Source organism: Argiope bruennichi, chromosome 5 (assembly GCF_947563725.1).
Source record: "Argiope bruennichi chromosome 5, qqArgBrue1.1, whole genome shotgun sequence".
NCBI classification, from domain to species: domain Eukaryota; kingdom Metazoa; phylum Arthropoda; class Arachnida; order Araneae; family Araneidae; genus Argiope; species Argiope bruennichi.
Genome location: NC_079155.1, coordinates 126,966,447 through 127,019,727, shown reverse-complemented (window position 1 = coordinate 127,019,727; position 53,281 = coordinate 126,966,447). Strand labels below are relative to the sequence as shown.

The 53,281-nt window shown below is 28.0% G+C and overlaps 1 protein-coding gene across 1 annotated transcript; it reads right to left on the bottom strand.

The window, feature by feature from the left end:
- Positions 1-10,910: 10,910 nt before the first annotated feature.
- On the bottom strand, positions 10,911-51,307 carry LOC129968153 (RNA-binding protein 5-like). The gene is made up of 21 exons (XM_056081972.1): positions 50,967-51,307; positions 50,648-50,726; positions 49,344-49,391; positions 48,479-48,544; positions 44,565-44,909; positions 44,366-44,435; positions 41,124-41,197; positions 37,226-37,339; positions 35,294-35,354; positions 30,897-30,956; positions 30,504-30,731; positions 29,712-29,754; positions 28,118-28,175; positions 24,986-25,064; positions 23,399-23,430; positions 21,451-21,730; positions 20,201-20,304; positions 16,979-17,207; positions 14,778-14,989; positions 14,415-14,443; positions 10,911-11,165 (listed from the first exon to the last, which is right to left on the bottom strand). The coding sequence occupies exons 1-21, from the start codon at positions 50,969-50,971 to the stop codon at positions 11,162-11,164; spliced, it is 2,220 nt and encodes a 739-aa protein (XP_055937947.1). The 5' UTR covers positions 50,972-51,307; the 3' UTR covers positions 10,911-11,161.
- Between the last annotated feature and the right edge of the window lie 1,974 nt (positions 51,308-53,281).

The window sequence follows — 53,281 nt, the reverse complement described above, 5'->3', positions numbered from 1 at the left end:
CAAAGAAATAAATAATAATGAGTCTTCCTGATATTAGTACAATTGAATTTGGTATAGTGGATACATTTAATCATTTTCTAGTACATGATGCAAATCTGATATTCTTGACCTTCTACTGTGCACTCCTAAGACTTTGAGGTTTTGAAGTTTGTTCTGATGCTTAGCAATGTAGATATAATTAAAAATACTATGTACTAAAATTTCAGTTAATGCATAGCTTGATACCAATAAAGTGTGTGCAGTTTTTATCAATCTTCTTTAGAAAGATGTGTTGACAATTCAAGAAGTATATAATTGCAGTTGTAAGAATGCTTTTGGTTTGCATACATATTGCTTCCTTGTAAAATTCCTTCCATGTTAGTTTTTGAATCTTATTTTTTGGTACAGTAAGCACAATTGACCAAAAACAATGGCATCTTTTATCTGCAAAAGTTGACTATGATAGCAAGACTTTTTCCCTAATAGTTTCCATGTCCTGGCTATCTATGTGAGCACATCAAATCTTTATAATATAGAGCGAAAGAAAGAGAAAATCTTTCTTACTTTGCCTCTGTCTATATGCATATCTTTGCTTGTTATTGCTGCTAAAAACAAGAAATAAAACCATTTAAGAATTTTTATTTTCTTTTAATTTAAATCTACTTAAATTAAATAGTTTTTAGTGCGGTTATTATTTAAATTTCTTAATATCTAAGTAGTGGAGATGCTCAAAATTTTTGAAACAGTATTAGTAGTATATTAGTAGCTTTCCAATTATTCTGACTGAGTATTCGATTGATTATATGTTTCTTTGGTGTTACAGATATAGCGAAATACTTGTTTACTAGTGATTTTCAAATCAGTCTTCACTTCTCAATTGTAAGATACAGAAGTAATAGAGAGAAGTGCTCTCTTATAAAAATGAAATGAACTATTTTCTTTTCATTCCACTTTTTTTTTTTTTTTTTTTTTTTTTTTTTAAGAGGGAGGGGAAAAAAAGAGATTATTTTATTATTATTTTTAGTAAAATGTAGTGCTGCTAGTTAAGTGAAGTTTACATTTTATTTTATTATTTGTTCCATTACTGTATGTAAGAATACAAGCATTTTAATTATTAATATTGCATTTTCCATATTTTATGATAATATTTTAATTAGTATAAAATTTTCTTTTAACTTGGAAAAGGAAATCATTAGGTTGATTTACAGCTGTTTGAAAATTTTTAAATATTATCTCACTGCATTAAAAAATAACTAATGTATTTGAACAGAATTGAGTTCACCATAATACTGCCCTCTTAAACAGTTGATATTGTATTTAAAATGAAAGATGTTAATTTTATAATCTTGATAACATATAATTTTTGTCATTCTCTGGTGGAACTGTTGCTGATACTTTCTAATACTGACGATTAAAGTTGTTAAAGATTGGCAGTTCTTTGATTTTTAGCATTGGAAAGCTGTTTCATTTGTAGTAAATGTAATAAAAGCAAATTATTTTTCAGAAGCTAATGAAGAAAAATACCTTCTGAAAAATGACCTCAAAGAAACTTAGCTCATGTCATTTTAAATTATGTGTTCCATCTCTCTCTAAATAAGAATTTGTGGTAGCACATTACTACAAAAATGGTTTTTGTGTCAATAACACTGACAACAACTAAATAAGAATCTGAAATTGTAATGAAAACCTGCTTTTTAAAAAATATTTTTACAAATTTCACAAAAATGATTTCAGAAAAATCTAAATGAAATGGATTGAATATCTCTGGTTTTCACTAATTTCTTTACTTTTATGTATAAGCATAATAGAAAAATTTGTATTCATATATAAATGAGGCAAAAATTTCCCCCGAATTGAAAGAGGTTGTACATGAGATTCTTGCCAGGATTGTCAACTTTAGGCAGTTCCATGAGAGGCAGCAGAGAGTAATGTTTAAAAAAGAATTATCAATATCATTGTTGCTAAGGCATAGTAAATCTTAAAAATAATGATTTGAAAATTTTGGTTTCTTATATCTTCCCTTGTTTATGCAATTATCAGATTTTTTTTTTCATTCTATTTAAGAAATTAAATTGTGCAATTAAAATTTCTGAGGGTCAGCCATTTTTTTAATGCATATAAATCCTATAAAACTTTTAATTATTTATTTCAGAAGTAATTGTATTTTCTAAAAAATATATAATTCATTATACACTAATTACTCAGAAAATTAATTTACAACAATTTTTTTTATACATAAAATGTTGACATTTATTTCAAAAATTGAAGTAATAGTATAAAAATTATTTTATTTAATTTGAATCATTTTTCGAATGACATGATAGATTCAGTAAAAATGCACAATTCATGCTAAAAGTTAATACTTTGTAATTATTGCACGCCAATACCATACAAGGGATTCTCTGCCTTATCTAATATCCATAATTTTTTGCAGGGGTTATGGAATATCATCTTTAGAGATTACGCGAGAAGGTTTTGAGTAGATCACTGCATTAGTTCTCTAAATTTTCTTCTGATTGTTTAAATTTCTTTGCAATTTATGAGAAATTTCTTATCTACACAGGTATTTATTTTGTTATAAGAGCACCGTTATATCATTAGTAATTGATTTTATTACGTGATATATCGGACTTGTTTGTCTAATGTTTACGCTGAAAAATATACATATTTGTTATTGAAAAAGAGCTTTCATTAATTTCGATAACAACAGAAAGGCATTATTTTAATACTCATTTCTGTGGAAAATGAAAAAAATACAGCCTGCAATTGGCGAGAGCGTCTGAAGCATGTTAACACTAAGTATACCAAATTTATGTAGCTTAATTTTTAATAAAGAACAAATAAGCCCTTAATATAATGCTACAAAAATAATCTTGTTCCATCTTGAAGATTACATATTATTTTAGATATTAATGACTAATTATACGTTGAATTGACATAATTGCCCTTAAGCAAATACAAGAGATTGCTTTAGTTTACCCAAAGTATAAATTACATGCAATAAACAGAATCATTAGCATTGTTTTAATTCTGAATTAACGAGAAAAAAAAGAAAAAAAACAGATCGCGTCGTTGGTCTTCCATCTCCTTAGTGATCAATACATAATGAATGAAACATGAATTTACTTTTTCAGGATCGTAGATTTAACTCTTAGAAAACGTAACATTATTATAAGAATCAAATGCTGTATGCAAGAAGGAATTGAACTCTCCTGGATTCTTGACTTTTTTGCATGTTATGAAGAGCAAAATCTTTACTATCACTGAATTTAATTTCAGTTTCGGAATAAATAAGTAGCTGAATTTTCAAATGAAGGGGATTTTTGACATAGCTTCATAATTTGTGAGCAATCAAAAGATCTTAGAATTGATGTTATTTTATGTAAGCAGATGTTACTTTCCGAATTCTCAATGCATGTTTACTACAGCGCGAGATTGAATTTTCTTTTACCGAATAAATGCTTTGATATCTGACCCGTAAGTCATCTTACAAAGGAATCTATGAATGTTTAATTTTATAGAATTGAAGAGAGAACGGAAAATGTATTGTATCAAGTAACATTAAAAAGGTAAACCATTAGAATAAGAGTGAATTTCCTGGGAAAAAATGAAATATTACATGATTTTTAAATTCTTCAGAGCTATTTTCCGTCACTTGCAAGATATGTAGTTGTTTTTTAGTGCTAATTTCTGAAATTTTCATACGGTTGATCTTTCATCTTTAAAAATGAATAACATCGCCGATACTCGAGGAAAATATTCTTTCCGATTTTCACCTACCATCCTGAAAGCTTATAAGACCCCCAAACCAAAAACCAACTCATTTCAATTGATATACAAAGCTACTTTTGCTATGGGGATTCCTATTGCTCCTCTTAATGCAAGATCAAGTTGCGCACTCTTCTTGGCAAAAATTTGGTGCTGGAGTATATTTCTTTACAAAACAGTGGCGCTTCTCATCAGCTTCTCGCACGTCTACAGAATGTTGCCAGGTTACGCAAGCCCGTTTGCTTTTTACTTCTTTGACTCTTTTAGCTACATCTCGATGGTGACATTTATCCTTCAAAGGAGAAAAATCTATTCAGCTACCAAGACAGCAGTGGATCTAGCCGCCAGAATTGATCCAAGCATGTTCGTGGGCAGCAAGACCATACAGTACGAGATACTATTACTAGTGATGTCCAGCCTTACGGTTATATCTATATTCATTATATTCTTTTTCTATCAGGAGTGGGAGTCATATATCAAGATACTCCAGGCTCCCTTACCAGCTCATCAATACACTTATACTTGGATTGTAGTTTTTTCTGTAGTATCCCATCACGCTTGTAGTTTCATCACATGCTTTCTTTCAGTGTTGCTTTGTTATAATTCTTTTTTAGCGGCAGGTGGCCTCGTTAACGCTTACGCAGAATCTATTCGATTCATGACGAGTCGAAATGCCCTTATCCGAAGTTTAGGTTTATTTCGAGAACTCTGCCGTGGTGTGCAAAAAATTGACGCAGCTTTCAATTCGTGCGTCTTCTTTCTGTTTGGAACAGTAGTGGGTAACTTCTTTGCTGCTATTAGTGTTCTGTTCTCCGAGAGCGTCAGTTTCCAGACACCTGTGGCTCGCACATATGTAGGTTTCACCCTGCTCGGAGGGTTCGGCATAATCTTCTTGCTGACAACAGGAGGTAATACAGTATCGGAAGGACAACGACGACTGAAATTGGCCTTGCTAGAAGATAGTAAGAAAATTGCTGGACTATCTCCCGACGTGGTCAGAACTTTCACAATGCTGTCGGATAATATACGTGACTTTAAATTGGCAGTGACTGGATGTGAGATGTTTACTGTGGATAAAGGTTTGGCATTAACTGTTGGCGGAATGATCATCACCTATAGTTTTCTTCTATTCCAGTTTAGTGGTAAGCCTTTCACGACATGAAAAAGAGCTGGAAAAATTGCTTTCGAAAAGAATTAACCTTATGAAAGAAAATGGACCACAAAGCTTCATATGGAAAAGCATCTGAACAATGGGATTGTACTTTTACATTGATTCAAATAGTTTTAAAACATTAAAAGTGCCCGAAAAGAGAAAGCATGAAAAAAAATATATTCTAGCAACATTAACATGAACATTTTTAAAAAAAATCAATTTTTATTCTACTCATGCTTCTCTACACAAGAATGCATAACATTTATCCATTAATATGCACTGATGATATTATAAATTAAACAGTAGTATTAGCACATTGTAAAGTTTATATGGATCGTTGAGTAAACATTTATCTATCAACTTTTTCTGTTTATAATAAACCTAATCTCATAGCATCTATTAAAATGTTGCTATGAGAAGAAACGATATAAGTCAGAGGAAATTTTCTTCTTATTGACGGTGATTGCTTAGCCGTCCCTGCCCATCAGTCAGAAATTTATCGACCAAAATAGGAAACTTGAGCATAAAGAACCTGATAATTTCAGGTTCATCTAAAAGTTATTATATAGCAAAAAGTCAAAACAATCGATTTTTTGCGCAAATTTGAAAACAGAGTAACATTCGATACACTTATATTTTATTCTTTTAGCAGACATGGGCATCAGCTTATAACACATATTTGTTAACGTACAGATCAAACAACGGATGAAAGTATTAGTAATTCTTCTTTTGATGTCACTAAAACACAGAAGTTGTGGAGCAGTGAAATATGACTTCAAGTCAGATCAATCGGCACCATTCCGATTCCAATTTCCAACAATTGATGTGAGAATATCTCGGCCAATCAATCGTTTTACAGTTGGGCACGAATATTTGTAGTTGATTACAACGTCTTTACGCGTCGCCACAGAGTATTTCAGACAAACATTTATTTCATTCGTCGGTGTTAATCATGAAATTGCAGGCAATGGTTTGCCTGAAAACTTGAGCAAACAATATCAGTGCTTTCTCAAATGATGTGATGTTTCCACATAATCTTGCAATGATCGGTGAAGAGCCTGAGGCGAATTTGTATGAATCATTGTGAATTATCGTAAATGTATTTTTTTCCTCAAACGTTTACTTGGGAATATGTGATTGTACATGCAACAAAAGATTACCCAAGTTGTGTTTGTTCACGGCGCAATTTTACATCGAACGAAACAGTAGCAGATCGATTCGGTAATAGGATTCCCATTTCATTCAGAACTTTGTCCGCGAATTCTAAGTGCACACCACCGCTTCGTTGTAAATTTGCTATGAAATCTATGTTCACACTTGATTTTTTCCTACGTATTTGACAGAAAATATCTTTAGTCATATGGTATTTATATTTCTTCCATAACACTGTATAAGGTGAGAGAGAGCAGGTGATCAATATGACTGCAAACAATGCACGAATTTGATTTTGATGGGACGTATTGCACATCTCATTAATGCTTACATCGGTCGCTTCACAGTAAATTCAAAGGTAGCCATAACCTGCAGAAACTGGCATTGTTATGGCTTTGACAATTCTTAATTACTAAGGCTTTGTACCGGGCACATTTATTATCAGCATGCGAAGAAAGCAATTTATCTTGATTGGGATCCGGGTGAACAATGTGCTTATCGTAATTTCTAAGATTATGTTAGACTGTTCACCGACTCGTTTCCCTTGTTTGCGTCGTAGTAAAGGCGAACGTGAAACAACTAACCGATTATGTACTTCCATACAACTGTTTCGCATTTCTATGGTTGCTAATTTACAGCTGCCTATTTTCTATGTAAAGGATAACCATGGTTTCTTGTAATGTTCTCTTTTGGAATATTAATGCTCGAGATACTTGAATCATTTCTCGTCTCTCATGCATGGTGAAATTGAATTCAGTGTACATGTCTCGTATTTTTTGTCTTAGCTTCGTGCAAATCCTTATGGACGTCGGCATCGGACATATTACATCATTGCCCGATTACGGCATTGAAGTGATTTTGTTATTAGATTTGTATATGTGCGTATAGTAGTCCTTTCTTTTGCCCTTTTGCTGAGTGTACGAAAAGAATGCTATGATAAAATATACAGCTCAATTCCAACGAAATGTCACGCGAAATAATTAAATCAAAATGAAAATAAATCGAAAATTGTGAAAGTTCAATTTAATGCAATTGGAAACACCGAAATGGAATCATAAAAAATATTAGTACAGCTTGTGTTGCTTTTCTCTTCACAGATGACGCTATTTTAGACGGCGAAATCTGTTAAACTCTGTTATAAAAAAAGTACAAAATTGAAATCTGCTATCACAAATTTCAAGTCATCATGCGAGAACAATATTATTTTTTTGTCAAAGTTTGTCTTAATTAATTTAAGCCATTAACTAGTTTAAACCGATTTGAAATAGTCACGTGACTATTAGTTTACGCATGCTTCGATATTTAGGAAAAACATTTTTTTTTTTTTTCTTTTCATCTCAAAATCGATCGAGCTCCAAAACTTTTTCTAGCAGACACACACACATATATATATAGCAAAAATCCGGTTTAAATTGGTTTTGAATGATATCGTGACTATTGTATTGCGCAATAAGTAATTTTTAGAAAGCTATGTCGCCCCTCCCATCTCAGAATTTTTCGAGTTCTGAAGAACTTTCGGAGATTACCGCTTTTGAACAAATGAACATTTACATTTTTATTTATAATGATTTCATTTTATCAGACTTCTACTACTTTATAATATTTATAAATTTTTAGTAAACACTTTTCCTCCAAGTTTAATAGCGTTTTATTTGAAAAACTGGTGAACAATTTGTTTAAAGTTGGGATCATTATAATTTCCCAGAAATTTACTAACTTCTTTAAAGGAACTCAACATTTTCACCTTCTGTCATACTTTCTTCAAATCTTTCGTCTTTTATAAGTTCTCGAATGTCTGCACCCACAAAGACACCTTCCTTCACTTTGGCTGCAGATAATCCAGGAAATGCATGAAGCAATTGCTTGAAACACTGAACTTCTTTGACTAGAGTTTTCACGAATTCGTTTATCAAACTAAGTTTTATATGAAGTGGAGGCAGATTAATCTTTTTTCGGTTCATCAATAACATTTTTGCTATCAATTACCAATTTCTCTCTTAGTAGCCACTCTTTCTTAATTTAGTGTTGACTTCTTTCCTTACTCCCCAACTCACACAGGAAACATGGATATCTTGTATTTCCCCCTTGAAGTTCAAGAAGCATGGCAATTACTTCTGAATAGCCCCATATAATCCAGATAGGATGCTTGTATTTAAGTTTGTTCACAATGATGGGCAAATTTTTGTAGCATTCCTTGTAATGCACGGAATGTCCAAATGGTATTGAAGCACATTTGTTTCCTTTATGGAGACTTAGTGAAAAAGAGACACCATGTGTCAATAAATTTTTATTTATTTGTTTAACCTAGGACCTATTAGTTCTAGGAAGGCCGAAGTCTCTCATTAAATCATTGAAATCATCATCAGAGCCATCGTATTCTTCGGAGTCGGAAAATATATCTTTCAAGTTTTTCTAGGTTTTAGGTATGACTATTCCAAGACCATGAGGTACTGGGCGTAAAGCCGATGGAATGTTTGGGTAAACAACTTCTTTCCTATTTTTGATATTGAACCCATGCACATGTAAGGAGCAAAAGTAGCAGTCATAATTGTGGTTAGTTGGCTCTCTCCAAATCATCGGGATTACGAAGAGAACAAGGTCCCTCACCAACACTTAACCACTGTTTCATTTCTTCAATTCAATATAACAGACGATGTGTGGACTTCACAAAATCTATATTTCTTGATTGTAAGCTCACCGCAAATACAGCAAATTTTGCTAGGGTCATTCAAATAGCCCCCTTGTAGTCATTTTAGGTGTCCACAATCACAAAAATAATTTTCTATCGCTGATTAATATTATGATGGTTCAATTGAAAAAAACAAAAATCGGAAATTTAAATTCTTATAAAAACACGTACTTTAAACATTAAATGAAGAAAAAATTTAAACCGTCATTTGCAAAACATGAGAGTACAAAACGGAACTATGGGGATGTACGGACTCCCAGGCACCAGTAACGTTTGTGCTTAGAATTGCACAACATGCCTGCCATAAGAGAAAGTGACAGAATGAATGAACTTCACCTCATTATCTACACTATTTTATTAATTTCTTTCCCTTTTTTAATTTAGGTATAATAAACTTTTAGATTTTATAAATTATTATAAAACAAGAAAAATGTTATATAAATGAATTTGAAAAGATTAGTATCTATTGGAAAATACTTTTTTTAAAAAAATATTTAAAACGGTGTAGAAATATTTTTGAGCGATATTATGCTTCGATTTATAGTGAAAACACATTACAAGTCAGTTTTCAATTTTAAATTAAACTTCGAATTTAAATTTTGATTAATCCGTTTTTAATGGGCTTTAAATGCTTAAAAAATAGCTTCAAATGTCATGCTTTTAACTTCAATGGTTTATGCTGTGCGTTATTCTGTTAATCAGGACAAGATATTTCATTGGGAAAAGATTTCTACAAGAGTTGTTATAAAAGAAGGGGAGTGGGGGGGGGGGAGCGAAATTCATTGTAAAATGATAAAATCAGAATCCTGAATAATAGAAGTTTTGAAAAATTTTAAATACCGGATCCAGCAGTTCCCTCACCCCCTTAGTAAAAACTATAATTTGGCGACATTGTTACAAATAATTTTCTAATGGATGGAGATATAAAAACTCAGCGAAAGAAATCATGATCACTGAAAATTTATGGCTTCAAGTTAAAATCTTACACTAAATTTTCAGCGATCAGCTAACGTAATTACATACCACAAATAATTACAATTCAATATTGTAGAGTAAAATCCTTTTAATAGGTCATTTAATGGTCTGTACTAAAATGACATATTAATAAGAATATTGAATAAAAATGTAACATACTATAAAGAGGCTTCACTGCGAGTGTTCTTAGAGCAGTTGTTCCCCTGTTCGACATATCTCTTTGGTGCAATCACATTCTTCACGCTGTACTCTTATTTTTTTTTATCAGACCGATTTGAGATGTCTTCTTTGACAACCCATAAAAAGTTAATCATATATTTACCTGACATAAAATTAAATACTTCAATATCTAAAACACAAAAAACTAAAATTTGTACATTTTTTGAATTGCAACAATCATGGTACTATACATATTTCGTGTTGTCCTTTCCATATAATTATTCCAGTATTTCAAACCTGCAATGCATATTATTGAAAAAAGAGGTAATGGAGAAAATTGCTCATAACATGTGTTAACAGCCCCAGGATTTATTTCACTCTGGATTCCCTGCCCAAATTCTTCCCTTTTGTTGGTTTTCATTCTAGATATATTCGTAAAATAAGCCTTCATGATCATGCTCTTGAATTATAGTATACAACATGTGGAAAAACAAAACAAAAAGTCATTCTTCACACTTCTCAAGAAAATTAAGCACTTTCTAATCACTTTTCATGACACTATGCACCTTGTTAAATTTAATCTAGAATTTTTTATTGAAGAAATACGGCATAAATTATAATAAATATTCTGTAGCACATAAAAGACTTCAATGCTGAATGATTAAGGTTACTGAACTCATTTTTAAAAAGCATGTTTGATTTCAGCAAAACTTTTTTTGTATTATTTTAAGTTTAATCACTTTAAAGTTCAAACTTTATGGCAATCAACAGGAGATTTGTGAGATGCAGAAAACAATGGGCAGAATGCTGTTGAGACTTCTGTAATACGTTATAGGACAACCAAAATTTGAAGCTATTTTGCTTAAAAAGGCTATTAAGAGACAAGTTATAAAAAATATTTACATGGAAATTTTAGCAAGAATTAATCCAATGGATGAGGCAGTTGCAAAAAGAAACTAAATTCAATTACAAATGAAATTAAATAAAAATGTGTAAAGACAAGTTTCTCAAAATTTAGGAAATTTCTTTATTTACAAATAATGAAAAACAAGATGGAAGATTAGATGTTACAGTGAGAAAATGTTCTTATATTGGAAGTAATGATACACAGAAATGATATAAAAGAATCGGTGAGGAATTGCTTCCAACTGACACATAAAGACAATCTCAAAATTTCCTCAAGATGTCAAATAGAACCACTCTTGAATTTGCAGACTGACAAAAAGAAACTACACAGCTGAAATTTTGAGGATCTACAGAAAGACATGGGCTAACTTCCCAATTCACTACCTGAAAAAAATAAAGATAAATTATACATTAAAAAAATGTTTTAAAAAATGTAAAAAGTAAAAAATGTTTTAGAATATGCAATTTATCTGCGTTATTGGTGCAAATGGTATGTAATTTACTTAAAGATTTAAAATTTAGATCAATTTTTGTGTACATTAAAAAAAAAACATTTTGATAAACCTCCTTAGACTTCAAATGAATTCATAAAGTGACATTGATGAATCTTAGTCAACATATTTTTTTTTACCCATTGAGGACCGTGATCATTTATATATGACCACACGATTCTTCCTTCAGGGCCCCCGATTTTTAAATGGCACTAGATGGTGGTTGAAGTCTGTTATAATTTCAAATAATATTTCACAGAACCTTGACCTTCAGTATGCTCATTTGATTCCGAGTTTTTTTAAAATTTGATCCGGGTATTTAAACATATAAACAATTATACTTTTTCAGGTCTCTCGAGATGATTAGGCATTTAAAGGACCTTGACTGACTGCGCTCAAGGTTTACATATATATTTTGACTAAGATGGATAAAAGATTACTTATTGGTTTATGCGGGTGTAGATTTATCATTTGCATTAGAAGTTTGCTAGATAGTTTTTTTTTTTTTTTTTTTTTTAAATATTTTGGGTCAGTTTTATTTCAGCCACTATGGGGAAAAGATCAAAATATCCAAGTGAGAGTGATATTTTGAAATTGATGAATGAAACAGATAATTCTTTAAAAGAATAAAAATGGAAGTTATCTTATTGTAAATGCAAAACTATTCAATGTAGCATTTTGTCCTGAAATATGTTTTGAAATGTATCATAAACTTCAAACATTTTAGATATAATTAATTTTTTTACATTATTTTTTAATATTTTCCATGTTTTGAACATTAGCAAGCAAATGTATGTCATTTTCTGAAAGTATATATTATACATTACTTTATTCATTAAAATGTTACTCTAATAAAAACGTTTATTTTATTTCATTTACTTTAAATGTCGCAATTGTTTTTTTAAGTATCGCAACAATTTTATTCCAGTATATTCAGATACCATCAATCATAATAAACTATAAATTTCAGCGCATTTATTTGCAGTATTGATTTTTTATGAATTTTTAATTAAAATAAGGCTTAGCGGAAAAAAACTGTCTGGGACTGTGGGTGCTTATACTCACGGAGCGTGCAGGCCTGGGGGAAATGCTTCTTTCTCCTTTCACCTGTCCCAGAGGGGATAAACCAACATATATTTACATAAATTTGTAAAATATGCAAATTTACTTCATAGTCTGTGTAAATATAATAGGCGTTTCAAAGTCACATTTTCTATTCCGCCACCTTGCCAACAATGGAGCAGACATTAGTGCCCCCCCCTTTTTTACACATCCATGGGGAGTTTCGATAGCTTTCTGCCCTTTTCTTTTTGGCTGATGCATTAGCATGATCTCTTGCCATTTGTTCTCAACAATAAGTTGATTAACTTTCAAGTATGGAAGACTAATCACTTCCTACTTCCGCAGAAGTATAGAATAGAATATTAATACTGCCAGAGAAATGTATTCTATTCTTTCATGCAGTTACAGAAGTCTTGCACAAGCTCATTAGCTGCAATTCAGGAATCTCGTAGGAAAAGAACAATTGTTTTGCAAATGAAGATGTATACAGAATAAAGGGGAAGAGAGAAAAGCAGTGAGTTTCTGCATAACACAATTGTGAATGGCAGTGTTTCATTTTTGGAAGCTATAACTATGATCTTTCATTCTTGCAATTTTTATAGATTGGCATCTTTAAAATGGTGGGGGGGGGAAATAATAAGAAACTTAAAATTCTCCATATTTTAACTGTTTTATGAAAATTTTGAAATACCACTGCATTTTTCCAGTTTTTTAAAGACGATTTTTAAATTCCCTGTTCTCCTGGTAGCATATCAACCCTGTTACAATCATGGTTTTTATTTTCTTTTTATTTCCTGTTCATGATTTTTATAAATTTTAAAAAGAGGCTTTTAAATTTTTAACTGCACTGCATTGACTCACTTTAGGTAAGCTTACATACCAATTTAAAATTTTAATTTTCACATTCCACACAATTAAAAAAACCATTTAAAAAATCATGTCCATAATTCAGTTACTGGCAATAGTGATTTATGGTTAATTAACAGACTTCAAAGCAGATTTGGCAGTGTGGATGTTCCTTTAAACCAGTTCAGACCACTCTAATTTATACAAAAGAACATGGTAGTCTACTGATACTTCAAAATTTTGTGTGAGAGTGCTATATGACATTAGCTGAATAAGAATAGTAATCATCACATAATAACAATAATGCAATTATTGTGTTACCCAATTCGAATAACATGTTGATTTCAGTGCATTCATAATTTTTTAAATTTAAATAACCAATTCATATGTAGGCAAGATTAAAAAAAAATATATTCACATGTAATCATTACATGAATAATATCTAAATATTTTCTCCAAAAAAACCTAATGAGTAAAGCTTGATCACACTGGTACTAAAGCAAATGATAACATTAATTGCAATTGCATCCAAACATTTACATATCTTCTTGAGTTTTATTCTAGTTTTAATTTTATATTTCTGTTAAAGAGCTTCAATATTTATTTTTTTTCATTTAAACTGTTAAATTTGATATTTAACATTGTCTCCTAATTTCTTTGAAATTCATACTTATTAGCATTATATAAAAATATCCAAATTAAACCGAATATATTTTTAAATTAAAAAATTACTACAAAATGCTAAATTTATAATTTATAGCCTATTAGGAAAGACATTTATACCTGCAAAGGTATAATAAAATCTTTAATCTCAAAATTTCTAAGTGGAAATTTGAAAAACATATCTTTGTATAATTGTCCTCTACCTTTCATAAGGAATAATAAGAAACACAGCTACTAACACATTTTCAAATGAAAATAAAGGTGTATAAGATAAACACTATGCCAAAAGCATGACAAAAATTATACAAATGCTGTATGCTAAGCATCAGATATTGCAAAAGTTGATTATTTATTTAGATAAATGCAATATTTGTTACGTGATTGTGACTTCATGAGTATTAATTCCATTCCTTAAAAAAAAAAAAAGAAAAAAAAGAAAAAAAAAAAAAAAAATAGAGAAATAACAAGCTCAACTTTGAAGTGCTCTTGATTTCAAACAATTACAAAATACTTCAACTCTTGTCCAAAAATATCAAGATAAAATTATAAAATGAAAGAAAAATAAACTTACGTGCTCCCATTTATTTTGGCTAAATTTTTCTGCAAAAGAGGAAAAAAAATTAAGTAAATCAATGATGTATAATTACTCAAAATAAATCAAAAAGATAATTTACAATAACATACATGGTTATTATATCAAAATGAAAGTAAGACTGACCATTTAAAAATAATAAGTAATTTCCTGATAGTTAAATATCTGTTTGAAAGTATCTTTTTAATTCCAAAAATCAGAATTTCACATTTAATCTCTCATGCATAAATTTATAGATTGTTATAAAATATAATAAGGTGGAAATTCTATTACAATTGAATTCCGACCAAGTTATGATTTATAATTCATCCCTAAATAGTTTACCTTAAAATAAATACTAACCTTGTGCAAGTCTGACAATTGCTGATGTCGAGTCAAAGCATCTTTATTAGGAAATTGTCTCTTGCACAACAGGCAAGCCATTTTTGATAAATCCACAAATTTGGATTCGTCTATTTTATTGTTTTCAAGTTTCTTTATATTTGGCTGTGATGAATCGGGTTCAGTATCAGAATCACTATCATCTCCATAGGAAACAAGTGTTGTTTTGGTTGCTAATTAAAAACAAGAATACATAATTAGAACAATGCTGACTATAAAACAAAAAAAATAACTACACTAAAATTGAAAAATTCCTTCATTGTCATAGTAAAAATGGGAATGGCTTGATGAATTAAAATAGTTAAATAAAATAAAATTTGAAATTTTAGCATTTACACATATAAATTAAGACAATTCTAAGAAGTCAGTATTAATCATTTAATACACCAAACACCTAAAATCAGCTTATTTATATTTTAATATTGGCTACAAAATAATTATTTCATATTTATAATTACATTTCCTAATGAATCCGCATGCCAAAAATTCTTCAGAATAAATAATTTGAATAATATGCTAAAAACTACAATTTATATTCTCTAAAAGTTCAATAATTTGCATAAGCAAACAGAAATTATTGGCTGCCTGGAAGGTTAAACAAAAACATTTGGAATTTATAACAGTGTTTTTAAAATAAAAGTATTTTATATGTTTTAAGCTGGGTTTCCCCCCCTTCTTTTCTTTTCTCCCCAAGACTTTTTCACTTTCTTATATAAGAATCTGAGACGTTTAATATTTATAATAAATAATATAACTATTTATAACCTGTTATGTTTAATCTCCGGTCACACAGTGAAAATTGTTAAATAAATTCATAAAAAATATAGATAAAATTCAGGAATTTTACAAGTATGTTTAGAATTAAAGTATCACAAAAATAATATGCAAATATTCTACAATTCAAAGATTATTTTGATTATCCACTTAAAAAAATATTTAAAGGCAATCAAACTAAAAACAAAACATATCTAATTCATTAGGATGATTTGCATGAATGAATGAAGATTTTGAGCTCATTATTCTTTAATTAAAGGAAAAAGCAACAAAACAGACCTTTTACCGTGGTTGAAATAATTAGGATTTTTAAGCCTACATACTCTGAAGATGTACATTTAACCCCCCCCCCCACTCTTTCTGTATGACATACAATTTTAACATCATACTTTTTCAATAGAAATAAGATGGCAAAGTTTAAATAACAAACTGAAAATGAGTCAAATACAAAATAGACAGAGAAAACTTAGCATCAAAAAAACACCAATCATACTTCAAAAAAAAAAAAAAAAAAAAAAAGTGACGGGGGGAGAGGGGGGATAACTGCTTACTATTTAACCAAAATGAATAGAGAAATGGCCAATGTTTTAGGAAGCACACAGGCTCACAAGCTAATTAACATATTCAAAGTATGTATTTAACTTCAATAAACTCAAATTTTTTGGCAGATTATAAATACTCCACACATATTTTTTCCCCCTCAGAACTTTTAAAGGATTCATTTATAGCATCTAAATAATATGCAATAAGCAGGGTGTTGCAAATGTATATATATAAAATGAAAGGAAGATACTAAAGATAGAAAAATTCGGAACTTCAATAATCAGACATGACATAGAATTGGAACAAAAAAAAGTTGAATTTCATAAAATAATGAATAATACCAAAAAAACATAAACACTAAAGAAGTAAAAGGCAATTTAAATGAAACAATAAAATGAATAAATTTATGCAAAAAATACTTAAGGTGTTCAAAATATTTTAGAAATATTACATGAAAGAATACAATTTTGGCAAAATAAAGGCAAAATTTGATTCTCGAACATGCTGAAATTTGCAAAAATGTCTTATCTCAGTAATGCAATTTCTCTCCAATTCTAATACCATTTGGAAGCAATTTAAGGCTACAAGTGCAAAATTAATTTAAGTGCTCTTTTTACACTAGTTGTAATTTTATAGAATAACAACAACTATAAAATGCAATTGAAAAAAAAAATCCATCTGAGATCACCCATGTATCAGAGAAATGCGAATAAATATTGACAATAATAATAAAATAATTACAGAACAGGAATTGTAGAAAAGTAGCACTTCAATGGATAAGATACCTCTGTATTAATACCAAAGACTGTACTAAAAACATTAAAAAAAAAATATCTTACAATTACCTGATACACTAAGTTTATTATCCAATTCAGCCATTAGTGCATTTCTTTCTGCAAGTGTTGTACGCTTTTCCAGGATGGCAAAGCCAGCATCAGCCGTTGCAGAATGCCTTGACATATCACTGGCCATTGTAATATGAGTGGGAGCAATTGACACAGGAGGGCTTGCAACAATCCCCAGCTTTGCATTTTCTTTTTTCTGATTCAATGTTTTAGCCCACTTCTCCATATCCTATTAATAAATTAAAGAAAAAGTTCACATTATTCATTTAGTATAAATAAAATGTAAACAGTTTTCTAACATAAGGAAATTGATACATGTATGCAAAACAATTTAATCCATGGTCAAACCAAACCTACAAACCAAAAGAAATCAAATCAAATCTACAATTAATTTTTTAACTCCAGTCAAAATTTTGATTTCTTCTTAACATAGAGAAATCTAACTACCAATGAAGATAGATCAACTTGGTCTCTAGTATAATGAATTTAGTCTGGAGACATTATGTTATGTTATGAACAATGCTTGTTATAATATGCAATTCTGAAACACTTACTAGAAGAATATCCTGAAAGATGTTTGTAGAATATATAAATTAAGTAAACTATCTTCAACAACACCATTCCATATGCTGATGCTGAAGAATTGTTATTTACTATGTTGGTCAAATATTTTCTGACTTCCACAGTTGCAAGTTATGCACATTAAATCATTTATGCCCTTAACCACATACTTATCATATTACGCTAATGCATGCACTGTAAAAGCTGTATGCATATACGATCAATTTTAACCACTTTGCGTTCTTGTGGAGGCTGCTGTAAAAATTCACGAGACAATAAGCAAAGTTTATCTTAAAAATGTATTCAGCACTTCATGTGTTTTGCATTTGCATAACTATACACAATGCAAACTTTAGAACTTTGTTCTTCGCATATCTCAGTATCGGCCCTAGCATGTCCAGATATTGGAAGCAAATGATAATTATGGCTAGATTTTGCTAATGAATTCATCAGGTATGACGATGCAAACAGCTGGCCCTTACACATTCAATGGATGGACAAGGCCCATTTCTCTGCAACTGATAATGATAATCCGGAGAACTGTAAGAACTGGACAATCAATAATTCTCACGATATTTTTCTTATGAGAAAAAAAAAAAAAGTAACTATTGTGGTCAAGTAAACCAAACATCTTCCTGAGTTCTTAATTTTTGACTCAGAGAGAAGCTCTACTACTCTCTTTTTCTACTGAAGCTCTACAAACATATACAGTAATAAGTGCTTGCTTTCTAGAAATGTTGACTTATTATGCAATTCATCAACAGCAAAATACTTGATTTGACATACTTTTATTTGTTATTCCTTTTTTTTGTAAAGTAAAAAATTTTTAAATTGCAAACAGGGCTTCTACTTTTCCTCCAATACGTTACATCTCTACAGGCACCTGTGCAAAACTGGTGGCATTGGGGAAGGAATCTTGCAAGATTTGCCTGCTTACCTCAGTCCTATATTAAAAGTAAATTTTGATGTATCTCCATATTTTTCACATTTTAAGCTCTTTGTGCAAATTGAAGATTCAAGGCATAATTTTTTTTCAATACTCAGTACTTTATTCAGTACTCCAAAACTACCCCCACCCCACCGCGTTTCAACCTAATATATTATCATCAGCTGTACCAAAACTGATAAGAAAATACAATAATATTTATAGCTTTATAAATTTTTAACTGCAATTATCCAAATTGCATTTTAGAAACTATAAAGACATCACTTTACAAAGAGTGATTTCTAATAAAAGAAGGAAATATGTATTAACACAAATTATTCTTTTGGGACTACATGAGAGTGAAATCACACCCAAATAATAACTAAAAAGAAAAAACAAACCAGAAGACTAAAAATGAACTTTCTATGGGAAAGGTGGAAGGAGTAGAAAGTATCACACAGTGCACCAAGCCTCGTCTGTTCTCAGAACGACTCAAATGTTACTAAATGCAATGTGAATTAGGAACTCAGCTACCTAAATTTTGTTATTACATTGCAAGGAAATTTTCATTCATGCCTTCTACAGCTGGTTTTCAAGAAGCTCCAACTAGCTTTATCTCATATTTACTGACTTACCTGCTTTCTTTCTTTTGGTTTTATAATTTTTTCCCACCCATCTAACTTTGCATGATAAAAATAATAAATGTTTTTTTTTTTTTAACCCATGATTTCAAAATAATTTCAGTAGTTCCAGCAGCTAATTCTACAGCCCAAATGGAAGAGCTATCACAAATATGAAAATAATTAGATACAATAAAAATACACAACCAACAAATTCTCTCTCAATATATATAAAGCTTGTAACAAAATAAAATTGAACATGCTATTCATCAGTTGGGAACATTTTCAGCTTCGACAGAAAATGATTATTATTATTGTAGTTCATTAATAAAAAAAAAAGTTGAACAGTTTCAATTATAAATTAAAAATGTGAAGATAAGGAAAAAAAAAAAAAAAAAAAAAAAAAAAACAAAGAATCAGTATTCAGAAAATCCAGCTAAAATGAATGCAATAGAGGTGGCAATATGCTTTTGTGTACAGAGCTTAATTTCTAAACAATAGGGGCATTACAAAATTTTGTTGCCAATCAATTTCGCCACTTGGTATGTAGCTAACTAAATAGAATGCTCTATGATTATTGCTCAAATATGATTTAAAATAATGCAATAAAAAAATATGGTATTTTTTAAGATAAGATGCGGCACATCAACAACATAGTTGACTGACATTAATTAACACAGTTGACCAAATTAATTTCAATACCAGCTATCTTCCACGTTTACTTTAATGTTATTAATTTTAGGATTAGCAATTTTGATGAAATAAATCTTTTCAAAAATGTAAATTCATTTTATTTTCTTAAACATCTTAGAATTATATATTTTGACTTTCTAAAGTTACATAGAGAGAATTCAGATTATAATATTTTGAATACTTAATAATTTTAGAATCTAATAATTTAATTTTCAGTAATTGAAAAATTAATGTTAGCAGTTCAAGCAATTAAAATAATTTAACTTTATTTTTAATACTAAATGTATTTATAATTTCTTATTACTAACAGAAACATATAACTACCAAACAAGCAAGCTGAAATTGCAAAATAATCCCAATAATGTGTTTCTTCGGAATTAGTGACTAGAGTGAGCAGGATGTATAAGCCTCTAATATATTTACCTTAGCTATTTTCTTTGCAATCTTTACTTTGTCCAATTTTTCTTCCTTTTTATTTTTATTCTTCTCTTGTTCTTCTGGTTCTGTAGAATTAGCACTGGAATTCCCTAAATTAAAATATATATATATATATACATGCAACATTTTTTAAAATTTGTATTTGCAGCAGTGAAATAATGAGTTGTTTTTTTAAATATATTATTATTCAAAAAGGTTTCCAAATCATGGCCTTGTAATGATTTTTAAGTTTTCTGAAATTACCAAATGTATGTACAATATCAAATAGCACAAATTACTCCGAAACTGATAATTGAATAAAAATATTAAGCGTACTCTTTCTGAATTATTATTATTTAACTTTGATCTCAAATGTATGTATTATAAAGTTTTTACACTTTTTAAATTAGATAAATCTTCTAATTAAGTATAGCCACAATCTACAGTTCATGACTGGTCATTTTAAAAATTACAAGAAATTTTAAATTACAAGAATTAAATTCAACAAGATACTTAATACTTAAAATTGAAATAAAATAAATGAGGCTCAATTTTAAACAATTATGCTGTAACATTTCATTTGATACTTCCTATTACGATTACCTTTCATCAATGTTTCCTAGTAAATATTAAAGAGCTAGAAAAATGAAGATGCTTTTTAATTCCTCTCTTTGCATTTGTGAAATTATTTTACATGATCTCACTGGTATCAAAAAGTGCACATTAACACACTGAATAAATTCTTTGATATATATAAAGATGGATCTAAATCTGTCATGCTTTCATAGACCAATATGCAAGAACTTACATTTAGTCTTACACATGTTTAAATTGAAATGTAGTAATTTTAAATTTTAATGCATTTTTCATTCATATATGGCAGCACAATCTCAGTGGTAATAATTAGTTTAGCTTTGACTTCATTTTAATGATGCCTTTTAACCTTGAATTGGCATGAATTTCAATTGAATGATAAATCTTAGATGCTTCTGTAGATAAGTCAATATTATATTTGTTATCCATTTTATTATGTAGCTCTTTTAAATTTTATCAGTTTGACAAAAATACAAAACATTAAATTCACCTGTTGAAAAGTGGTATTTGTTATGGGAAAGAGTAGGCAAATAGCAGTGATCCTGGCTGTTTGCTTACTCTGGCAATGTACTGTCTGATTTACTGCTGATGGCATTTTCAACAATGAATTGTTAAGAAATGCTATCAGCAGTTATAATAACAATAATAAAAGTAAAAATCACCTTGAGGTGTAACAGTAGGTGGAGATGAAATGATTGACTGAACAGTTCCATCAGTAGCTGCCACAGGCAAGTAGGTCTGATGTTCACCATCCCAATACAGATATTGCTGAGACTCAGAATTATAATAATATTGTGAATTAGCATCATAATACAAACCAGTTGACGCATCATAATAATAACCAGAAGATTCATCATACTGGTATGTTGAAATATCGGGCAATGGATATTTATAATAAGTTATACCATTCACAATCACAGTCCCTAAACTTGCCATATGAGCCTGAAAATAATAAAATTCACATTAGACAAACATCCAAAAGTTCAATAAATTGAATACATATCACACTAAAGAAAAATAATGAGTTGATCCAAAACAATTGGCAGTGTACTTAAGTACACAATATCTGACAAATTGCAAATGATATGTTTTGTTTAGTTATATTAACGTCCCGTTTGAAGCAACACTAGGGCTATTTTGGGACGGACCTCATAATTTTGAATCACGGTCAGATATGTGATTTAATTCATTGTGTAATCTTAATAGGATAATGTCTTGTCAGTTGTCCTTGAACCCCAACAACAACAAAAAATGAACTAGCTGATGTGGACTTATAATAGAATTCAGATATTTCATTTAATAATCCATACTCATTAGTCATGAAAATAAAAAAACTGATTTTTACACTACAATTATTTTTAACATTTTAGTATCAATTTGTAAATGAATGCTGAAATGCAGCCTTTCTTTCATCCTCTGTATACAGAAGAATAGAAAGCAAAGCTGCAAACATTTGAGTGTAAGAATTTATTTTAGTATTTAAAAATCTGACAAATACTCGTTTTTATTTTCACAAATTGATCTGTTTTTTTGTTATTGTTTTTTTCATTATACAACTTCTATAATAACTGTTACTGACTTTGAATGTGAAAAGAATAGAGCATCTAGAATGGCAAATCAGATTTGACATACAACAAAGAATTAATACCCAAGAAAAACCTCACATGATGGGACTTACCAAACAGCAATAAAGAATACATCTGGTAAAGGTTGGTGTTGCAAAAAGCAGAATAAGAAAATACACTCAATTAAATAATTATAATTGATTTAAAAGAAGGGACAGTGAGTTTTACCTCTGAAAAAGTAAATTACTTTTAAATGTGTGAGCACACACACACACACACACAAAACATTTGATGGACTACTGCAGAAATTAGCCATCTAATTATAAGTAATCCTATCATGAAATTTACAAGTTAATGAAGTAGTTTTTACTATATTAATGTTTAAATGAATCAATTGTTTAAACTGACAAGTTATTGCTTAAATTGGCAATACTTCAACTTGGTGTCTTCTTCTCGATTATAATGATATAAATTCTTTTTTAATAAATTTATTTGCACAAATTTGAAATATAATTTATTCTTACAAACTTCAAATAAAAAAAAAATAGCACAAATTTCTCAAAGGGTTTAAAAGATATTTCCATTTAAACACTTGCATATCAAAAAATTGTGTAATATGAGAATTAAAAGCGCAATTTGGTATCATGTGAGTAAAACACTCGAGATTCAGCATCAAAATGTTTTCTATCAGTTTACCACAACAGTATTTTTTTAATATCACCAAATAATAAAAAAATATTGAAATTTAAAATTGAATGGAATTTTACACAAAATAACTATGTAATTCAATCCTTTAAAGTTAATACATCATTGCAAAAATATCATGCTTTTCTCATTGGTCAAAGCAAGTTGCATAATTTTCAAAGAAACTAAATTAGCTTAAAGCATGAAAAGTGGCATCTAATATTTTTTCTAGAGGAACAAAGGTTGCAGATACGCACACTTTTTTCTTCACACATAATGAAGATAAACCAATAATGAAGTAACATGTTACTTGCTAACTTAAAACTGTTACACTAAATAATATAAGAAATTAAAAGATTACCTGATTTGGAACAGAAGTGTCCAGATTTGAATCTGAAATGAAATCATTCAACATTAACAATGTTTAACACAAGCATAAAGGAGTAAAAATATTTAACAACACAAATAATCAGAAATGTTTTGAACTAATGCCAACATTTTTATTCACAGGTATCTTAAAAAATTTCAGTTTCATATTTTCACTAGACATCATGGCATAATCAATTATTTAGTACTCAATGTATTAATACTTTGAGCACTAATCTCAGTGATTTTCTGCATCCATTAAACTCACAGAATAACAACTTTTGAAACAAAGCACATGGCCAACTAAACTGATTTGTACATAAAAATACTGACAGCAGCATTTCTGTCAATTTCTTTAAATTTAATGTCAAAACTTTAATAATTATTTTAATTTAAAAATAACATAAAAATTTATATATATTTAATTCCTTTTTGTTTCAGATTTATTAACTTCATTTTCTCCTGGTATGTATATTTGCAGTTGCTAAATGTTTTGGCTTGAATATGATTCAAAATGGAAGCAACTGAATCTAAAATCAGCACCATCTAATTCACTTTTCCAAATTTCTCAAGGGGTAAAAATGGCACTCAAAATTTTCACAACTAATAAAGAAAATAGTAGATTCTCTTCCCCCTCCCCACATTTAGAAAAAATATGAGACCATAAATGATACATCAGTGTGATCATGAAGGATGTGATGCTTGTTAAACAACAATATGAACAATAAGAATGCATTCAGAATTTATAAATTTAAATGACTGATTAAAATGCTCTGCTCTACATCTTTCTCACAGTTTAATTTTTCAAATGGAAGTGACTATCAATGGCTAGACACAATGACACCAATTACAATCTAGTCAAAATATTCAAAGCTGTTTATATGTGATGTGCTTCCATTGCAACTGTATGCATACTAGTTTAGCACAATTATTATTGTCTTTATGTTAAGGGTTTATATTTAGAATTAAATATTTGAAAAATTAAATTCAGGATTCTTTTTTTTTTTTAAATGCATGTATGCACATTGATTTAAAATACCCAGAGAGAAAGAAGAAAATTAGATTTTCCCTCATAATTGTATATATCTTTCCTCTACCTAGCATGTCAACACTTTTTACTCTGGGAGGTAGGTGGAAGTTAGAGAAACCCCCATAAAATAACTGCTCATAATTACTGTAATGAGTGATTGCAAACAAAGCAACATCTTGGCACATAGTTAAAAAAAATACATAAAATATAAAAATTTGAAATCAAATATTTCAGTGGCAGTGTCTTTTTATCGTATTATTGTATAAAAGTTTTCTTTGCAGATAATATGCCAGATTAACAATCATGTGGGTAAGAATAAGAAAATGAAAGTAAATATAATTATAAATGATATAAAATTTTATATTCTACAAGAAACCCAATTCATTTATAAAAGTTTAAAATCTGCAAATGAATATCATTCTATGATAAATCTATATGGAATAGCACCTATTCTATTATGTGGAATAATACCAAATAAAGAAATAAGAAAATATTTCATTTATCAGAACTTTTAGAAAAGACAAATACTGGTGATAACAATTTGAAATTTACACTGAGTGTTGTCTACAGATGCTGAAGCAGCACCAGAAGCAGACATCCCATAGTACTGGTCATAGGAATCTTCTTGTTTCTAATAAAAAAAATACATCAAGATTAAAAAAAGAGCCACAAATGTATATATTAAAAAACTACAGAAGGTTTTAATCCTTAAATTACAGAAGATTTTAATCCTTAAAGTAAATAATCCTTTTAATCCTTAAACTTTAACTGGTTAAAAATTTTCTTATATAAATTTCTAATTTGCTCAATAGTAAAGAGCATCTCTGTTCTGGTTTAATATTTTGATATTGGTTTCTGCATCTGTTCGACAAAATACTTTTCTAACAATGGTTTTAGAGCGAGATTTATGGAAAGCTAATGCTAAACAGGTGATTTTAATCACTTATGTGTTGACAAGTAAAAATCAAATAGGTTTACATTGAAGATTTTATTATCTTTATAACTTCATTTTTGGATCTGGAGCCTTGCTATTGATATACGTCATTCAAACAGTGATTTTTAGAAGCCTCTAAAGTAAACAATACTCTGAATGCTTTTACATTATATATTATATAAACTACTGCAGTTTATGGACTTTGAGGTCAGATTATGCCTATGTGTATTATACTGCTACTTCTCCCTCCTTTCCAATAATAGCCCAAATTTCTGGTGTGTTTTTACTAAGGACTTCAATAATAAAAGATGGCATTTAATATGCACACTCCATATGACACACACATACACATATACAGGGTGTCTCAAAAACCTTGACTGTGGCTTCTATTCGTCAAATATTGATTATAGACATATACTGTAAATGACAAAGTTGCATAAAAAAAAGATGCAAACTGTCATGAAATCAATTAAAGTTTTCAGGTGATTAAACTTTAAAAAAATACAAAATTTAAATTTTTATATGAACCCTGTACAAAAAAAAATTTCCCAATGGGTAAAATGTGCCACATCCTCTAATAAGGTCAAGTACAAAATTTCAACAATTTATCACAAAAAGTATCAAAGATATGAAACTACATAAATGCTGACTTAAACCACTTTTCGATACTTGGATACGAGTTCAAAAAGATGAAAAAAAAAAAAAAAAAAAAAAAATCATGTCGGATGTTCGTGTTTTAGGGGTCGTACACAAAGTAACAAAGTAAGTAATGATTGAATAAATAAATAATAATTTTGCTATTTACTGGTTTAAAAGTATTAAAAATTTGTAGAAATAATAACTTAAACGAAAGATTACATAACTTGTTCAAAATGTTTTCCATCCATGCCAACACAGAGCTGCATTTGTCTGATGATATTTCTGTACACTCTATCAAGTTCTTGTTCCGTGATATCATGACAACCCTCTAAAATGTGTTGTTGTAATTTTGCTTTATTTAAGGGAGGTGACAAATAAATTACTGTATATAAACGACCCCACAAAAAAAAATCCATAGGCATTAAATCAGGTGATCTAGGGGTAAATTCAACTGGACCATGCAAGCCAATTCACTTATCTGGAAACTCATTATTTAACCAGTGTTTTACAACCATAGTATGCTGAGCTGGTGATCCATCATATTTGAACCAAACATGTGGAAGTACTTTTAGAGGAAGTTCCTCCATAAAATCAGGAATAACCACATTCATAATCTCATTTACATATCTGTCTCCCATCAAAGTACCCATCATACAGTAAAGGTCCAAGCAAGCAGTTTTTGAAAATATCACACCATGCATTCACAGAAAATTGCCTCTGATGATGAATTGCATATAACACGAATGGATTTGCATCTGATCAAAAGTGCTCATTTTAAGGATTTATACATCCATCTTGTTTAAAACAGCATTCATCTGTCCAAATTATATTTTTCAGGAAAGAGGGATTAGCATCTTCCTGATTAAGAGCCCCAAAACAAAAATCTAAGTGATGTTGATAATCTGTAGGCTCCTGTCCCTGAACACCATAAATACTAAAAGGATACCATCTATTCCATCTTAGTATTCTCCACAATGCTACACGCAATAGGTTCATTTCTGAGGCAGCAATACGAACACTATGTCAATGACTGCAAAAGTAAGCCAAAATATCAATTTCTTCATCAGCTGAGTGAAGTATGGGCCTACCTGGTCCATCTATAAGATATATGCTACCTCTTTCATGCATTCATTGCACTAATTGGGAAATGAATCTCACAGAAGGATGTCGGGAATTGGGATATTTACACCAAAATTTCTGTACAGTTTCGCTAGCATTGCGATTGCATAAACTGTAAAGCATTAGTATTTCAAAAAGTTCTTCATTGCTGTATTGTGACATACTGTTTGTACAGGCTAATTGCACTCTCAAAATGTAGCAGAAGTGAGAAATATTTATGTGCAAGTTATTCTTACATAAGCTATGATACTGATCAATGACAGAGCCCAAATAACATAATATAATGGCGTGTCTGTTGAGATTATGGGACGCACCAATCAGAGGCATATATTTGCATAGGCAAACATTTCTAAGTTTTTTTACAAGTTCATTGACTGTGCTATTTTTAAGTTATATTCTGTAATTTATGATATAAAATTTTAAAAGTATTTTTCAGGAAGCATAATTTTAAAAGTTGTATTTTAATTCCTTATGATGCATTCCTGTGTTGCGTCATCTGCACTTAAGCTTTAAACATTTGCATTTTAATTTCTGATTTACCTTTCATCAACTTTCTTTTAACATATCTTTGAGTTTTCATGATAAAATTCTGAAATTTTGTACAAGACCGTATTAGAGGATGGGGCACATTTTACTCATTGGGAATTTTTTTGTATAAAGTCTGTATAAAAATTTAAATTTTGTATTTTTTCAAGTTTAATCCCCCTGAAAATTTCAATCAATTTCATAACATTTTGCACCTTTTTTATGCAATTTTGTAATTTACAGTATATGTCTATGATCAATATTTAAGGAATAAAAGCCGTGGGCAAAGTTTTTGAGACGCCCTGTACACACACACACACACACACACACACTTCTTTGCACATATATACAACATATTTATATCATATGAATGAATAGACATTGCGCAGAGCGCAAGAAACCCCTTGATTAAAAGACTTTTTTTTAAAAGTATGATTAAAAATTTAAAAAGGCACAATTCAAAATACCTGATTTGTCCACTGTGCCGCAGCGAGAGCAACACTAGCGGCATTAGCACTGCCTGAACTGAAATTTTAAAAAAGTATGTTTTATGTAATTAATACAGATAACAAGGGAAAAGAGGTAAATAATCAAATATTTTCTTGTTTACATATCTTTAGAATGCTGTTCCATTCACATATATTTTACATTTTTGTTAACATTAACACTTTGACTAACTGCTTAGTTCTTAATCTTTAGACTAAACTCTAAGCATTTAAAAAGATAAAAAAAGTGTTCAACTATTAAGACAGTGTTCAAATGAAACACCCGCATTACCTATTCATGTCTTGCAATAATAACAACCGTACACGTTACAACAAAACTGGGAAATGAATTAATTCACATGACTAACAAGAATACAAATAATATTATTTTTACATTATGCATAAAATCTGAACTGATTCATAGTAAGTAATACAAAAAGTTAATTTAAAACTTGTTAATAATTTAAAAACTATTTCAATTTTTTAAAATTACTTTATGCTTTTGTCAAAAGACATGAAAGCAGTTTAATTTTTTTCTTAATTCAAGCCATAATATATAAGAAAATATGTGATTCTAATTGATGTTAATATGATTTTTAAGTTTTTTTAAAAAAATTTAATTATGCGTGTACGGAAAGTTTTTGAACATCCCTCCTAGAGATAATAAACCGAGGGCCAATTCAATAGTGGGAGTACTTTTGGGGAATACTTGGACTCGAAACCCTTCTTTATATCCTGCTTCTAGCTAAAATTGAATTGTTAATTACATAACAATTTTAAATCCCCTCTTCACAACTGTTTATAAAAGAAAATGCACTTTATTTCTAATGAGTTTTAATCATTTTTATGCCGTAACTTCAGGTTGTAAGGTTTTCAACATTAAAAGAAAATAGCTTAAAAAAACAAAAACAGTATAGGATGCTTTACATTCATGAACACTAACATTTAAAGGAGTTAAATTTAATAATTAAATTTTCTTTTTCTATAATTTAAATCCCAGTTAATTTATTCTTGTTCAGATTGGTAACAGAAAATTTGAAATAGATATATACACTGAATACAACCCTAATATATTTAAAAATGGCAAATATACTTAGTAAATACTTATATATAAAAAAAGTATGAGTTTTTAAAGACTACTTATAAATATTCTTTGTAATGAAACTGTATAACTGAAATGACTACTGTTTTGTTTCATATAGATCTTCCGATAAGTAAGACATCTGCCTTCAAAATACAGTTTGACAAAGATCATACTTTTGATTGACAGTTGTTTTTTTCTAAACATTCCATAAAGAGTTGACAAACACCTCAGTTAATTCTTTTTTACAGTGAAAATATAAAACTAAAACTATACTTATTACTTTAGTAGAGCATAAGAGTCTTCACAAAAATGTACGAAATTAAAAATATGAACATTTAATATCATTACATCATGTAAACCAGTTTTACAGATAATTTTTTTTTTAAATTTACTAATATATATATATATATATATCACATAATGAAGAAATAAATATACAGCTAGTAATACCCTAAATCAGACTTTTGTTACAGAAGAATTGAAAAAATTTACCTGTTACGTGATGCTAAAGATCTCTTGGCATAAGACACAGTAACTAAAATAATAATAAATAAATAAATAAAAGTCCACAAAATAATAACTATTTAAATTTTAAATACCTACATTGATATTTCTAATAATCATATTTTTATTGAAATAAATTTATGAATCTTAATAAAAAGATAAGAAGCTTTTCCAAAAGGACAACAGCAACCAATATTCGACTGAAATTTACTAAAATTAAGTTGCAAAATATGATAATAAGTATCACAGAATTTGGTACATATTACATTAGTACACATTTAGCGACTATTATTAACATAAAATTTTATATTTCATAACAGTGCTTATGTTTGTTGACAATTATCAACAAATTAACAGAAAATCCCAAATGCTTATCCCCTTATTCACAAAATCCCTTTAGCTATCATTCTGATTTAAATTCCAGATAACCCCATACTAATACTAGTTAAAGATAATTAATATGATAAATACAAATAAAGTTAAAAAATTCAGAAAAAGTACATAAAAAATAAAATCTCCTGAAAGTTTAGAGATATTAATGCTATTTTTATAAAATATATTTTGCAAGCATTTTATGTATTTCAAAATAGGTTTCTTTTAAAATAGGAAGTCTAATTGACTCTTAATTTTCCCATGTAAGGATCATAACAGTTTAATTCCAGTTTTAAGTTTAAAATACAAAATTAGTAACTACAAGCAGGATAAAAATTATTCAAATGTTACTTCCAAGAAACTTATTTTTAACAATTAATGATTTATTTATTAACCATTGGTGCTTACCTTGTCTTCCATCAACATAAAAGTTTCCACCCATTGATAGCAGTAGTTCATATAATTGAATTGCTTCTGAAGTAGAATTTAATTCGACAAATGCATAACCACGTGAAGTATTTGTTAAAGAATCTTTTGCTACTCGTAGGCTTTTAATTGGAAGAGTTGTCAACTGTCCTAACATAGCTAGAACTCTACCTTCTGTAGTTAAAACATCAAGATTTCCAAATAGCAAAGCTGTAAATTAAAATATATTTTATTAATAACTTAAACGCTAAGTATACATTAAATATGCAAGAAAGTAATTTTCAGATATTTTATACAATTTTTCTGTTGCCATTTCTTTAAAAACCTGTTTTAAAAAGAAAATAACACACAATTTGAAGAAAAAAAAGTGCTTACTATTTGAAGGAGTAGAGCTGATTTCATTATAACAATCTCCATGTTGCCATTCAAATGTATCTAAAAAAATACATAAATTTTATTGGTACTATATATGCAAATTGCAATATAATATTCACAGGGTATCAATGTTGAAATCCTTTATTATTTACATTTTATGATAAAATCACAAAGATTTAAAAGTTAGCACATGTATTTATTACTTTGAAAATAATTCAATTACTAAATAAATCTCCTATGAACAATACAGCTTTGAAAATATAATAGATAAAAGTTATAATTTAGTTAAAAGATAATTAACATTTATCTGAACTAAAATTACATTTTATATTAAATAAATTTTCACTTTTCACCACAGATTTTCCATCAAACAAGGCTTTTGAAACTTTTAGAATATATTCTGCTCTATGCTTTTAAATTAATTACAATATTTTATAACTGGATAATATTTATCTAGCCTAGCATACTATCTAAAACTTGGGATCATGCATGATGAAAAATCATCGTTCATAATCATTGAATCTATTCCTAACCAATTTAACCATAAAAACTCTTTTTGTGCAGTAGGAAATTGCTGGAAAAATTAAATACTTTTAAACACCATAGCCAGAAAAAAAATAACAAATAAAAAAGCCCCTTAGTACATGTACATATGCAAACCTGTGCATTTTCTATGCATATATTTTCTGTTTTATAATAATGCATAGTTTTTATTAAAATGTTTTTAATTAATTTTACATGTGTATTCTATAAATTTTAATATTTATTTCTGAATTTGTGCAGAATTTGCACAATATCTTCTTTTATAAAGCAAATTATGCCTTTTTGGTTTTTGACAAAATCGAAACAAACAAACAAAATAAAATAATGATAATAAAATAAAAATATAAAAACTATCAATACCAAAACATTCAGTTAACTTTTATACCTATAAAAATGTGTGGTTTTTTTCCCAGTATTTCTTAAAATTAACAAACTACCAGTTTATTTAGATGGATACTCATTTCTGAAAATATCAAGATGTGGAAGCATAGTATGAACAAACAGTTTATATTTGATTTTTATACATGTAACAATAAAGAAGGTTCGACATAGCATAAGGGAAGCAAAGTGTACATTTCTTCCAGCACTAATTTGTTATATTTAGAAATTTTAGTTGCAGTCTCATAAAGCTCTGAGCAAATCATTTTGGAATGGCTGCCATCATAAGACTGGCAAAACTTTCATGAAATTGACAACAGTACAAAGCCATGTTCTAAATGAATTTCTTAGATCATTTTTTTAATAGAAAAGAATAGCAGCATTCACAAATGGTCAGACTATAAAAAAAATGTCTCATTGCTTCTTATTTCTGAAGTTTAGTGAAGAACTTTTTTTAAACCTTTTTTGCATTAAAAACTTGCTTTTTAACTAATATATACATTAAAAAAATCTGACTTCAGCTTTAAAAAAAATTGTAGAAAAATATGATTACATATTTCATGAAGAAATAAAACTGCTTTTACAACTTCCAGTTCCCATAAATAAAGAAACAAATTCATTAAGTTGTGGAAATAAAAAATGTTAGTTGAAGCATTTTTTAAAAGTATTTTTTGAAGCCAGTACGAGACAATATATCATATTGTTTCAAAATTTAACAAAACTTATCAAATGAAGAATCTTATCAATGAATAGATTTAACTTTTTTAAAGTATTAAGTATTTTTCTTCTTTTATTATGACTTTAAAAGAGTAAAATAATGCTATGCGACGATTTGAAGAAGCAATGACATTGTTTTAAACTTCATCATTATAAAAATCACACAAATCATATAGCAAAAACTAATATTTCAAAAATTACTAAAATGAAAGAAAAAAATGCATTCATTCAAAAAAAAAAATGTTTGTCATTGAAAAGTTATTTTTTAAGCCTTTAAAACAGCATTAAAACAACTTCAAATGATGATATGCTTTGATGTTATAGTGAAAACAAGATAAAATCATATTTTTTAAAACAAAAATTTTGAAAAATATGCATTTTGTCAGCCTCAAATATCCCAAAATTTACTTCGGAAATTTCATGCTCCTAATTTAAATGGTTTATGCTGCACATTGCTCTGTCAATCTGGACAAATTTTTATATATAAAGAGATTTGGAACAAAATTTCTATAAGAGTTATAAAAAAGGGTGTAAAAAGCAATAATTGTTATAGAATGATAAAATTCGGACCTTGAAAAATAAATATTTTGAATATAAAATTAATTAAAATTATTCAATGAACTGTTTAAAATTTTTTAATAAAGTTTAAATTAATTTTAAGAAAAATAAAAAGAAAGCCCTTTTTCCCTTTCATTAAGACTTTAACAATGGTAAAATAATGTGACTCAATGAATCAAAGAAACAATGATATTGTTTTGAGTTTCATTATGATGCTTTGACTTCATGATGATAAAGAATTAAAATTTTGCATTTATTTTTTAAATTAAATTTCTAACAATTTGAAATATTTGTTCTTAACGAGTCTCTAATCCCAAAGAAGTAACTTTCCAAATTGCATGTTCCTAACTTCAGTGATTCATGTTATGCATTGAGAAGAATAAAAGTTTTGAAAAACTTTTTTTATTTCGTTAAAAATTTTAAATACCAAAACTAGCAGGGGCTCCCCCCCCCTGGTAAAAACTAAAATTTGGTAAGTGTGACCCAACAAATAATAATTTTCAAATGGATGAGAACATTTAAAAAGCCCACTTCGAAAGAAATCATGGTCATTGAAAACTTATGGTTTCAAGTTAAAATCTCAACATACTAGATTTTACATGATCATCTAACATGATTATACACCGCAATTTATTACCTTTCAATATAGAGCATTAAAATCAATCTAATTAGTTATTTAAGGGATTGCCCTAAAACAACATATTAAAGAGAATGATGATCTAATGTGTAATATACTAAAGACGCTTCATTCCAAGTGTTTCTATGACAGTTTCTACCGTAACATATCAATATATCTCTTTTGTGCACCAAATTCATCCTGCTGTATTTGTTTTTCATTGATTGGATTCTTCTTTAACAACACATAAAAGATACCAAAGCATAACTTAAATTAATTCTTTAACATCACACACATTAAATTTATTATTATTATTTTTTTCTTGCTATTTGAGAAATTTAAATAAATAAATCTGGAATGTTTTTCGAGTTGCAATAAGTATGACAGTACATATTTCATATTGCCCCTTCCAGTATTTTAATAAATGGCAATATGCATAATTGAAGAAAGAGATAATGGGAAATATTAATCATAATATTTGTTAAGAGTCCCTAGATTTATTTCACTCTGGATTTCCTGCCCAAATTCTTCCCTTTTGTTGATTTTCCTTCTAGATACATTTGTTAAATAAACCTTCTCAACCTTTCCTTTGAATTATTGAAAACATCATGTGGGAAAACAAAACAGAAAGCTTTCTTTGCACTTCTCAAGAAAATTATGCACTTTTTAATAATCATTTTTTTTTCAAATTAAGCACTATTATGGTTCTTAAAAATGGTTTTCAAATTTAAGCACTTTTCATGACACTATGCACCTTGTTAAAACAGGATTTTACAAAATTTTATTTAGCCTTTTTATTTTTATATAGACTAAAAGTTAATCAAAGTTGTAATGTTTCCATAATAGAATATTAATGCACAAACGTTTTTTTTTAATGCAACATTTTTTACAATGCATTACAGCATTGTATTATAACAAGGTTTATATTCAACTATATTAAATAAATTTTTTGTGAGCAAATTATTGCAGCTGTAAGATTAAAAAAAAATAATACAAATAGCAGCCAAATTATGTTTAAAATATTCTCATGAAGAGAATATTCTCATTAGAGGTTTGAATTTCTTGAATTTTTTCATCATTAAAGTGCACAAACTTTTGAAAAAACAGAACAGAACTTTTACAGAAACTTTTGAAAAAAAAAAAAAATGCTATATCCATTACATAAAAAAAAATAATGTCTTCATTTTTTTTAAAAAAATATTGCATTAAAATCTATTTTTATTCATCTGGAAGAATCTGTATCATTTTTTATGAGTAATGTTCAAATGATTTATTTATATACCAGATATAAATAGATATACAACAGTAATATTAATTAAGCAACATTTCAGAAAGGGGTCATCTGTTAAATTTGATATTTGCCAAATCAAATGGAAATGCTTAAAATAAGAATACTTTTGGTTATTGAATTCATAATTTTGCAAGATAAATTAAGATGCACATACACCTACATAAGGTTTTCTAACAAATTTACACAGCAGTCATATAAGATGAAATGAAGCTTTTAATTCTAGCATTAACATAATGAATTAATATATTTCCTAATTATGTAAAGTATTAATGTAAGAATAAAAGATATAATAACCTTCTCTTGCAGAACCACATTTAAAGCAGTAGTCTCTCCTCTTAAAATTGTTCATTCCACACTGGAAAAAAAATCATACTAAGATGAAATAACTGCATTTCTATTACATAAAAAAATAATGTTAACAATTCTTAAAAAATTTGCCTCAAATTGATTAGCAGTTTTTAATGCAAATTATAACAAATATAAATTACATTTTTAATGTAAAGAATGATTAGCTCAATTTATTTGAAATAATAGATATGTGAACCTTAGTGCTTTAGAAAGTAGGGAAATAATTGTGATTTTTCTTTCCTTTCTTTTGCACTGATTGCAGTCAAACAAATTTTTTTTTTTGAACAATTTCTTAATCTCTTACTTTTATTATTTGAAAATGTTTAAGCTCATCAACTTGCATGAATACCAATGTTTTTGTCCTTCATATTAAAAGAAATATTGCACAAAAAATCTACAATATCTTGCTTTAGATATTTAAATAAAACCTTTTTCTGATTAATAATGTTTAAGTGAATGCCCATTTTAAATAAAACAATTCTTTTTACAGCATCTAAATAATCTGATTTCCATTATTTTTTTTTTCAAGGAGGAGGCAATCCAATTAAAAGAGGAGAGGGTTATGAATTTGTTAAAAAAAGTGGTCTTCCTTTTACAACTCTTTGCTGATTTAATTTCTTTTTAAGAACAGTTTCTTTTATCTCTTATATTTAGGCAGTAGAACAGAAAGATTCAAAAAGATATTTCTCACCCATATACAGGGTGGTCTAAAATGGAAAAATTCGTTAAAATCTCAATATTTTCTCTTTGTATATTATGTACATAAGAAAATAAAAATGCCTTTAAATAAAAAAAAATTATTAGTTATTACATAAAATATATATGTTACAGAGAAAATTATTTAATATATAATAAACCTAGGTGATTGTGACTCCACATTAAAAACCCTACAAACTATCTTGAAGTAAAAATTGAACAATTTCGAATAATTGAAAATGTGTTATTGTGTTGTACATACATACATGCATACTTTAAAACAATTTTGTTACTTATCTTTTTTTCCTAATACTTATTTCATATTTCCCAAAGCATATTTTATGTGTTTAGCATATGTGAGTTACTGAATATATTCAAGACAACGTCCATGTTACTTTTTATCAGCGATGCTTTTCACTGAGCTCAATATCTACTAACGATCCTTTATGCCCGATTTTTTAGCTGGAACTGAATAATTACAAATACATGTACTGAAAATGAATTTCAGTTTCATTCCTTTTAAGAAAAGGCCTAAAAGAAGCTAAAACTTTATTAATGGAATGCAGGTTATCAGTTTCTGCTCTGAAGCTCTCAAAGAAGGCAACATCCATCAAAGTAATATAGAAGATTATCACAGTCAATTATGGGAAGATCCTATTACTATAAAAAGAACATTTACTTTAAAGGCATTTGAAAAAAATGTGGCAAAAAAAAAAAAAAAATGAACTCCCATTGTAAAGAGAAAAAAAAAATGGCAACATGAGCCATATAAGGGTTTTGGAAAAATGAACATAGAAAGGTTTTGGAAAATACTTGTCCATTTTTTTGTTTTAATATAGTGCCAAAGAAAGGGCTAAGTAACTAATAAAATACCAAATCCAAATAAACTAAGACCACAGATCAGCAATTATACACCTCATGCCCTATTTACTTCAATTTTCTACCAAAAACAAAAATAATAAAATTTAAATTGAATTCAGAAAATAAACATCAGTTTTTACACCTTATTTTCTATCTATTTTTAACAACTTAAAATAACTTTGAACTTTAAAATAAATTATTATTTCTGCATAACTGAAATACACTGAAGGATAAAAAATAAATTATATAAAATAAAACTATAAACATATCAGCTAATATAATGTTGCTTAAAGTTTAGTGAAGATATAAATATCATCTTACTTTTGGACAATCCCAATCAGCTTTGTTCAATGCATGACGCTCAGCTCCTAACAAATCTTTTGGGATACTATAATGAAGACTAGCCCTGTTATTTCCATGGAATACTACAACACCCTGAAAAACAGCAAAAAAAATCATATCGATTAATTTTCAAAAGTAATACAACATATTCTTGGAAACCATTAACTCGCCTCAAGGAGGGAACCCACTGAAGGAGGAAAGACGAAAATCCACAAAAACAAAGATTAGGCTGATGAACAACATGCAATGATGATTTTCCCACGAGAAAATGCACGCCAAAGAAAATTTCTCCATGTTTGAAATCACAAAGAAATATAATCGGAAAAAATAAAATGGCCTTTAAGAAGAATCCACGGCAAAATATACACCTCAACAAATAAGGGGCACTGAATACAATTTTATTCTCTTTACCACACTTAAAATATTGAATTACAAAGGCCATTTTAACTTAAATTTTGTAAGATCCTCACATTTTATTGCTAAAAATCACAATGCTAAAAAAAGGTAATATGAAGTAGTTCATATACAGATGTTGAGGCTAAAGAAATCCAAGGATAACAGTTTATACCCACATATTTGGTTACAAATACCAATCAAATTAGAATTAATAACTCCTGAAGTTTCTTACAGTCTAAAAAAATGCCAAAAGATTACATTCAAACAGTAGTCAATAAATATTTAATATTCCATTCTTCTATTTATTTCATTGAATTAACTGCTCAGTGTTTCTAATCAACACAAGTTTGCACTTTTTGTTGGAAAATGCAATAATTTTTATCCAAAGAAAATAATTTTAGTGGAATTATATATGAAAACATATAGTCAGATTTCTTCCAATCTAAAAACTAATAATCCATCTAACTCCCTCCAGCTAATGAAATAATTTAGAACTATATTATTAATTTAACAATTGATGAAATTACTTTTTAATTGATCCTAAATTTTCATATAATTATAATGCTTGCAAGAATTTCTTCCCAGACTATAATCATTTCATTTATTTAGTTATTCTTAATCATGGATCTTTCTCATAAAGATGAGATATTCTTTTATTATTTCTATATAAACTTTTATTAACAATTAATTTTTAACAATAACACTTGTATAATAACTTCTGTTTTAATGGATGTTGAATTTTTTTTTTAATTTAATCCTTTTAAATTATATATTTGAATGTCAAAAATATAAAACTTTTAAAAACAAATTAATTGCTACAATGACAACTTTTCAACCTTTTGTAATATTTTGACTTTAAAAGCTATGGTGATTAAATATGTATGCCATAACTTCTTAATTTTTTTTTTATTTACAAACCACACATTTTATGTATAAAATACTCTTTGCAATAATATACAATAAACTTAAAAAGTTACTTGAACATTTAAATTTTGACTGAAGGATTATTTGGATAGCAGCAGTGATTAAGGGCTTTCAGAACTAAATTCACTGACCAGTAAGAAACTTCCAAGAGTAACTCTCTTCATTAGGATTGATATTTATAACTTATGTATCTCACAATTAACACTTTGGAAGTCTTCTACCCAGACACCCTGTATATTGTACAAAATTTCAAAATTAACTATTCAAATAAACAGTTACAGAACTTCTAGCATCATAATTATGGGTGATTTATTAAAAAAGTTATAACTTTTTAGTAATAAAATGCATGAAAATCAAATAATATGAATTTAAATATAGATGTCATATATAAGATGGAGTGTTACAAGAAAATGCAAACTTAGATAATTAACTTTAGCATAGAGATGTAGAAAATAAACTATATATATATTTTTAATTAATAAAACACTTAAAAGAATACTTTACATGTTGAAATAATTAAATCAAATTTCAAATTGGATATATTTCACACTATTAAACAACAAGAAAACTATTCATTATGATTATAAAATGCTCTATAATGCATTTGTTTTGGGGCACTTTTGTTTACTAAAAAAAATCTCATATAATACAATGCATGCTTTAGAGTATCAATTATATAAAAATTGTAAAATATGCATTTCATTAAAAGTTTAAATCAGACTTTGAAAATATCATTCAATATTGGCTTTTTTTTAAAAGAAAAATAAAAAGCACTCCATATTTTACAACCCATTCTATATAGATATAATTAGATAATATTTATTCTATAATACTGCTGATATAAATCAATTTAGAATTTTATGTGGAGTGGCATTTTGCTTTGTACGAATCAAATAAAACATAGTTAAGTTTTTAAAAAAGTAAAAGGACAGAAATTTTCAAAAATTTGAAATTTTTTTAAGGATATTAATTTCAATTTTTAAATTTCTATTTAAATAAAAATAACTAATTATTTTGAAGAAAATAAAAATAATTTAAAAATTTAAAACTGTAGACTCCATATAATTAAGTATAGCATCAATAAAAATTAAATGACATCTTGAGGTATAAAATATTTGTGCAGGAGACTTTTCAAAGTAGGTACTCAAAAAAATTGCAATATACTATTCTCAATGAATAAATGCTTAATCTAATTAAATAAAATGTTATAATATTTGTCGTAGATATTCATATTCCTTCATAACTTTCTAAGTAAAAGAAATTAATATATAAAATCTTAAAATTAAATTTAATAAAATATGCTTTTTTTTAATGGCAATGATATAAAACAATATATCTGATTATGCTAGAAGCAAAAAATTACTAAATGGATTTCATATTAGTATGGAATTCAATTTATTTGGGATTTGTATGAAAATTCGTGGTTTAAATAATTCATTACACAAGATATTCACCTTCTATTTAAAAGTGCACTGTCTTTCAAAAGCAAGTTTCTATTATTCTTATTGATTAAAAAATAACTTAAGAAGTAATCAATAAATTTATTTTTTCATTAAAGTACAGCTTCATAAAACATGTATCGGAAAGTCCTAAATCAGGAAAAATTTCTCAAAAACAAAAATTATTTCTTTATTAATAATATCCTAATAAATTTTAATAAAGATTACCATGTCCATAAAAATGTTCATAATTTAAAAATTAGACAGAGATATGAGTTTTTGAGGAATGTTATGTTATAAATTCTAATGCTATATGCAAGCAAAATTAATTACTGCAAGGTCTTTATACAAAAGAAGGCATTTAGATTCATTTTAAATCATAAACTATACAAATACTAACTAAGACATCAAAAGAAATTATCATAAAAGAATTCAAAATTCATAAGATACTGACTCATTCCTGATAATATAAATGCATCTAGTTGAAAATAGAGAAATTGAACAAGTAGCAAGTCCATTCTTTTTTTTTTAAACAATATAAAGTATCTCTCATATAAAATACAAAAAAACAAAAACAAAAAAAAAACAAAGTGTAAATGTGATATGTAAGACACTGTGTATTCTCAGAAAAAAATTAGAGAATTAAAGATTTTAAGCTATTCTAAACATTCATAATTACAATGATTTCTGTCAAATAAAAATAAAGTATTTAACAATTTACAGAACGTCTACTACTTTACAATATTACACACACACACACAAAAAAAAATGCTATTACTTTTTTGAGAAAATTCCTGCTATGGACTTTCCTATGTGCCTTACCAAGTGAGATTTGAATTAACTATAATTTAAAATCAATGGATTTTATTTAATATTCTTTAATTATTAGTCATTTTTTCCCCTAATATATCAAACAGTGCACAATTTTTTAAGTGAAAACCTTGTAAAACTTCTGTAACACTCCTTTGCTAAAATAAATTCATGTTCCACAAAGAAAAGGTTAAAATTATCTCAAGTTTGTTTTCAGTCAGATGGTGGTTCTTCATCAGTTGAACAGCCTGTAACCCCAGGAGATGTGATTACAAGAATGTAGGAGAAATAAATAGCAGTAACAAAACCTTGGTAAGTTCCTTCCAACGTACGGCTTCGGATAGTAATTGAAACTCCACAAAAGCAAAGCCGCGAGATGCACCTACAACACCATGTATATAAAGTGGTATAAAACATCAACATTTATGTACTTATAGCAATAACAAAAGGTCTATGTACAACAGTACTGTTATCTAACCAGATTCATACATAAATATATATATATATATACAAGTAAACATGTGTCAATTTTGGATTCAATCAACAAGGAAAATATAGCACTTTGCAAAAACAATAGCATCAACAAAGATGCATTAAATGTATTATAAAACAATTACATTACAGCTAAATGAAAATAAGCATACAAAAAAGCATATATATTCTTTTATTTTATAAATGAAATTTATAAATTAAGATTTATAGTTAATTTAGAAGAAAAATATCCATATATCCATTATCACAAGGAAATGAGAAAAAAGTATTTTATTAAAACCAATAAAGAAATCCAAGAAAAAATTTTAATAAAACTGACTGATCAATTAATTGGATTTTAATCCGTATTGAAATGACATCAGGATTTCTTATAATGCAATTGCAATACAGTTAGATGATGTTTTAACAAAATTATTACCTATTTCTCCAAACTTCCATACCAACCTAGTAAGAGAAATCTAAAGCGAGATGACAGACTCAACATACATCAAGGAGTGGGTATTTAGTAAATTAGATGATAAATCTGAGATTTAGCTACCAGTCAATTGTAGCAAATACTCAGGAATACTTTATACATTAATGCACATTTAAGGCATATAATAATTAATGTTACTAATAAATGTGATAATGGCAACTCTTATCCAAACAAACAACAAGAGGAAAATAAAAGATTTCACTCTATAGAATAGTTATATAAGAAAAAGTAGCTTTTAGGAAGGAGAAAATTTTCCAACATTTGCAAGATAAAATATTAAAAGCATAATCAGATAAATATAGACAAGGTTTATATAAATATTTTAAAAGATATAATTAGATTCAAGTCCTGATCTGAACCTACACTACGGTTACTCAGGGAAAAGATGATAATTAAACTAATAAGTATTTTTTTAAGCTTCCACACCAGCAGGCAGACGTTTGATATCAACAGAAAATTTGTAAATATAGAATCAAACTGAAATGGTCAAAAAATGATTTCAATTGCTAGACAATTGTTCCTCTTTAAGTTGATGAATACAAAAGATATTATAAATTTAATCTTAATTTAAAAAGTAATTATTTTCATGTTCTGAACACTAAGGCCTGAATTCATAAATACTAAGAACCATACAAAAATCAAGCAAAAGTACGATCTAAAACTTTTGAAAAGTCAGAGGCAAATCTTTGATGGTTATATGAAAAATGCATTAAAAGTAAGAATCAAAATTTATTAATAAATACAATTTTTAAATCTCCTTAAAAATAATTTCTCAACATAAGTCAAACTTAAAATACTTGCAAGTCATTTTAATTTATATATGTAGAAAAAATGGCATATTATTAAATGAAATTGTTTTAAAACTTCTACTTTCAAACAGCCCTTTTAAAATAGACAAATTTTATACCTTATAGGCACAATTTCAAAATTTCACAGTTAAAAAGTGTTCAACAAGTTTTTTAATTCAATCATCAATAAAGATATTTTTTCAAGAAATAGTTTCATAAATAAAAAGTATTGCATTACACAATACGGACACGTGATTTATTTAAAAATAGACACAAAGAATATTCAAAACAAACTGACTATGAAACTAAATTAAAATAAGCCCTTTTCCATTAAAAATACAGTGACTCTCAAATTAAAAATAGACAAGAAACTTTATTAAATATTTATAAAGTTTTTATAAACAAAAAATTTAAGTAATTCAGGAATGTTAAAAAAACAGTGCAGTAAATCAGAAATCTAATATATAAAGATGAATTTTTGGTTGTTCGCACTTTATGAGCTGTGGAACAGATAATCCGATTGCGATAAAACCTTGTCAACTTATTGCTTACACTTATGCGATGATTATAGGCAAGTACAATTAAAATATATAAAAATGAATTTTTGTTCCTTCATATTTTAAGCAATGTTGTACCGTTCATACGATTGCGGTAAAACCTTGCCAACTTAATTGCTCACATTTGTGCAAAGGTTGTAACTATAGTACAATTATTATGTCTGAAGTAAAAAAAAAAAACAGAATATAATTTATACTTTATATATCATTCAATTTCAATGAATGTATCCATCGTCAACAAGAAAATAAATATCATTCCTAATTAAACAAGATAGCTATTTTAAATTTCAAATGTTATTTCCAAAACTATCTCTTCTGTGGAAGCAATGCGCCGGGTAGGAGCAAGTATTAAATAAAATATACAGATGCCTCACATCTGTAGCATCAGATTGAAAGTCTGAGAGGTCTATGAAAGACAAATAAAAATTTAGAACTGTTTGCAGAGATAAAGACAATACTGAATTGACTCTTTACCATCGGTACAATTAAAGCCAAGTATGCCTTACTTATTACAATATTAGAAATCAAAATATGTTAATTTTAATACCGACTTGGCAGAATAAAATTACTATATTTGGAACACAATCAGATGACTGATTTCTGTAATCATACCTGTCATAACACTTTATTCGAGATTAAATACTTTAAATAATATTGTACCTCAAAATCAATGCAAGTAACAAATTGGTACAATTAATAAAATGCAATTGATACAATTAAACAATTCATCAATTAAAAAATTTATAATTTTTAAAAAGGTAATGTAGATATAAATGTTGGATAATATGGAAGGAAAAATAATTTTAATCGATTATCAAGACATATACACTAATATTAAAGGTATTTTGTCCTTTTCTACTTGTGTAGTCTTAATTTAATGGCTTTGCCACTTCAACAATTAGCTGCTAAGCTAGAGTGGCCTGTATTAAAAAAAATAATAAATAGGTAATTAAAAACTTAGCACTAGTAAAATGAATAATAGCTACTTTTTGGTATTATTCACAAAAATAGCATGCAATCTTCTTTACATATTTTTAATGCAATAAAATTTAAAAATTCCACAATTATCACATTAAAATCAAATAAATTTTGAAGAGAAAAGATATGAAACAAATAGGGTTAAAATAGGCCTGATAGAATACGTTTCAAAAGACCATATCAGATATGAGTATTTCTTATATATTTAAAAAGTAAATTTGTGACATAATTTATTACAAAAATTAAAAAATGATTCTCACCTGTTCCTTTTTCCTTAATTAATCTGATGTCTTTTGGTTTAAGACCATAACGCACAACTTCATTTTCAATCTACACAACAACAACAAAAAATAAAATCAGAATTCACATTGAAGCAAGAAAAGATCATTTTAATTTTCCAATCTGTAATACAGATAACACTTTTTAAATTTTAGTTAACTGTATAAACATTTTACTTACATCAGCTTCTGTAACACTACCATCTAACCCTCGTACCATAAGAGTATTATTAGGGATTTCTTCCCTCCAATCTCTATCTCGTGATGCCACCCTTTCACGTTCTCTATTTCGACGATCATCATCTCTCTCATATGACCGATCTCGTACACGTTCACGGCCTCTGTCTCTATCCCGGCTGCGATCACGACCACGATCATAGTCTCTATCCCGATCATAACGATCTCGTTCATGGCGCCTGGATCTTCTCTCATCATCATCATAATTATAAGAATCTCGACGGCCTTTTCTTTCATGAGAATTATCAGGACTGTAGCATTCACTGCGATAATTACCGCTAAATTGGCCCTAAAAACAACAGGAAAAAACCTCTAATCCTAAACTGAATTTCTCAAGTAATCAAAACCCAGTAGTAAGTGTATCAAATATCATATTTTAATTTAATACAATTTATATATATAATACATTGCAAAAATGATGTGGAATTAGGAAATGTTTCATGGAATCTCAGTAAAATAAATTCATGTTTCATACAATTTCAGTAAAATCAAAATAATACATTCTCAAAACAGAAAGTGTAATCTTATTAGACAAGATAGGAAAAACACAGTTATGTGATTAATTAAATAGCATTCAGATTTAACTACGAATGTTCTTAATTTCAGAGGTTTTGACTAAAAATGAATTAAGCTTTTATTTTTAAGGGATTTCAGTAAGTTTTCAAGGAATGAAATAAATCTTGAGTCTGCAAAAAAAAAGATTTGGTTTGACTACAGTAATAAAAATATAAACATTTAATCTCTAAAGGAAGCCACTGTAATAGCAAGAAAAACATTTTTAAAATTTGAATCTAAATAAATTTGTGCTCTAAAACATGCATTTTAGAACCTCTACAGAACTGAATTTTTAATGATAATTGACCTACTTGCACCAAAGTTAACAGAACCTTTAAATACTGAATTGTCAGTCTTCATTTGGCAATTTGTATAAGGGGTAGTCAAATTGAAAAGAAACAGATGGAAAAAAGTAAGTAAACTATTTATTATTTCAAAAGTAAATTGCCATAACTGTTAACACATTTATCCTACCATAAGACAAGATGGTCAATGCCGTCATGGAAAAATGTTTGCAGTTGCCTGCATAACCATTTTCAGGCTTGCACCTTTGAGTTTGAAGTGAATCGATGGCACACAAGTCTTTCTTCAAGGCTCCAAAAATATGGTAATCGCATGGGGAGAGATCTGGATTGTATGGTGAGTGTTTGAGGCCTTCCCAGCAAAACTTCTGCAGCATAGTCAAAACATCATGATCAATATGTGGGCGAGCGTTATTGTGTGACAGAATGATGTCCTCTGTCAACATTCCTGCACGTTTGGACTTGATGGAGTGCTTCAATTTGTGCAAAGTTTCCACATACTACTGTGCATCAATCGTGGCACCGTGTTTCAGAAAGTCAATGAGCAGCAACCCCTTGCAATCAAAGAAAAAGGTCATCAATGACTTTCCTGTAGCTGGCATGCACAGCTTTGGAATTTTCGGTGGTGAATGAATGCGCTTGATTTCATTGTTGGTTCTGATGCTTGCTCTCTGGCTCAAAATGATACCATGTTTCATCTCCTGTGAAAATTCAAGAAAGAAAAGAAAATTCTTCAACGTGATACCATTCCAGTTGTTGCAGTGATGTCGACATTCTGTTCAACTTCTGCTCCTCCATCAGGCTGTGGGGAACCCTTTGTACACACATTTTCTGGTACTTCAAATGCTCTGTCAAGATGGTGCGAGCGGTACCGTGACTAATACCCATCATGAGCCGAATTTCTTCCACCGTTCGCTGGCGGTCATTTCTGATGGCAGCAATGACAGAAAGAGTAATGACAAGATGAGCTTGTCCTGTCTGACTGCTATCTTTCAATGACACCTGATCTTGAAATTTTTTCCACTAAAACACACATGCAAGTGATATACTGTTTTTGCTATACACAGCAGACATTCTGGCATGAATTTCACTTCCTGACACTCCTTCTGCAGTCAGAAAAGACACTACACCTCTATTCCTCTTTCCCGGCCTCCATATTTATATTGGCCACACACACAACTCACTCGTCTCACTTCGAGCATGTCTAACAGACAAATGGCACAGCGATGACCACTCGCGCTGTTCCTTCCCGATTCTCGATAGTGGCACTACTACAAACACACCTACCTGCATTACTAATTTCCGTGCCATGGTCGTTATTTAGTGTGTCTCGTTTTCAATTAACTGCCCCTTATACATAGATCCATAAATAATAATATAACTAAGCATTAATATCTGTTAATGACTTTGTATTGTGTAATTTCAAATGTATCATATGTTATAAAAACAAGTGGTTGCCATTTTACAGGGTTGCCACTCAAATCTGAAATTTTTTTTTAAAAAATCCAGTGTTTTCTCTATTTTTTTCCTCTGTAAATATATCCAAGATATGAGGAAATGAACAAACAGGACTCATGTGCTAGTTATAATGGAATATGGTTTTAAGGAATGGAAAAAGCAAGGAAAAAAGCATATTTTAACATTATTTGAAATAGCATATTAAAAGAAGGTTTATATTTACATACAAAAAATACATTTTCATCTGTATTTATTTTCTAGAGTTTAGCAAGACAAAATTTATGTATTAAGGGGGAGAGCTGTAACATTTTTGTTATCATAATACAAATCATGTCATGAAAACTTAACAAAACATTACAAAGCAAGATTACTTTTTTTATTTATTCACTTTTACCAATTCAAGTATTTGGGCATCAATTTCAGCAGATTCTTCAGTTATTAGTTTAAAGCAGCTAATCCTTAACAAATAAGGCATAACATTTTGCATGGCCTAATGTACATTTTTTAGCTATTTCATTTTCAACAAACATGGGAAAATGTTTCCGATATATCACATTATATGCATTAAATGATGAATGTAACGCAACAAGTTTTAATATCCTAAAAAATTCAACTTTGAATGATTGTTAATGAACTAAAAAGTTTGAAATCAGTTTATTTTTGGACATTAAATTTGACATGTCATCTTTTACTGCATTCCTTTTAGATACTAAGTCCAACAATAGTGATGACTCTTTTGAACTGGCATGCAGTATTGTAAGTTTTCCTCTTTTGGCATGACTAGCAAGTGCCTGTTTTCCCTTATTACTTAGGTTTATTATCATCTTACAAAGCAAGCAATACATAATAAATGGATTTTGTACAACTTCTCGAACCTATTTAGCAAAATCAGGATTAATTTTTTATCCATCCAATTCTTGCTAAATAGATTTTGAGCAGTTCATTGTTTTAAAAAATTCTCTACTTCGAATCAGCTCAGTTTCTAAAATAATAAACAAAACATTCAATAAACTCAAGTATGGATGACTAAACATAACCTAGCTGTTTTCACAAATTGAATAGAATACTATTATTGCTAGAGAAATGTATTCTATTCTTTCATGCAGTTGCAGAAGCCTTGCACATGCTCGTTAGCTGTAATTAAGGAATCTCATGGAAAAGAACAACTGTCTTGTAAATGAAATTAGTATGATCTACACAGAATAATGGGAGAGAGAGAAAACGAGCGAGTTTCTGCACTACATAATTATGAATAGCATTGTTTTGTTTTTGGAAGCTATGACTAAGATCTTTCATTCTCGTAATCTTTAGAGATCGTCATTTTTTAGATGGGTAAAAAATAATTAAGAAATTTAAAATTCCCTTTATTAAAGAAAATTTTCAAATTCTCCTGTATTTCCCCTGGTATTTTTTTTTAGAAGATTTTTAATTTTTATCTGTGCTCCCAGAGGTGTGGCAACCATGTTTTAGGAGTAATATTAATAATATAAAAAAAAGAAAAAAAAAATTCAAAATATAAATAAAATATTCAATTTTAACTTACTCTACTGGAAGACTGATTCAACGGAAGAGGAATAGGTCCAGAAAAAATTGCAGGATTTATGTCCGTCTAAAAATTTAAAAAATATTCAATTATTAAATCTTTCACTACCTTTTACAATGCACATGAAAAAAAGTAAAAACACTTAAATTGTAGAGGGAAAGAAGAACATGTACATAGGTTGATAAAAAAATAAATTACAGTGTAAAAAAAAGATTATAAATTAACATTAGGTATTTTTCTATAGTCTTCAAATGAAATAAAACATTTTTAGACTGCAGAATCAACTTTTTCATCATGGATTAGTAGAAATTATGTGTGTATATATAAAAGGATAAATTTTTACTTGGAATCTGACTGGCCAGGTCAAACCCCATTACATGCATTTAAAATAAAGAATCCTACTTTTATTCATAGCCATTGCATTATAAAGACATAACCTTTTCAACTTTAGTCTTACTGGAAAATAGTCAAAATAATGATTAAAAGAAATAATATTTCCAGATTATATATTGAGATGAAAACCAAGCACAAACTGACTAATGAAAAATAATAGCAAAAATTCCATGCAATAAAATAAAAACTATTTCAAAATAAGTTTTAAAAATATATCCACATAAAAACGAACACAGCTATTCTAGAAAAATTCTAACTATTTAAAAATCTTATTATTCCTTAATAATTAACCTATAGATTAAGACTAAAAAAATCTAGCAATATTTGACATGGGGATTTTGAGAGAAAGAAAAAGTCATTTTCTCTTTTTAAAATCACAATAACATTAAATAACATTAACTGATAAACAAGAAAAATTTATAAAGACAAAGATTTAAAAAATATATATATGATAAAATTCTTAAATACATACAGTGAATTGTAGAAGTGGGGGTTTTTGCCTAGAATCTGATGTTTCACCCTATAATAAAATAAAAATGCAAACATAAATAAAAATAAAGAATATTCTATAATTAATAAATATAGAAGCAGGTTGAATTCAAGAATATTTTTAATTAACTAAATCTTTAGACAATACAAAAAAAAATGCATACTTATTCACAAACATAACCAGGAATAATGCTAACATAAGAAAATTTCATAAGATATAATAGAATTTAAATTATAGTAATTTTATATGATAGTATCAAATATATTGATAAAAGCGATTTATGTATATTAGATTTCACATAAAGAGTTACAGGAACAAATTCCTAGGAGAATATACTAAAAAGATCGCAGTCAATTGGTAAGCAATAAACAGTTCTAAAATCAACTTGAATTGTAAAAAGAAATTTGAAAAGAGGGGGAAAAAAACTGAGCTTTAAAAAATTCTTATTACTTATCAAATATACTTGCAAATCACATTTTCATTGAGATATTATATAATAATAGTACAACAAAACATTAAAAGGGTTAGAACTTGTGAAGTACCAGCATAAATATACATTCTTTTATGACCTGTCATTAAATTTAAAAAATGAAATTTTGTAAAATTATGGAGAAAATTAATTTTAAAAAAAATAAAATTTAGAAAGCATACATGTATAACAAAATTAAAAACCAATGATAAAATCACCTTTCTTTGATTTGTTTTTCTTAAAATTTTAATTTTAGAAATATAATAATTAATAATTATAAAATTAAATGCATAAATAACATAAGTAAATTTTGGATTACTTTGTTTCACAATCAGCTTTAAAATATATAAATACAAATGAATAATATGTGAATTATAAAATACAAAACTTTTCAAAAGAATTAAACTAAAAAATTTTTGCAAGCAAATAACTCAAATTAACATAAATCATCTCAATATATATATATATATATATATATATATATATATGAAACTGTAAAGTCAATCACAACCATTTAGTAAAAATCTGTAAAACAGAATAATTGTATATATCATATAGAAGCACAAGTTATATCAAAAATTATCCAAAGAGTCAGTGAATATACTATGCAATAGTATTAAAATTGTATTTAACTTAGTAGCAGTAATACTAACTAAATGGTTATGATAGATTAAACTGTATTTTATTAATTGCAAAATTAATTTAGTATCGAATCCAAATTTCGATATCCTCTTGTTGGTTAACATTAATTAATTTCAATAAGTTGATTTCGTCATTCTGAATTTTTTTAAAAAAAATAATCATGACAAAACATCACCTCTCTATAATTAAATGATTCTTCTCGACTTCCACGACCCCTGTCCTCTCTTTCAAAACGTCCAGATCTACTTCTGCTCCTATAATATGAGAGAAAGAACTTAGTAAAGAGTCCAATATAAAATTAAATGCACGTGTTAATAACAATAGACATAATCAGAAAATGAAATGAAATTTAACTAAAAGTCGAATTCTTATTACACATTAGTAACATTGATCACATAGTTTAGAAAGTAAAATTAGTCTAATACTAAATTTGTTAAACTGTAAGAGTCAGAGCAGACAGAATATTTTATATAAAATCGAACATTCAAACGTACCCCATTGTAAGTTCACACTTTGCATTAAAAACAATTAACAAAGCAGATTAAATAAAAAATTGACAATACAACAAATTAGATTAAATATTGAAAAATATATGGCAACTAAATTTTACTATGCACTTTTTATGTAGCTAAAATGGCAGAATTTATCATAAACAAACGTCCACCATTAGCAAACAGATACACAAACAGCGGGAAATGCAACTCAAGAGCTAAGCCAGATATTGATTGATAAATCGGCCCGAAGGACCAGAACTGCGAAAAACAACTGTTAAAAATATTTATCATACATAATTAAATAAAAATTAAATAAGGAACAAATTAGATATTTTATAAAAGTCTGCAAATTAAAATTTTATCCATTACTTATTTATAGCAAATCATTCATTATTCACAAACATATATATTTATATACTACATATATGGGTAATAAAATTATACGAATCTTAAGTTTGAAGCAGTAATTTTTTTTTTCTTTATATCTAATTCATTCATATTCAATCTTTTGAATCCGCTCCAGCAATGAAAAATATATTCGGCTTGTAATTCAACTCCACGTGATATGGGTAAAATGCTCCAGTAAAACAATATTTCACAAATACAAATAATACAAATTCATTTTTCAATTTCAAAAGTTACAAAATTTATACCTGAAAAACATTTAACTACACTGAAAATGTATTCAGAATACTTATTATAAAATTTCTAAGATTTGTATTAAAAAATTATAAATATTTCACAAAAATAACAAAATACAGAGTATTGTAACTGAACTTTATGACAATGCACCGAGACAAGATCCATTCAGTATTAGTGAATAATTGACTACCTATTAATGCTTTTGTAGAAGACCATAAAACAAAAATTATCTCTTCGGCGTTTTAAAACGGGAAGTATGAAAAATGTTACACATATAAGTATAAGATATTCCCAGAGAGGAAAATAAATAATTTTCTTTTTAAAATAAATTACATAAATTCTCCTTGCACGTGCCTCAGAACTCAACTATTTTTAAATTAAAGAGCCATAATTAGATTAAAATACTGTTTGAATACACTATACAAGAAAGTAAAACATTTAAAGCTTGCCCATTAAAATTAATCAACTTTAGGTGCAAGAAATCCAAATTCTTTTACATACAATTTTAAAATTATACTAATAATGTATAGTGAAAAATCAAGTTTAAAAAACAATATTTTGTTCAAAAATCAGCTCAGAATTAATAAAAAGAGGATCATCAATTTGGTAGGAATAAACTGAAGATTGGTATTTACTAGAATATGGCGATGCATAATCCACGATCTTTTTAATAGCAAATATTTTTATTATTGTAATTTTTAAATATTTGGCACAAATAATTCTTATTTTAATCACACTTTTAATTAAAAATTATTAATTAATAATTTATTAATTGAAATAAGTTGTGATTGACTTATTTTATCTATTTAAGCTAAAGTTTTAATTATGATTTTTTTTCAAAACCATTTATTTATTGGAGTAAGGTATTTTCCGAAAATATTGAAATAAAAAAGCATCATTTCTTTAAAATTCTCACTTTAATTCTATATTCTACCAATACATGGCGCTAACAGAATAAGTACCAACAGAAGTCATAGACAATCAGAAATTATCTTCATGGGATACAGGTATTATTCAGTGCGATGTCTCTTCCGTCAATTAATTCTATGGGAACTCAGAAAGATTGAACGCGTGAGAAGTTTAGCTGACCAGATAAAACATTTGCCGGGAAAAAAATGCAATTAAATAACACGATTTTTTAATACGCTTTATTCCGATTGACATCAAGAACATTTTTACTCATTATATACATAACGTGTTTTTTTTTTTTAGTAAATGATCGAAAAAAAACTTTTTATACTTATCGTTTATTGATATAGATAAAATCGTATATTTGGAGGATAGGAATCCCTTTGATGGTATAACTTTTCTGTCATTAAATTAAATTAAATTAAATAATTAGCTGATTTGAATGTTGGCTCGAATAGCTTTCAATTTTATATTTAACTCATCAGATTTATTAAAGTTTTCTTAATACTCTACAAAAACCAAACTTGAGAATTATTTAACTTATATATTAAATTTATGTAAACTAATTTTATGTACTATGTGAGTTATATAAGAGTATCTTATAGATTCAGCTGGCTTTGTAGACTCTTAATGAAGAAGCAAGCCATAGATAGTAAAATTTTTGCTCTTAACGCTATAATGGGCTTTTATTTATAAATTGCATATTTGAACCATTAAGCAATATAATATAGATTTTTTAGAAAATAATATAAATAGAATAAGAT

Bases quoted from the DNA above. Each gene is read 5' to 3' on its own strand.
- LOC129968153 (XM_056081972.1), bottom strand. The intron at 25,065-28,117 runs GTATTTTGAATT...TTTTTTTATTAG, and splicing joins CGGCACAGTGGACAAATCAG to AAACAAGAAGATTCCTATGA. The intron at 20,305-21,450 runs GTGATTTTTACT...ATTTTAATTTAG, and splicing joins ACCTACTGTTACACCTCAAG to GGAATTCCAGTGCTAATTCT.